This window comes from Mytilus californianus, unplaced genomic scaffold, assembly GCF_021869535.1.
Source record: "Mytilus californianus isolate M0D057914Y unplaced genomic scaffold, xbMytCali1.0.p SCAF_8, whole genome shotgun sequence".
Taxonomy (NCBI): Eukaryota; Metazoa; Mollusca; class Bivalvia; order Mytilida; family Mytilidae; genus Mytilus; species Mytilus californianus.
This window is the reverse complement of record NW_026262734.1, coordinates 113,253,374-113,305,565: the sequence shown is the minus strand read 5'-3', so window position 1 is coordinate 113,305,565 and position 52,192 is coordinate 113,253,374. Positions and strand designations below refer to the sequence as shown.

The following is a 52,192-nucleotide window of genomic DNA, read 5'->3' as shown; positions in this document are numbered from 1 at the left end:
ACATATATATAGATGTTATGAAGGAGAAAAGTTACATATTATAATATTATTGTGTTTTATTTACTTTTTTTATTCGAGCGTCACTGATGAGTCTTTTGTAGACCATGTAGACGAAACGCGCCGCCGCGCGTCTTGTGTACAAAATGTTGATCCTGGTATGATTCAAGCAATTTCTCGACACAACTCGGGTAATAGTTTCTACTGCTTTCGAGGTCAGTAAATAGATAGATGCCTAATTAAGTGTCATTTAAAACGGCTATTAGAACTTTACGGAACTGAATGGAACGGAACGAGCAGAGGGCACCCGGCGAATGGAGTCTTCATGAAATTCAATATTTTTTTCATTTAATTTGTTCTTTAAATAAGGACGAAATACTACAGGACTTACCATGCGTAGTAATTTTTATATACGATGATTCGTAGTTTAACTTTCCTTTAGAAGGACAATTCATAGTTATTGAAACAATTCAATTCTTGTTGAAATAGTGATCGATACATTCAAAGTAACTAGTATCATGAATTGAACAAAATGGTGTGATATTTACAAACTTAAGTAAAATTACAGTGCATTATATTTTAAATAGATATAAGAAGATGTGGTATGAGTGCCAATGAGACAACTCTCCATCCAAGTCAAAATTTATAAAAGTAAACCCTTATAGGCCAAAGTACGGTCTTCAGAATGTTCTCAGTAACTCTATCATGTCTATATGTCTTGAAGGTTCGAAAATGTATTACCTCTGACCCATTTTTTTCGGCCTCTAATCTAAAGAATATGAGCTTAAGCTTAATTAGTCCGGATCGATATGTACAGTGATTCGCCTCCTGCAATATATTTATACACTACCTTTTTAGCTTGAATGCATGTGGTTGTATACACTGGACTCCCATTTTATCGATTCATTTAATTTTCGACCTACATTATATAGACAATGTGTGCATGGTACTAAGACGGTTTACAACGTAATGTTGTACAGTAGCGATAGTAACCTTAAGTGAAAAAGATTACACGATTTTGTGTTAAAATACTTTGTTGTATAATATACTGTACTACATATTATTTGTTTATTGGTTAAGTTTTAATGAAGAACAGCAAAATAATCACCTGTTCCTGATACCGGGTTCATGTTTTATTTGCTATATAATTTATTTTCATCATCATTTACCTTCATCTGTTTGTCTTTTTATTTTTGGCCATGGCGTTGTCAGTTTGTTTTCGATCGATGAGTTTGACTGTCCCTCTGGTATCTTTCGTCCCTCTTTTTTACCATTATGCATATCGTTTTCCGCTCCTATAATATTTTACCAAATCAATCTTTTATCTAAATGTAAAAATAAGAAGTTGTGGTATGATTGCCAATGAGACAACTCTCCACAAGAGACCAAATGACACAGAAATTAACAACTATTTCAAACGGAATAGCACATCCTTAATTTTATGGTGATGTTCTTTACCGAGCCCGAAATATCTTTTTTTTTTATAATTTTCATTTTTTATTGAAATCTGTACATTTGTTAGTAATGAAAACATCGAATACCGGTACCTTATCCCGGCCTCGTTAATGTTAGCAATAGAAAATGTTAATATATATCTGTTAGTATTTGTTAGTTCATTTTACAAAACATTATATGAGCTGTAGTTACTTAATATAATACCATATTTTTAATTTGCATTTAAAAAGTAAAAAAATAACATAATAGAATGTTCAAAAAAGGACCACAAATAAATGTATGATCAAATTAGAATAATTATTTTAACAAACAGACCGTACTGTGACCTATAATGGTTTACTTTTACAAATTTTGACTTGGATGGAGAGTTGTCTCATTGGCACTCATACCACATCTTCTTATATCTTTATACAGATATTCTAAGTTTTATAGTTTTTTTAAGAATGGAAATATTGGGGAAAAATAAGTGAATTTAAAAAAAAAAAGAAAAAATTTAAATACATAAAAAAGAAAAAAAAAAAAAATATTGTTTTATTTGAGTTAACAAATCAACATTCCATCATGTTATTCACATATGAATTATAATAGGACTTTAATTACAATCGAACACATAAGTAAACTGAATCCACAGTTTGTAGAAACTCTCAAGTTTATTGTTTCTTAATGCTGTACACTTCTCTCGATTATAAAGATCTTTTAGTATTTTCTTCACAGCATGAATTGATAAAACTTTCTGGAAATATCTTGTATTATAAATATATTGTTTAAGACACAGAAAAATCAGGTTTCAAATTTCACCCTTGTATACATCATGTACATGTGAGACATCACCAAACAACAAATTCTTTTTGGTGAATGAGATACTTATACCATTAGATAAAAACCATATATCTATTTCTTCTATAAAATTCTGGACATTTTCACAATTCCATAGTACATGTTCTATAGTTTCTTTTTCTTCCTTACAAAAATTACATAGTTGACTATTAATGACATTAATTTTACACAAAAATTTGTTTGTAGCTAATATCCTATGATTAACTCTAAACTGTAACCATTGTAATTTTGTGTTATTAATAACTACAAAAGGGAGTTTGAAAATTTCTCTCCATTCTAATTCATCAAGTTCCAAAATTTCATTCCACTTTTTCTGCCCATTAGGAACCACTTTAGGTATTTACATCCAATATATATCTTTTGTTCCCTTTTCTAGCTCACCTGGCCCGAAGGGCCAAGTGAGCTTTTCTCATCACTTGGCGTCCGTCGTCCGTCGTCGTTAACTTTTTACATTTTGAACTTCTTCTAGAGAACCACTGAATGGAATGAAACCAATCATGGCATGAATATTCCTTATGAGGTGCTGACCAAGCATTGTTACTTTGAAGCCGATCCATCATCCAAGATGGCCGTCAGCGGGGGACTTAGTTTAACATAGGACCCTATGGGAAATACATACAAATGTCTTCTTTTAGAGAACCACTGAATGGAATGAAACCAAACATTGCATGAATGTTCCTTACGAGGTGCTGACCAAGTGTTGTTACTTTGAAGCCGATCCATCATCCAAGATGGCCGCCAGCGGGGGACTTAGTTTAACATAGGACCCTATGGGAAATACATACAAATGTCTTCTTTTAGAGAACCACTGAATGGAATGGAACCAAACATTGCATGAATGTTCCTTATGAGGTGTTGACCAAATGTTGTTACTTTGAAGCCGATCCATCATCCAAGATGGCCACCAGTGGGGGACTATTTTAACATAGGACCCTATGGGAAATACATACAAATGTCTTCTTTTTAGAGAACCACTGAATGGAATGAAACCAAACATGGCATGCATGTTTCTTATGAGGTGCTGACCAAGTGTTGTTACTTTGAAGCCGATCCATCATCCAAGATGGCCGCCAGCGGGGGACTTAGTTTAACATAGGACCCTAAGGGAAATACATACAAATGTCTTCTTTTAGAGAACCACTGAATGGAATGAAACCAAAAATGGCATGAATGTTACTTTTGAGGTTCTTACTAAGTGTTGTTACTTTGAAGCCGATCCATCACCGAAGATGGCCACCAGTGGGGGACTTAGTTTAACATAGGACCCTATGGGAAATACATACGAATGTCTTCTTTTAGAGAACCACTGAATGGAATGAAACCAAACATTGCATGAATGTTCCTTATGAAGTGCTGACCAAGTGTTGTTACTTTGAAGCCGATCCATCATCCAAGATGGCCACCAGCTGGGGACAGTGTTTAAGAAAGGACCCTATGGACAATACATACAAATGTCTTCTTTTAGAGAACCACTGAATGGATTGAAACCAAACATGGCATGAATGTTCCTTATGAGGTGCTGACTGAGTGTTGTTACTTTGAAGCTGATCCTTCATCCACGATGGCCGCCAGCGGGTGGACTTCCTTTAACATAAGACCCTATTGGAAATACATACAAATGCTTCTTCTAGAGGTGCACTGAATGGAATGAAACCAAACAGGGCATAACTGTTTCTTATGAGGTGCTGATGAAGTGTTGCTACTTTGTTGCTGATTTACTGTTCAAGATGGCCACCAGGATTTTTTTATTAAATTACAAGGCCAATATTAAACCAAATTTGGCCTCACTCATTATTAGGGTATCTGTTATGATTTTAATCTATCTTAACATTATTTCCAAAACCAAAGTAGAATCAGGTGAGCGACACAGGCTCTTGAGAGCCTCTAGTTCTTTTTAAAATGGTTTGAACAAAAGAGGGAATAAAAGGTTCTGCGAGCTTATTATCTCCCCTTGAATACAGCTTCTTTGTCTGGTTTAATGCTGATATGATACTATTATACATCATTATATTACCAGAAATATCAATTTGTCTTTAATTTCCCCATAGGAGAGACACTTTCCACTTTTACTAATCACATCATTTACAAAAACAATAGTTTTATTATACCAACTTCTATAAAATACATGTTTATTATTGATATTAATATTCTTATTCATCCATAATGGAATAGCAAGAAAAATTCCCATGTAGAATTTATATCTTTATCTACAAAATATTGCCATGCTTTAAATACATCAATCCAAAATTTGTTTTTGACATTTGAAATAGTGTTTGTTGTGTAACTATTTCCTAGTTTGAACAATTTCTTTTTATCTATATTTCTAAATAAAATATTTAACCATTTACAGTTAGAACTAAACAATTTTCTTATCCATGTACATTTTAAAGCTATCATAAATAGATTAATATTTATCATCTTTAAACCACATTTCTTATAATCCATGTGTAACACTTCTTTTTTTACTCTATGAACTGGTGAGTTCCACAAAAAATAATAAATAGCATCATTAATTTTCTTAATCATCTCAGCATTTGGGTTTGGTAATGTTAAAAAGAGATGATTTAGTATAGGAATAATAAGAGTTTTAACCACCGATATTTTTCCAATTAAGTTTCTTTTAGACCATGTATTAATCAAAGTTTTTATCTGAAGAAACTTATTAGTATAATTTAAGTTTAAATTTTGTTCAAGATCAATATCGAAGTTTATCCCTAACAGCCTAAAAGAAGTTGACCCCCATGATAAATTTCTGTTCTGGCATAACATTTCTCTACTGTATTTTTTACTTCCAATCCATACCACTTGAGTTTTTGTAAAATTTAGATACGATGCGGGTAAACTTATTAATCCTTTAAATAAGTTTACTCTAAAAAGTTACCTCAACACTGTAATTAGATCTTTGAATATTGTTTTTATTGGTATAAATATTGATTTTATTATCAGTTAATTAAAACCATATTAAATATTATAATTATACACATAAATGTATGCACTTTCAAGGTACTACAATTGGTGGATACCTATATTTTGGCATTGCACAAGGTCATGTTTTTCTCTGACTGTTAATGGCGTCGATACCTATATTTTGGCATTGCACAAGGTCATGTTTATTTCTCTGACTGTTAATGACGTCTTTACACTAAAATCCATTGGATGTTTTATGTGTACTGATTGATACGTCTTAGATACATGATCTTTGAATATTGTTTTTATTGGTATAAATATTGATTTTGTTATCAGTAAATTAAAACCATATTAAATATTATAATTATACACATAAATGTATGCACTTTCAAGGTACTACAATTGGTCGATACCTATATTTTGGCATTGCACAAGGTCATGTTTTTTTCTCTGACTGTTTAGACGTCTTTACACTAAAATCCATTGGATGTTTTATGTGTACTGAGTGATAAGTCTTAGATACATGACCTTTATTATTAGTTGTTATTGGCTTTGTACTAGCTGTCAGTAACTGTGAGTATTCTCAGATCTGTACTTTGTGTCTTTTATGTTGTTAGGGATGTATAAATATCCTGCAAAATCCAGTCTGTGTTTTTGTTAGATGTTTTTCTACTTTGTATCGATCTGATGAGTTAAGCCCTTTTCAACTATTTTTTATAGTTTGTTCTTATGCTGTGCTGTAACACCACTGTCACAGGTTAAGGGAGAATTGAACGCTCACAAACATGCTTAGCCCCGCCACATTCTTTATGTGCCTGTCCCAAGTCAAGAGCCTGTAGTTCAGTGGTTGTCGTTGATTCACGTCTGTCATATTTGTGTATCGTCCTGAACTTGCATGACCTATTTGCTACTGGAAGTTAAGCAACCAACAATTATCAATTATCTGTATGTGTCTGTCCCAAGTCAGGAGCCTGTAATTATTCAGTGGTTGTCGTTTGTTGCTGTATATCATATTTGTTTTTCGTTCATTTTTCAGTACATACCTTAAGCCGTCAGTTTTCCCGATTGATATGTCACTTCGGATCATCCCCCAGTTTTTGGTGGGGTTCGTGTTGCTCAGGCTTTATTTTTCTAATTTGTGAATTGTGTAATGTTGTTTGTTTGTTGGTCTTTTTCTTTTTTAGGCATGGCATTGTCAGTTTATTTTTGATTTATGAGTTTGAATGTCCCTTAGTATCTTTCGCCTCTATTTTTCGGGACCTTTTATAGCTGACTATGCGGTATGGATTTTTCTCATTGTTGAAGGCCGTACGGTGACCTATAGTTGTTAACTTCTATGTCAATTAATATAAAAATGAGGAGATGTGGTATAATTGCCAATGAGACAACTATCCACCAGAGTTCAAATGAAGTGACAGTAAGCAATTATAGGTAGCCATACGGCCTTCAGCAATGAGGAAAACCATACCGTATAGGCGGATATAAAAGGCCACAACACGAAAAATGTGAAACAATATAAACGGGAAAACTACGGCCTGATTTATAACAACAGTTTACCAAAAAAAACAAAACAAATATAACAGACATGAACCACTTTACTGCAAGCTCCTAACCTTGGACAAGCACAATAATAGAACATAATGGCTTTAAAAGTTCAAAGCCAATAACAAATAAAACAAATTATGTATCTATGACTAAAATTAAGCGTATTTAGAACATTTATATTTTATTTACAAGAATTGTTACAAGTTTAAATACTCAGTAGACAGTTCGGAAAGCAAAGCAGACATAAAAATGCGTATTTTTCTTAATTTGTCCCTTTCCCGATTTTGTAAGTGAGGAAAGACCTCAAGGAGGGCCCTTCTATTTATAAAAATACATATATGGTATGTTTTTGAATGCAATGAAATAGAAATGATGCGACAAGTAATGTTGTCTTAAATAGTTTCAAATCAAATCAAATGTAATAAGACTATTGTAGAAAAACAGGCCAGGTCCAGCCCACGATACATTTGTAAGTTCGTAATGTATAATGCCAAATACAGTTAACATATATTAAACAATATGAATACACATATATTAAATAATTATAGAAAGTAAACATTTTCATGCAACTGACGCAAGCTTTAATAAGAATGATTTTTATATTTTGAGATTTGCGGGCTCTATTTTTCCTAGTAACTTAATGGCCGATTTACCAGAGTCGAACTATATAGCTACCTGCTTATTTGCACTATTTTTAAGCAAGCAAGCTAACCTATTAAATCAGCTGCACACGTCACCGTATTATTGTACTATTCGCTTTTTATATATAATGTTGACATGTTTGGTCAATTTAATATAAAAAAAACGCGATATATTTCGTATTGGTAGCTATATTTTTATTCTTAATACAATGTTGTTACCCAATGCAAATGTGGGTTTCAGACATAACGCCTAACGGTTCTCTATCATGGGCTTGTTGATTTGTATTGTGATCTTTAGTTGTCGCCAGAAATTGGTCGCTAGCTTGAATCTGGCTGTTTAGTGTTTGCAGTGGCGGATCCAAAAATTTTCATAAAGAGGGGGGAGGGGGCGCACTGACTGCCCTAAGAGAGGGCCCGCTCCAGTCATGCTTCAGTGATTCCCTATATAATCAACCAAATTTTTCCCACAAAAGGGGAGCCCGGGGCCCCCGGCCCCCCTGGATCCGCATATGGTTTGTTCTTATTTATCTGTCTCTAATTGTTTGCTTTGATCGTAAACATTTTAAAGCTGCATTACCGGCCAAATAAATGCACATCGCGTATTTAACTCAAACTCTCAAATTTTAAATCAAAATATTCCGCCCCCAGTAATAATAATAATACTTTATTCAGAAGCAATACAGCTTATAGAATATACATTTCTACATTAATTTTTAAAAGCATCAGTGTAATATTGATAGCAATAATTTTACAAAATACACATATGGCGAAAAATGACAATAAATTCATATGATAAATAAGGAATACAACTACATATTACGGATTTTTTTCGATATTGAACAAAAATTTACCTAAATTATTAAGTTCTTTCACATTGTGAACTGATAACAAATGTATAAGTTTAAAAGTGGATGGATTTTGCCAATAATATTTCTTAATATATTATTTTCTTACAGCACTATACCTATTACATTCTAAAATAAAATGGTATTCATCTTCAACAAATTTGCTATTACACATAGTACATAATCTATTTTCTCTGTCTACATTTAATCTGCCTGTTTCTATATTGAGGTTATGGGCAGAGATACGATATTTACATATATAAGGTTTATATATTTGACTAGCAGTTCTATCTTAATAAAATTGCAATATATCTGTGTCATATATATATCTATAAAGTATACATTCAGATGAATTGTTAAAAAAAGCATTAACATCAGTATAATAAAGGTATCTTTCATTCTTTGTTTTAACTCATGTATAAATATATCAACATTATTTACGCTTTGTTTTAGCCATACATCATGAAAACCATATCTACATAAAATCTCTCTGACTGAACATGCCCAATTCAATTTGTCTTTGGGTTTTTTAAATGAACTCTCCAACATATCTTCATAAGTTAACAGAATACAGTCATCAGTATTTAATAATTTGAACCAAAACTGAATCACTCTTCTGTGTCTTTCATAATACATTGGGTAACGTCCCAATTCACAGAAAACGATGTTATTAACAGCAGTTTTTCGAACCTTTATAATTCGTTTTTCAAAATAAAAATGTACTTTGTCTATATCATTAGCTTTATGATTTCTCCACATTTCACAGTTATAATTAAGAATACTAGATACATAAGTATCAAATGAGGACAGTAACGTTTCACAGTTAAAAAAATCATCCTCAATTTTACTACATAAAGAAAAACAGCCTTTCTACCTTGATTGGCTAACATTTTTTTTGTGCATGTAAAAAGCTATCATTATAATTAATAAGGATACCTAAATATACAAAATTGTCACATATATCAAGTTGGTTGTTATTTAAAAACCATTTTTCTTGACTTTTTACACTACCTCTATTTTTAAACACGACTACTTTAGTTTTAGACATATTAATATATAAACCATATTCCTTTGAAGAATAGTTTACAGCATTTATCATATTTTGCAAATCATCTATGTTCTCGCTAAATAAAACAGTGTCGTCTGCGTACATAAGTAAAAATAAATATACAATATATGTACATAGTCGGAAAATATAAAATTTATTTGTATGAGCTTTAGAAATAGGACGAAAAGCGAGGCTCGCCGAGCTTTTCTCCTGTTTCGCAGCGAGTACAAATAAATTTTATATTTTCCGACAATGTACATATATTGTTTTTATCCTGAAATTTACACCCAACACTTGAAACTTTAGTTGTTAAAATCTAAATTATTATCTCTAAAAGAAAATCGACATAGTTTAAACGCAGACCACGAAGGGGACCCCACAATGAACTGGTACACAAAAAGAAATATCCACATTACCGCTTGCTCAACATGGAAGAGGGGTAACAGGAGACTGTATTTGTAGAGGTACAAATAAAGCAAAAATTTATTTGTGTACCTGTTATTTGTGCAATAGTTGGCTGATTGCAGGATATATTTAAAGATTTCAATTCATATGACTGACAGCCATTACTAATTAGCTCTACTTCCATATCATTAACATACAACGAGTATAATAATGAAGATGAAGTTTCCCCTTGCATCAAGCCAGTATTACATTAAAAACAATCTGAAAATTTTTCCATTACACTTCATACAAGTTTTCAATTTTAAATACATAGATTTAATTACAGTTAGAAGTTTACCAGTAACTCCACATCTAACCACTCTAAACCACAACTTTACATGAAAAAACACTATCAAAGGCTTTAATATAATCGATGAAACAGCAATATAAGCGTTGGCCCTTTCTTAATGACTTAGAAATCAAAGAATGAAGATATATTGGAAATTAAAATGTATATTAGGGTTACACAATTTCCACATGAAACAATAGAATATGTATGGAATTGTTAAACAGTATCGAAACAGTTCATGTGTATTTTGGGACTAGACGCCATATAACTAGCGACCGACATGACTTCTGACAACTTCCGATTGGCATGATCTAGCTGATTAGTATAACCAGGATTATCTTTGTTTATTTTGATTTCATAGATAAAAAATAATAAATAACGGAATTGCTGGCTTCAGTAGTATAACCTTTTAGATAACTGAACATGCTCACCACACGCGTACCTTATCGCCAACTAAGGTTATATCATAGGTAGTAAGCATCCGGATCTATTATAAAGGTCGAAATCAATCTTGTACGACGCTACTGTATCAGCGAGGTTTATATAATCGAAGCACTCTGACTGCTTACAAATAACTCATAATTATTCATATTCCTTTCTTGTACATGTTTGAAAACAATACAAAAATATAACTACAACAACCCCACCCCCCAAACATATAAATGTAAGCCACCTCGAGCATCGAAGAGACGTTTGTGTCGAAATGCTCTTCTGGTGCAGTAGAATTGGTACTGTTAATGTTATAAATACCACATGGTCGATACCTCTGCTCGTGGACTGTTAGTTCTCGAATGTATCACCAGCCTAGTAGCCAGAACTTTGGTACTGGTTTGAAAATAATGATATTGTGTTTACTTAGTAACATTTGCTGTTACATAATTTTAGAAATTATTTTAAACTAAGGAATATATCTCCCTCCTGCACAACTCTGATTCCTTGCCCGGCTTTGGCTATACTTTTTGTCGTCTTTTGCTTTATAAGCTATTCATTGTTTAATAAAGTTTTGAATTTTCAAATATTTTGGCCTCGAGCATCACTGTAGAGACATTTATTGTCGAAATGCGCATCTGGTGCAGTAAGATTGGAACCGTTAATGTTATTTTATTAGTTTATCTTTAATTTAATTTTTAAAAAAACTCCCAAAGGTGACTTGGGAATAGAACATTATGGTCACTTGGATCATCCGAGAGTAACATCCTTGTCAAAGGGGGCGCGTCCGTTTTGCTATTTGGAATGTATAAGTATGCAACCACTTCCGGCTATTATGTGAACGTTAAGTCCAATGCAGCGTGTAGAGAGAGTGCTACAATCTCTTTACGTTAAGAACCCTTGTACTTTTCATATGGCTTGAAGATGTAACTGGCAGTGGATTTCCAACATAGAGTGAAAATATTGAAATGCATCAGCCAAGTTATTGGGAATATGTGACAAAAGGGAATATAAACGACAACAGTTACTGTACAAGGCATGCATATCATTGTATATGTTCACAGACCTATATATATATATTGGAAAACCATATCAAACCGAACGCAGTCCTCGTGTAAATGTGAGATAAACTCTCAGTAAAAATAAATCGTGAAAATGAAAAGAATGAAATGCACAGGGGTGTACATTGTATTATTTTAATGCTGGCATTAGATTACAATAGAACGGGAAACATATCAAACAAAAGAATTCATCTTCTGAATGAGCGATCTTCTGATCATATCCAATCTTGCAGAAAGAACTAAATAAATTTAAATATGTTTCATAACATTTTGTTTATATGTAAACGGATTTTATCGAACGTATGGTACTTTCATTAGTACCTAGAATATCAAACTGTTCATGTAACGAAGGGAAACATATCTTTAATGGTATATGTTAAGACCATGAGAATATATCTTGAACTCTATTGCATGATTTATGTTATTTTCTTCAAATTTGAAAAGATGTGGTTGGATGGAGAGTTGTCTCATTGGCACTCATACCACATCTTCCTATACCTATTTGATATAAACTTTCGTAATCATCTGATAAAAACTCACCCTTTTTTAATGTAACTATTATCTCCGCTATTTCACAGAGTCTGACAAGTATATTCAAGCAGTATTTTTAAATCGTCTTTTGTCAGAAACAATGATTTTCTCTCTTCATTTGACAGAAATATAAAAAAAAACGTGTTTGGCATTTTATAAAGTGGAAGGAGCTAATTATCTACCTTATCTCACGCTAACGTCAATGGAAACCATAAGTATTGCACTTTTCCTTCCAATAATTGCAAAAACAACTTTTTCCGGTTTACTCAAAGTCACTTACCTCCGTTTGATTTTTTTCACATTGTCTTCTGATTGCCATCATTATACAATAAGTACCAAAGACTTTTTAATGTTTAAGTTATGAGTAATAATCAGAAATTTTTGACATTGAAAAATAAATAGAACATAATGAAAAGGTCGCTCCACAGAAAAAATCAAAAAACCTAAAAAGAAAAAAAAAAGTCAAGAAATTGATCTAGGAGTACTCGCAGTTATTACATGAATATGACATAACCAACTGAGACTTATAATCGAATGTGTGCCATTACTCTTCAGGAGCACCTAAGATCACCACCGGCTTTTGTTTTGGTTCGTGTTGCTCAGTCTTCAGTTTTGAATGTTGTGTTTTGTAGACTCTTGTTTGTTTTTCTTGATAGTTTGTCTTCGACTAAATTAATGGGTAATGATATACATTGAATCAAGTTGTTCCTTTCGGAATACTTTTACTTTTGGCTATGAAGGGTGTTCATTGATCCTTAGTTGTTAACATCCCTGTGCTTTTTTTTAATGAGGGATAATCTTTTTTTAATGAGGGATAGCCTTTTTTTTAATGAGGGATAGTCTTTTTATAAATGTCAATGATTGTATGGGTTTCCAGTTCCAAACTAAGACAAAGGAAACAAATAAGTCTAAGAATTGTCCTTTTGAATCTTTCTTTTCAGATAAATATATTTATTGACAAATGACATAGTTGTATTTGTTTCTATCTTTGGGGTCATTTGGAATTATCTACAGAATTGTGTTTGTATCTTTGGAGTCATTTGGAATTATCTACAAAATTGTGTTTTTTACTTGTTGGACATTTTGATATATTTTGATATATTTAAGAACGAGGAAACACAAAATTAATCGAAATCTATAGAGACGAATAAGAAGCAACGATACAGGTATATATGCAAATTTAAAAAAAACTATATAAACAGATTCATTAACAGCAGACTACCATTAGAGACATCTTAGAGAGAAATACCATAATACTGGCATTATTACATAAAATACACTGTTACTGTGAAAGTGTAATTTAAAATCAAGATGCTGCACATAAAAAAAGTTGTTTCACAATTGATTATTTTACTTTATAGAATCAAAGTATGAATTCTGACACATCAGTTTATTCTTATGCCTATACATACTTATGTAAAACAGAAATGATTTTAAACTGATTTGTTGAAGTTTGTAAATATCATGGCGTCGCTTTTATTCTTGCATCTGGGTATTTGTAGCAATCACGTGGTTCATAATGGTGAAAATGTCATTAAATAAAGTTTTCCTACACATATGCCATCATCTGTATACACTGTTTGGGTATTAGACCAATTCGTCCATTTTTCACAATCTGAACACTATTTCCTGGCATTTCACGAACAATTTCTACCACTTCACCTACTTGTACATTGTGTTCTGATGGGCTCTATTAAAAGTAATATATTTTAATTGAACATTCTTGAAAGAAATACAATATCAGTCACAACTTGTTAACCTATACTGAATCCTTGGTTAGGAAATGTTCATGTTGTGTATTTGTAGCTGTATAGTAGTACATGCTTGGATCACTATAAGTGATAATTGTTTCCGATTTGCGCAAGCTTTAATTTTCATTTTGTTGTTATTGTATTTGTATACATCTATTTTTCAATTCTTGGAAATTGTTTGTATGTGACATGGTCTCTTTTTTAGTTCCCTTCCACGTTTTGATGTCCGTCACCATCTGAATTTATCGCATTCTCTAGAATATGTCCAAGACAGGATATCAGTTGCACTTGAACATTTAAATACACTACCTTGATTTTAAACTCTTATTATTGATAATTATTACAGATGACGTATGTTGCAAGACTTCATCTTTTTATATTTATACCTTATTTTGTATAATTAAATGCAAAATTACATTATAGATTTTTTAAAAGTAAAATATATGAAACAAACGCATTCATTAATAATTTCAAGAATATGTATAAAGATATGTTTCGTTCTTAGAGTTCCTCAAATTGTCTCTCTTGTTGTACGTTCGTGTTATCACTGAGAATTATAATTTTTTTTTTCTTCAAATTTCTATCCAATGTGTTTTAGCATGTTTGAATATATGAATTTCATAATTGCTATATTCGAAACAGCACATGCTTACTTTTGTCAAATCAATTTTGTTTTAAGGATGTTCGGTGCTCTGTTTTCAATTTGAGAGTTTCACAATTGTGATATTCGAAACAGGACATGTTAGTGTTAATTAGAAACTCTAATCTTGATTTTTATTTTTAACTCTACATTTCTGTTTACTTGTCTTGTCGAATAACATGAGTTTCTTGAATAAAATTCTTCAAGTACTCTCGAAAGTAAAATTTAACAAGTCTTAAAGGTTTTGTTTTAAAAAGCACCAAAATAACAGGACATGCATTGTTAAAACCGGTTCTAGGAGCCGTCTTACACTTGCAGTGAGGTGAGAGGTTTTGTTAGGCTCCGTGTTGAAGGCCTCACTGTGACTTTGTGATGAAGAACAGCAATAAAAGCGCTATTCCTTTGCCTTTTGTATGTTTTTTTTGTTGTGCATTTACTGATTTTGTATCATGGATGGATACCTCATATCCTTTGTTTTTCTATTGTTAGTGTAGCATTGTTGTATATCAAGATTACCTAGCATGCTGTCATATCTATGATAATATCTGTTTAAAATATTTGTTTATGCAGCCTCTCTTCTTTTTTGTAATGACCTAATCACTGAGTGTCATGTATGTATTGACCTAATGACTTAGTGTCATGTCTGTAATGAACTAATAACTTATTGTCAAGTCTGTAATTATGTTACCTACCTTCGATGTGTAAGGTCGTTGTATTCGAACCTGTGCTCGTTCAGGCATGACGTCATGTACATCAGAGTACCCAGACTCTGTGGTGTTAGAACCTGGAAGTTAATAGTATATTTGATATGTCCAACATCGTATATGATAATGAAGAAAGCCTCAGTGATTAGTAAAATGATGGACTGTCAATATTTGTGATTGGAACAGTAGACTTTATAATTTCAGCCTCTGTGATATAAGCAGTGTGATGTTAGCTTCTATGATTGAGAAGTTACACCGGGTTGCAGCTACTGAGTTTGGTAATTCAGACCATGTACTAAGCATCTGTGAATATGAAGTTAGACCCTGAAATATTAACCTCAAATGTTTCCTGTCTGGATTTAACCCCACAACCATTTAGCTTAATTCGTATGAGTTAGACTTCATAAAGGAGCAACTAGAGATAAATGCATACAAACTATACCGTCATCATTACATTTACTTTCCACTATAATAGATGACAACTTTTCACTGAATAATCCAAAGTTTAGTGACCATATAAAACTACGAAGATATTGTATAATTGTCAATGAGACAACTCTCCATCTAAGACCACACGACGTACAAGTTGACGAATATAGGTCACCGTAAACCTTAAACAATGAGCAAAACCCATACCTCAAAATGAACTTTAAAAGGCTTCGAAATAACAAACGTAAAACAATTCAGTTGAGAAAACTAACCGCCTGATTTATGTACAAAAACGAAAACGAAAAATAAACATGATACAACAATAATTACCAAATGTTTTCAGCATTTATTACATTGTAGAGTATAATATCTTGGCATATACTTTGACATGGCAGTGTGTGAAATATGAGAGGTAAGCTTTAGAGGGAGACAATCTAATTCTGTAAGGATGGTTGGCAAACTTGATGAGTTCGGAATATTTATTTGCAACTTAAATGTGGCGAGATTATTTATTTTCGCTCAGACTAAAACCAAAATATTTATTTTCTGCTTAACAGAGAGATATTTTGAACATTTTGTGGCCAGAATATTTATTTTCATGTGTTATAAGGCAACCTTATATATTTGGAACTTAATGGAGGCCAGAATATTTAAGACCAGACCAGTGATGTAAATGCAATGAGCTTATTTAATACTACTTAAAGACACCAGCGTAGTCATGGGCAAACACATTACCATCGGCCTAATGTAAAAAAGTCTTCCAAATCTAGATCGCACTCTGCTAGTTTTGATGAACTTCTTTCACACCTTCATCATCCGCTAGGGTTGCATTACATTAGAACTATTCTTTTTTCGCTGCCTGTTTGTTTTCTAAAATGTTTGAGAGATTATGCACTTGACAAAGGATGCATAAATACATTTTCTTCAATATACAGACTGGTCAGTATAATTTGTGATGTAGTTATTTTCCGTCTTTTTAAACCAGTAAGATCGGAACCTTTACATAATGAAAAGAGGAAATTCCTTCCTTTTCTGTTTACCAATAAAGGAATTGATGCAATCAACATCAGCAACGTTCTACATCACAAGGAGGTAACATCTAAAAATCCACTTTATTTTCAAAATCAGTCTGTTCCTTATTGTATCCTACAGTTTCACCAAAACAATTGCACCTAAAGTATTTGACTATAAACAAACATTGCAGGACTTTGATTTAGAACAATAACTAAAAAATCTTTTGACATGTGACTGTTCCCACTCGCCTTATATTAACAGCCCCTCTGGCCATGTTATTACTGGTGATCTAAACATAATTCAACATGAACATCTCCGAAAGGTGATCTTTCATGGTCTTAAGTTTAAAGAACCGCAACTCTTCAATTGGAACCATAATTATGGATTCCATTGAGGACTATGCCAGAGCATGGGCTAAACGAGTAAAAGTTGTACTGGACACTTTGTCAGAATGGGTCAAAACAATATGGTCTCTGATAAGACGTCCAATTCATAAGTTGAAAAACTGCGTGAATGATCGACTAAAGTCCGTTTTCAAAGACAAAGAAGCTGTGAAATCATCTCTTCACGATAAGTATGATGTTGTTCCTGCGGACAAAGCTTCAAATAATATTGTCTTTGTATGTAATCGTACTACTACGAGTGTCTTGTAAAAGAATTAGGAATAAATGAGCACTCAGGTAATCCCACATACAAAAACATCATTTGAGAAGGATGAGATTTTGTCGAATCATAAGTCCTTCGTGGCTTCAATGAACATTACATTGAACAGCAAATCGGAGACTTACCTTGTTTGTATTGGATACCTAAGCTTCACAACATTCCGTACAAACAACGGTACATTGCCGGCTCATCTGCATGTTCGACGAAGGAATTGTCCATGCCTGTACCAAGTCAGGAATATGACAGTTGTTATCCATTCGTTTGATGTGTTTGAGCTTTTGATTTTGCCATTTGATTAGGGACTTTCCGTTTTGAACTTTCAGAGTTCGGTATTTTTGTGATTTTACTTTTAGATTGACAAAAATTCTGTCCGCAGCGAAAGAGGGTCTTCAGAAATACTGTGAAACTGTTAACTCGCGAAGTGGTATTAACCATATGTGAATTCTAAAAAACTCTAAAGAACTTCTTGATAATTTTAAATCTCGATCTTTCTCTGAAATCAATTCTATTACAACTTTTGATTTTTCAACCCTGTATACCAACATTCACCATGTGAAATTGACAAATCGTCTAAAAGAAATAATCCACAATGCTTTTCAACATAAAAATGGTAGCATATGCTATAAATTTATTACCTTGGGATACCATACGGCATATTTTGTAAATAGTGCACAAAAAGGATGCCACACAGAGGAACAAGTGATCAGTATGCTGGAGTTTCTTATTGACAACGTATTTGTTGAATTTGGATGTAGACTTTTTCAACAAATTGTCGGCATTCCTACGGGAAAGAACTGTGCGACTTTCTTTGCCGGCCTCTTCTTATTTTCATATGAGTCGTAGTTCCTTCAGACACTTGTCAAAAACATGAAGATCAAAGAAGCCAGATCATTTAATTTCACATTCAGATATATTGATGATGTTCTTTCCATTAACAATCTAAACTTTTCTGGTTGGGTTCCATTAATATATACTTCAGAACTAGAAATTAAAGAAACAACAGACACAGCTTCCTCTGCCTCATTTTTAGACTTATAACTCGAATTTGACATAAGCGGTCATCTCAGTACCAGAATCTATGACAAACGAGACAACTTTAATTTGAAATTATCAATTGCGCCCACCTTACTAGCAATATACCAACTTCACCTGCATATGGGATATACATTGCAGTTGCCACTCAGACTTAGTAAAACATCATCAGTGTCTGAGCAGAAAGTTGATGAACCAGGGTTATGTCAAAGAACGTATCGTCCTTTTTCTAAAAAAATTCATCGGAAGATACCAAGACCTTGTTGATAAATATTCCGTATCAACTTCACAAATAATACACGATGGTCTTGAAGTATAGATTCTTGGTACTGACATTGTTCATCATCTTAATTACTTGTTATAGTGTTCTTTTATTTGTCTTTGTATATTATAATTTTACTGTTTAGTCTATTTTTGGTAATATCCATTTGACGTGGCTCGGTACTTATACATCCCGTCAATGTGTAATTATTGTGGTAAATTTTTGTATTCTTGTCTTTCGTTTTTGCTAATGTGCTTTGTCTATATGCCTTTTAGTTTTTCTTTGTTGACATATTTGTTTGTTTTTATAGTGATTAAGATTATAACACAATGTTGACTGCTGTACCCTTATTTTTGACATTTTTACCTATTATGTCTGTTTGTTTTGTTCACACATTATTTTCAACATGATGGAATTTTATGCAACTGTCATACATGTGAGAGGTTTAGCTAGCTAAAAACCAGGTTTAATCCACCATTTTCTACATAAGAAAATGCCTGTACCAAGTCATGAATATGACAGTTGTTATCCATTCGTTTGATGTGTTTGAGCTTTTGATTTTGCCATTTGATTAGGGTCTTTCCGTTTTGAATTTTCCTCGGAGTTCGGTATTTTTGTTATTTTACTTTTTATCCAATTTTGTCTGCCTCCATATGGTCACTCCAGTACTACAAAACTGATGATTTCAAATTTCCTATTTAAAATATTTCTTTTTTTATAACAATATTTCAGCAGCATCTGCATATAGGAAACGTATTCCCTGGCATTTAAATGTTTTGGCTTAGCCTTGTTGTTGTGTATCATTTCCAATTCAATCACTGGTCGATACCATTGCTGTTAGACTACTAGAACATACATGATTCATAAACATACCTTTCTTTTTAAATTTAAAACAATTTAAAGGGGTATTAGCTACGAGATATATAAACAAATAAGATAAGATTTTTTTGTTCAATCATTAATGAAAGTGAAATAGTGAAATAATAATTCGTTTTTAGAAACCAGTTTGGTTCAATTTTGTCAAAATAAGATAAGAAACATCGCTGATGAATTATTTACTTGCAACTGAATAATTCGACCTCATTGAATCCGTATTCATGTGAACTTCAATTTAACTCCTTAGCTAGAGATGGATTACGCATGAATTAGGCGTGTTCAATTATCAGAGGGGAAAGAATGTCCACATTGAAAGTGTAACACGGGTAAACCATTTGATTGACTGATTCGATCCACAAAAACTCATTTTTATACAGGTAAAACGATGATTTAACATATATATTTCACCTTTAATATGAAATCAAACAGACCTAGAAAAATCCAATTGCACGAGTTCGTTATCTATTTATATCTATATTTATGTTTATATCGGGTTATATGACCGTCGGCAGTCTTCGGAGATCACTACGATGGTTAATAGATGGCGTCTAGACTAAAATACACAAAATTTTGATACATATTATCGAGCCTATGCATTGTAAATTGTTTATTTTAGACTTTCTATAAATTTGATATACGTTTTAGTATGTATAAATCAAATATGAGAATTTGAGTCAAATCAGTAAACGTGAATTTGACAGCATTAAAACTCTCTCAGGTAAATATAACTCAAAGTTCTATATAAAAAAATCATAAGACAAGCAATTTTCATACCTGTTATCTTAAGTGAAAGAGTTATGTGTGGCATCACATCTTTGCTTTCAAATTAGTACGTTGGTGTTGTTTCATGACATAAATGTGTTATTGTGCTTAATCTTCTCTTACATTATGTTTTGATTTTACTTTATTATTATTACATACCAAGAACTTACCTCTGTTTGGTCTTACATCAGATATACTTGAATATCCACTAGACGCTGAAATTCAAAGTTATTAAATGATTTTAAGATAAAAAATTCATTCTTTTAAAATGATATTTCAAAACAAATTGTAAACATTATAACGATATGTTAGCATTGGTCTTGACTTCGCGTGCATGTCGGAATTTCGGATTCTCAATGCTCTTTAACTTCGTTCTTTATTTGGCTTTTTAATTTTTTTGAATCGGGCGTCACATATTGGACTTTAGTACACGAAACGCGCGTCTGGCGTAATCAATTTTAATCCTGCAGGTATATATGACGAGATTATCGGTATCTACATTGATTGCGCTATTAACAAATTAGAACGTAACTGCATATGAATTGCAACACAGCTATAGATACTTATCGCACCGCGTGTAAATTATCACGTTGTGATTGGTTTAACACCGTCACGTGGTGACCCCCTATGGATCCGTAGGGGGTAAGTAAATTTCATAGGGGTTCATGACGTCACGTCTACTGTTAATGGTGACGTCATCTATTAATGTTGTTGTGTTTCATTGTTTATTTTTCTACAAAACGCAGTAGAAAAAGTCCCGCCTGCGATAAATTCGTTATACGGTTCACAACTGACCCCCCTACGGACCATAGAGGGTTAATAAAATCTATAGGAGATTCGGCCTTCGGCCTCACCCCCTATGGATTTTACTAACCCTCTATGGATCCGTAGGGGGTCAGTAGCGAACCATATAACTTATATTATGGTTCTACATCCTGTTTATACATTGTATTTATATTTGGGCACTGCACAAGGTAATAAAATTGAGTATGGAAACGGGAAATGTGTCAAAGAGACAAAAACCCGTCCAAAAAGCAGACCACAGCCTAAGTCGCCAATGGGTATTCAGAACAGCGAGAAAATCCCGCACCCGAAAGCGGGTTTCAACTGTCCCCTAAACATAAAGGTGTACTAGAGAAAATGGACGTCATACTAAACTCCGAAACATATAAATGAACCAAAATAAAAAAAAAAAAACATACAAGACTAAAAAAGGCTAGAGGTTCCTGATTTGTGACAGGAAGAAAAATGCGGCGAGGTTAACATGTTTAGTGAGATCTCAACCCCCCACCCCCATACATCTAGACAATGTAGATTAAACAAACACACAGCAATACGCGCAGTAAAACTCAGTTTAAAAGAAGTCCGAGTCCAATGTTAGATAAGGTAACAGATGAAACTTAGCAAAATGACACTGATGAACATAAATTAACAAAGCATTTACTGACATGCCAGTTCCAGACCTCAATTAAACTGATTGAAAGATTATGTCTTCATCATATTAAAATCAAGCACAATCACCCAAAAGGGGGTTTAGTAAAATACCATCATAAAATATACGAAAAGAACATAACCCGTATCATGCCAATAACTGTGTTTATGTCTGACTCAAAGACCCTTTGAGTGAATCAATATTAATTAAAACAAATACCATCTTTAATGATTTGACAACGGTATCGTAACTGTGTCCCTTCTGAATAAGTCTGTGTAAAGGTTTGGCTAGCTTTTGAGGTCAATGACGACATTGTTGTGCTTTGTATAGAATACTACAATAAAAGATTGGATATGAAATACCTAAACGTATAAGATGTCTGCACATTGATTTATATTTACGAATGATGACCTTGTACCGATGATAAAATTTAGTAAATGTTTGTGATATCGAAAACCCTGGTGTAATATTTTTTTAGTTCTACAGAGACTTCTTTCGTTAAAATCAAATACATAGTTACATACACGAACGAATCGTACAAGTTGGGATATATAAACACCATAAGATGGTGCCAATAGAACGTCACCTTCAAAAAATGGATAATTAACAATAGGAAAATTAACATCATCTCTTTTATCTTAAATTTTAGTATTAAGCTTCCTGTTAGTGATACAGATATTAAGATCCAGGAAAGGACAGTGTTCATTGAGGGGCCTGATGGGGGGGGGGGGGGGGGGGGGTCTCATCACGATTCACGAGTTGATTTTTTGGTCAATCACGATTCACAGAAAATAAATTTCCATGATCACGGATCACGAAAATATAAAAAAAAAAAAAATCTGTAGAAAAACGGACCACGATAGCGAAAATGCGCCTATCACGAAGAACGAAAATAACCCATCAGGCCCCTCTTCATTGTTAGAATTAGCTTAATTCAAATATAAAATAGAAGATTTGGTATGATTGCCAATGAGACAACTCTCCACAAGAGACCAAATGACACAGTAATTAACAACTATAGGTCACCGTACGGCCTTGAACAATGAGCAAAGCCCATACCGCACAGTTAGCTATAAAAGGCCACGAAATGACAATGTAAAACAATTCAAACGAGAAAACTAACGGCCTAATTTATGTACAAAAAATGAACGAATAACAAATATGTAACACACAAACAAACGACAACCACTGAATAACAGGCTCCTGACTTGGGACAGACACATACATACAGAATGTGGCGGGGTTAAACATGTTAGCGGGATCCAAACCCTCCCCTTAACCTAAGACAGTGGTGTAAAAGTACAACATAAGAACGAACTATAAAAATCAGTTGAAAGAGGCTTAACTCATCAGATGGATAAAAATACAAATACTACAAATACAAGTGGACGTGGCCGGGTACTTGTACATCCAAACAACAAAAAGACACTAAGTACAGATCTGAGAGTACTCAGTTCAGCTTGATAAATCTCTTTAGTGTACATACTGAAGTCGTCATTATTGAGAGCCAATATATCATCCAAATATCTAAAAGTGTTATTAAATTTTATGTATCAGATGTTGTTTCGATGAGTCTTTGCTGATTTTACTCATAAATTGTAACTCGTAACAATACAGAAAAAGGTCCGCAATAAGTGGTAAACAGTTAGTCCTCATTGGATTTCCGATAACTTGACAATAGACGGAGTCTCCATAGCAAACAAAAATATTATTTAGTAAAAATTCAAGTGCAGTTATCGTATCAAAGCAGGTCCAATTGACATAATTCTCTTGTCTGTTGTTACTAAAAAATGACCGAAAACGGTTTGAACATATATATTCGCACTCCGACCTTTTCAATGCCAATTTAAACTGGTATGTGAATTTTTTCTTCATGAGATTATGAGGCAAAGTGGATTATAGGGTAGAAAAAATCAATACTTTGAACAGATTCAAAATCACCAATATGAGCATGCAATTTATCGAGTACTTCCAACGAGTTTTCAACACTGCAAAAGTAATTAATTCCACTATTTTCAAAGGCCTTATTTGAACAATTTATTACCAGGTTTTTGATTGTACCAAGTGTACTAGTAAGTAGAACAGACATGCAGTTAATAGTGGAACAATGGCTTGAAGACAAAATAAATCTATATTTGTAAAAGAGGGACGAAAGATACCAGAGGGACAGTCAAACTCATAGATCGAAAACAAACTGACAACTCCATGGCCAAAAATAAAAAGACAGACAAATAATAGTACAGATGACACAACATAGAAATCAAAAGACTAAGCAACACGTAAGGTGTTTTATGCAGCTTCGGTTGCCAGTACATAGTTGAAAATTTCATGATATTCGGTTCTGTTTGAAAGAGGTAGCTTAAAGTTTATGTTTGTTACAGATATCATTTACATATAAAAATAATGATATTATTGGCAGCCTTATCAGCCGGAACAAAAACAAATTCCTCGTCGAGTTCTTTTAGCATGACTGTTTGGTTTGGGTGTATGCTGATTTATATTTTTGTTTAGGAAAACGCGATTCGTGCGAGTACGGTGCATTTTCTCTTTTGCATTTTAGGTAGGTTTTTTCTGCCTCGTACTGTTATACATCTGTTCGTTGTTAATGAGAGGACTAAGAGCTCACAAACATGTTTAGAATCGCCACATTCTTTATATGCTAAGTCTGGAGCCTATAACAGATTGGTTGTTTTTCGTTGTTATCTTTTATATTTATTCCTGTTCATTGTTTTTAGCATCAATCAGGACTTTCGTTTTCTCGATTAAATTGTTTCACTTTTTGTCATGTTGGGGTCTTTAATCGCCTACTTTACGGTATGGCTTTTGCTAATTGTTGAAGGCCGTACAGTGTGACCGATAGTAGCTTACATCTTCATCCGTTAGTCTAGGATGGATTGTTGTCTCATTCGCATGTTTACTTTAATTCCTTATTTCAACATTTAGATCTTAAAAAGATTTAAATTGATAAGCAAACAAAGAAAACAAGAACAAACCCCTCACCCCCCAAAAACCCCCAAAGTACAAAAAAAACAAAACAAAACAAAACCCAACAAAAAAGCAAACCATAACAAATAAAACACACAAAAACCGACAAAAACATAACACATCTTTGCGTGCTGAATATTGGTTGAGTCATGATTTTAATTATTTTTTGGGAAAAATTGAAAAAACCTGAAGCATTGACTGCATAAAACTGATAAAGAAAACTAAGTCTCAATAGCAGTACCACTAAAAAGTAAAATAAAAGTAAAAGTTTGGAAAAGTAGGACGGAAACGTTAAAAATTAAAAAAAGCAACAACATTTTGTTACACGTGTGTTAAAATATGTGACAATTTCTATGGTAAGCATTGTTTTCTTTAGTGTACTTACTAATGTCATCATCAAAAGAAATAAGACATTGTTCTTTTGTAGTAATTCTTTCCGTTGGCTTTGGCTGCTCTGTAGGACGGGCAGGAGGGGGCCTTACTCTTGGTTGTTTTGGCAAGTCCTGTGGAATGCGTTCAGGTGGGCGTCTGCTTAGTGTGGTTTTATCATTCTGTCTTGTTTGGTCATGTCCAGAACTGCCCTTTTTGGCATAATAATTCTCGTAAAAGACCTCAGCTAAAATAACAAAATGGTCATTGTTTAACTCCCCTTTAAAAGTTTACCATATATTCATTATCATTTATGTGATATTTGTTCCCGCGAGTAGTTGCAAATCAAAGTTAACATATTCAATGAAGAAATTCTACGTTATATTGAAAAAAATCAACTTTGCTTTTAACATTAAAAAAAAAGTAAAATCACAAAAATACTGAACTCCGAGGAAAATTCAATCGGAAAGTCCCTAATCACATGGCAAAATCAAATGACAAAACACATCAAACGAATGGACAACAACTGTCATATTCCTGACTTGGTACAGGCATTTTCAAATGTAGAAAATGGTGGATTGAACCTGGTTTTATAGCGCTAAACCTCTCACTTGTACGACAGTCTTATCAAATTCCGTTATATTTACAACGATGCGTGAACAAAACAGACATTATAAATAAAATAGTCAAAATATGGGTACAGCAGTCATCACTGTGTTACAATATCAAAACAAACAATTATTTACAAAAAAGCACAAAAGCATCTATCAAATTAAAAACCACATTCATTGCTTCGCGTGTCCGACGTCAGAAAATGTAAACGTCACATAAGAAAAAAGTTTGTCATTCAATGTTTATTCAAAACAATTTTATAATTTCACATGGGGAATGTTGGTATACAGGGTTAAAAAATCAAAAGTTATGTTAGAATTAATTTCAGAAATAGACCGAGATTTAAAATTGTCCGGAAGTACTTTAGAATTTTTAAGAATCCACATATGGTTAATACCACTACGCGAGTAAAATAAATTTGTCGTTTGTCGTTCAAAGTATTTTCAAATTTATAATAGAATAATAACATAATGACATATAATAGAACAATAACATAATGCCGGGATCTTTTAAAGTACAGAGTCACGTTATAAGAACCACAGAAACACAAAAAGTCGCATATACAAAACACACCAGCAAAAATGAAAGATAATACAAACACATTGACGGGATGTATAAGTACCTAGCCACGTCAAATGGATATCACAGAAAACAAACCAAACAGTAAAAGTAATATTAATAATAGAACACAGACAAATGAAAGAACAATATTACACGTTGTTAAGATGATAAACAACGTCAGTATGCAGAATCTATACTTCAAAAAGCCTGTATTTCTACAATTTATAAACTCCTGGATTCATTTATTTTACTATATTTTAGTTGTGTTTTCGAAGTTTAATAAGTTTGATCCAAGTGCAAAAATTTGTCATCTATTCAGAATGAACCCACACACATTTTCACAATCCAATGCAATTAACAATAAAATTCTTCTAATCATAATTGTCCACATATTCTTTGAGAATATATAGGGTAAAGTCCGTTTGAATTATCTAAATCTTCATTTTTTTTATGTTTATGAATTAGGTTTTTTTTTTTTAGATTTTATCAATTTTCTTTTACATAGTTTAATAAGTCTAATGTACATAAATTTTTTAATTGAAAATCATGTTTATGAATTAGGTTGTTTATTTTAGATATTGTCAATTTTCTTCTACATAGTTTAAGAAGTCTAAAGTACATAATTTTTAAAAAGTTCCGTTTGTTAGTGAAACGCTGTCCCTAAGATCTAAAATTCAAAATTGATTAAAATGAAAAACAACAGTCAACGTAGTGATAGCAGCTACTTAGTACACGGACCTATTGCGTAATGTATTCATTTAGGTATCAAGGGTAAAGTGTTTGTCATTTACATTTCATTAACAGTTTTTTTTTTCATTGACAAACGAAAGAAATTTTCGATTAAGCTGTAGAAAGTGTACTGGAAATGTACATTTACAACAGAGACCTACCTGGTTAAAAAAAATACCAAAAAATTAAAGGTATGATCTTTTCATTGTACATTTCCATTAGAAAAAAATTCACTGCATTAAAAAAAAAGAAGTATAAAATATCATCCACGTACTTAAAATATATATTACACTGTGAATAAAAAAACATACGCAACTTAATATATATATTTGATGAATATTTTAAAAGCTTAGGATACTGTAACATACAAATATTTTTTCCATAAGTTTAAATCTTTTATTTTTAACAAAACAATGGATGAGTAGGATGCAGTAAAAAAAAACTAAATTGTAGAAACCAACTGTCCTTTGTGACATTTTCATAGAGCATAAGATTAACACTTTGATAAACAACATATCCAATAAAATAACTTATATGAAAAATAAGAAGCTGTGGTATAAAATTGAGAATGGAAATGGGGAATATGTCAAAGAGACAACAACCCGACCAAAGAGCAGACAACAGTCGAAGTCCACCAATGGGTCTTCAATGCAGCGAGAAAATCCCGCACCCGGAGGTGGTCATCAGCTGGCCCCTAAATAAAATTGTGTGCTAGTTCAGTGAAAATGAACGTCACACTAAACTCCAAAACATATAAATGAATATGACTGGTATGACTGTAAATGAGACAATTCTACACCAGAGATCAATGAAACTTAGTACACATATTCATTGGGACGTAAACTCGAAAATATGCTAACCACATTCTTTATGTGCCTGTCCCAAGTCAGGAGCCTGTAGTTCAGTGATTGTCGTTGGTTCATGCCTGTCATATTTGATTTTCGTAAATTGTTTTGTTATACATTAAGCCGTTAGGTTTGTCAATTGAATAGTTTCAGATTTTTCATGTCAGGGCCTTATATAGCTGACTATACGGTATGGGGTTTTCTCATTGTGTGTCGCACAACTGCCTATAACTGCTTACATCCACTTCATTTGAACTTTGGTAGATAGTTGTCTCATTGGCAATCACACCACATCGCCTTATATTTATATTAATTAGTATTGTGATCCACATTACGCGGTTTACTGAACATGTGTGTCCTATCGATACAGATTCTTATTGAAAATTATGTCTGATAGTGGAGTGACAAATCAGGAAAAGTCGCTTATTTAAAGAGTTTAATGGACCGAAATACCTCACGGCTGAAAATTCACATGAAGACATAAAACATTATACTTTCATTTTAGCCCTGTCGTAGAGTTTTCCCACGGTGCAGTTTTTTGTAAAATCGCGTTAAAGTGTGATTTTCGGAGTCTTTTCTTTTTCATTTTCAAACACGGGAACGCTTATAATAAATTCCCGAATGAAAATATCATCAAAAAGATTTGTATCAGATAAAAGAGTTATGTATCAGCTTTCATTTGACATCAAACTTTAATATCATATGAACATATAAATTGAGTGAATTGGACGATTTTCAAATGTATGTAACATTTTTTTCAATCTTACTGTCTGTCAAAGTATATTACATTTCTTATATATATCACCAATAGTAATTTTTTACAAAAAATAGTGGAACAACCAATACTCAAGAAGTTTTGATATATAAAAGTTTGATAGAACATACAAATCAACTTTTACAAGCATTTTTATAAAACTCGTCACATAGCAGTATTACTACTCAATTTTCACCTCAATAAGTCATGTAACGTTCCCCTTTCCTATTTTCCCTTGTCATATGAAATGCAATGAATTTAATATGCATTTTCTTAAGTTTTATAAAAAAAGTATATACATTTGTATCAATAGATGTGTCTATGTGCTTGAATAAGTACAGATGCTAAGGTTTAATAACTTTTGATGTGCTTTTATTTTTGTTTTTCGAAAAGACTAATTTTAAACCACATTGGAACACATCCGAAAAATTCCGGAAAATTATTGTCAGTGCTTATTCCATTAAATAAGAACGAGTTAAGTAGCTTAGATCGTGTTATTAAGCCTTTACATGTCCAAGAAGAAAACATTTTCATGCATTTGAATTAGTGAAAAAAAAAATGTAACAGAAACAAATGACAACCACTAAATAACAGGCTCCTGACTTGGGACCGCCACATACAGAATGTGGCGAGGTTAAACATGTCAGCGGGCGCCCAACCCTCTCCTTACATCGGACATTGGTGTACTAGTATATAAAAAGAAGATGTGGTTTGATTGCCAATGGAACAACTCTTCACAAGAGACCAAATGACACAGATATTTACAACTATAGGTTACCGCACGACCTTCAACAATGAGCAAATCCCATACCACATAGTCAGTTATTAAAGGCGTCAAAGGGACGATAAGGTTTATTTCAAATGGTGGTAGATCGAAATTGTTCTTCAAGTCATTGAATGCAGATCAATTAGAGATTGTAAGAAATTTCTTTGTGCACCTGAAAATATACATGGGTTGATAAGATTTGTAGGTACATTGTAACTATGCACTATCACACTACAATGATTTTGATTTGCAAGAACATGACGAAATATTTCTAGCGGGATCTTTTCAAAATCTAGACTGTGATGCAATTTTGTGAAGAATCTGTAAGTGACTGAAGAGGCAGATATAAGAATTATTCTGCAGCCTCTTTTTGCCAATGAACAGATATTGAAAAGTTATTCCAAGGGTTGCGTCATATTAAAATCATGACAGTTATGTTTTATTTCTAATAAGGTCTTTTCCTCAGATGTCAAACATGTTGAATTTTGATTTTAGACTGGAGGCGTTTCTTCAACCAAAGCCACAAAAAAGTTTTTACCTATTCACGACAGTTTTTAAAAGTTATTGGACCCCTGATGTCTGGCACACTAACAGCAGCTCGCGCTCTTACAGGATGCGACACGTCTTCTCTAATCGAAATTGGCAAAGGAAGACAATTACAAGGGTTCGGGAAAAACATGCATGTATCAAAATTTGTCATTCTTGTGGATTCTTATATTGACACATATGTTGCAGTGAAAATCAATTCACCGCGGATCAAAATGACCCCAGAAGCAATGGTCAATCAGTACATGGTGATCTGAAAAAACTCATGAGTTTTGTCGGCGCCATACAATGACATCCACTTTTTTTTTCTAGTATTCCGTTACCTTTTCAAATTGATGTGCATATTGATGTCTAGTGTTAGTGTATTATAATTAAACATAGACAGCACTTTTGAAGCGTAATATCCCTGTGAATCTTTGTTTGTAGTACACATATATATCGGGCTTTCAAGTCTGCTATATATTCCATTGTTTATAGATATAAGAAGATGTGGTATGAGTTCCAATGAGACAACTCTCCATCCAGGTCATAATTTGTAAAAGTTACCATTATAGGTCAAAGTACGGTCTTCAAAACGGAGCCTTGGCTCACACCGAACAGTAAGGGCTCCAATAAATGACTAGTGTAAAACCATTGCAACGGTCTAATCTACAGTAAAAACCTAGAAACGAGAAACATTTATGAACCACATCAACAAACGACAACCATGTCTGTCGTTGATTTATAAAAAAGGGGGACACATCTTCTCAATGTGCTATTGGTCTACTTCGGTACTGATTTATTTATTAACATAAAAACAAACTTCATATACTATAGTGTGATGAACATAAAGACTAATTTTTATAGTTCTAACATCCTCTTAAGTTTAAATAATAAGCCAAGAATTTCATCATTTTTTTTCATAACATCATGGACCGGGTGTTAACTTTACAGTTCTTATTTCTCCTCTGTTCTTTATGGCATTTTAACAACACTTTCTCAAAAATATCTTCATATGTGGCCATATATTATTACATAGCTAAATCTTAATTATGAATATTTTTTGTCGATAATTTCCGTAAATAAAGATATTTGTTTCATTTTCTTACATGTTGCAAGCGAGGGTATGAATCACTTATCTCTGGTAATCAGACATAAATATGACTAGCTGTATTTGTGAAGCATTCCTAGCGCATGCTTCCATCGAAAAAATTTCTCAGTTAACATGAGAGACTACCGAGAAATTGTCCAAAATGTCGAAAATTTGCAATTTTTAAAAATCCCCTCTTTTGACCTTTGACCGCAGTTTTCAAAAATCTGCACCACTTTGGCACTCTACGACACGCCTTAATCAAAGGATATTATATTTATCTACAAAATAAGACCAAAATTAGCCGTGAGGTATTTCGGTCCATTCAATTCTCAAATTTACCTTATTTGTCACCGTACTATGATGATTTATACATTTCAAACGGAAAATATATAATCGGATAAAGTATTGTTTAAATATTTTCACCTTTTAATGAAATTTTTATGTTTTCGAATCGATAAGAAGTTATCCAGTGTTGTTTGAAATATATGTTTAGATCACAGCTACTTGATTCGGTGTTCTATTTATTAAAATGCTGTAATTTGACCTGATGAATACATTTTGTACGAATTTAATACTTCCTTGAAATTTTGAATAATGGGCTAGAATGAGGTACTAATAATTTCAAATTGATTTGTTTTTATTTTGTGAAATATTGTTTTCATTCAAATGAATATCTTTTTTCTGTCGTACTATTTTAAATGTTAGAGTGTTCAAAATATAAGTATACCTAACTATTAATAATAATGTGAACACATTTTGTGATTATCAGTGAGCTCTCAAAATGCTCAATTACCTTTTGTGATTTTGAGAACTACTTCTTATTTTTGTGTAATTTCAAAAGCAAGTTTTCATCTCAAATAACAAAAGAGCAAACAAAATGTTTCGGTCGCATGCCAAAAGAGGGGGAAATAATGTTAGTTAGAAATAACACATATCTGACATATAAAGCGATGCAGCTTGTTAATATAAAGCACATTCCATAATTCGAATACACTGTTTTATCTGTTTTAATCACATATATATATTAACCTACCACTGGCAACAGTATTTTGTCATCGAAAAATTTAATCCACAAGAAATAAGCTTACACTGTCCATCATAACGTCACAGCACAATTTCAATTCCGAATTAATTGAAGGAATTTACTATTGCAAATCATCAAGCAACCCAACAATGATGTGAGAGGAATTAATGCAGTACATTTATGTTTTGTACACATTATAGGCAGAGATATAAATGCAAGTTTCAATTATTGTTTTGTTCTTGTCGCTTTTTCCAACTTAGAATATATCCTACCTGCTATAGATCTCCGAGATTTGACTGGTTCTGCTGCGTCGAGTTATCTTTCTTTGACATTGTCCGAAATAAGACAACATTCGTTAATTGCTCAAAGTTAGTAAAAAGATATACCCTTTTTTGTTGTAAGTAGGATATACATATTAAACAGTCCGACACTGACCTTATATGGTATACACACGGTTAGTAAATTTAATACGAAGTATCCAGCTACGTTCTTGTCCCTGACCGTGTATATACAATATTAGGTCTCTGAAGGCCTGAATAGGAAATAACTGTTGCTAGTGGTAGAACATATACTTGATGAGAAAATGCGTAGTTCAAACAAGAGAGAGATATAGGCATTTCGAGAGCAATCTTAAGTAAAAGCATATTACATATAAACTCACTTGGTAATTCTATACAGAAAAGAAAATGATTGACTATAATGGTATCAATAATTCACATCACATATTATAATAAAGGTAAATTGGTTGAATAGATAACCAACGACCGTTTAATACTTATTACGTTTATATATCACCAATTTGTTTTCTTTTGATTGGACTTGAGGAGATGCTTGACACAAAAATATATAAGTTATCTTGTTAATACCTGACTACTGGCTCTTACTGAAGTGGTCTACTGACCCTTCTGTGAAACCTCACCTCCCAGTTTCGGAGTGGGTTCATGATGTTAATCTTCTGATTTCTTTGTACTGTATTTCTTAATGTTTATATTTCATCATTTTTCATTTTTGTCAATGCATTGTGTTGTCTGTTATCATCTTGAGTTATTGTTTTGAATTTCTCACCACTAGGTAGCTTCTACGGAACATATGAACATAATTCGTAAAAGAAGCTAAAAATCTCTGTGTAATGTTAATGGGGATTACATATCCGACTTTGTTGTAAGAGGTCATTGTTTTATTCAGTTTGTGATAAATGTAGACTTTTTTCTTCTTCAAAATATTGTAATAAAGCATCGAATCGACTTATAATGGCATTGATATAGTGTTGAATTGACACGAATGACAAAAAATTACAAACTAATCAAAATTTGATATTGTTCTGAAGAAAAAAAATTGTTTACATCCTTTTTTTCTATGAAATACATAACATTTGGCTATACTTTAGATCCTTTTTGGTTTAACATGTAGACCCTATTTCGGTTTATCATGTAGACCCTTTTTTGGTTTAACATATAGACCCTTTTTTTGTTTAACATGTAGATCCTTTTTGGTTTAACATGTAGACCCTTTTTGGTTTAACATGTAGACCCTTTTTTTGTTTAACATGTAGATCCTATTTGGTTTAACATGTAGATCCTTTTTGGTTTAACATGTAGATTCTTTTGGTTTAACATGTAGATCCTTTTTTTGTTTAACATGTAGATTCTTTATGGTTTAACATGTAGATCCTTTTTGGTTTAACATGTAGATCCTTTTTGGTTTAACATGTAGATCCTTTTTTTGTTTAACATGTAGATTCTTTATGGTTTAACATGTAGATTCTTTTGGTTTAACATGTAGATCCTTTTTTTGTTTAACATGTAGATTCTTTATGGTTTAACATGTAGATCCTTTTTGGTTTAACATGTAGATTCTTTATGGTTTAACATGTAGATCCTTTTTTGGTTTAACATGTAGATCCTTTTTGGTTTAACATATAGATCCTTTTTGGTTTAACATGTAGATCCTTTTTGGTTTAACATGTAGATTCTTTTGGTTTAACATGTAGATCCTTTTTTTATGTAACATGTAGATTCTTTATGGTTTAACATGTAGATCCTTTTTGGTTTAACATGTAGATCCTTTTTTTGTTTAACATGTAGATTCTTTATGGTTTAACAAGTAGATCCTTTTTTGGTTTAACATGTAGATCCTTTTTGGTTTAACATATAGATCCTTTTTGGTTTAACATGTAGATCCTTTTTGGTTTAACGTTTAACATGTAGATCCTTTTTGGTTTAACATATAGATCCTTTTTGGTTTAACATATAGATCCTTTTTGGTTTAACGTTTAACATGTAGATCCTTTTTGGTTTAACGTTTAACATGTAGATCCTTTTTGGTTTAACGTTTAACATGTAGATCCTTTTTGGTTTAACGTTTAACATGTAGATCCTTTTTGGTTTAACATGCTATTTAAAAATGTTTGTATGAGGTTCTGGATTTTCAAATATTTTGACCAATTGAAATTGTCATAATGCACATCTGGTGCAGTACAATTGGTACCGTTTATGTTATGATGAGCTTCCTTTGTATTTGATATACTGTAAATTCATCATCAAAAGAAAAGTTCAGAGTTAATGTTTGAAAAATCCCAAGGTATAAAAAAAAAATAAAACGCTATCAACCAAATAATAATACAATTGGTATGTGGGATATGCAACCTAATAGTTGACACTTTCAACTTTGAATTATTAAAATTTTACAATAATGATAATTTCTTAAAATTAAAATGGAAAATGTTATCGTTTATTCATCTGATACAAAAAAAAAAGAAACAAATTGTAACGAACCTGGCCTTTCTGAACCTGTATTGTGTCTGTCAATAAATTCACGTAATTCTTTGTCTATGTCACACAGTTCTAACATTTGCCGAACATTTTCTGCACACTAAAAGTATAAATTACGATTATTTGATAGACTAATGTGGAATGCCCTACTCGCAGCTAAAGCTCTCTTCAACGTGTTTGGATTATGTTTAGCGATGACCTTCCTTTACGTTTGATTATAGAAATAATACCCTAGACTTTACTATGCCCTTAAAGTAACAATTTGAAATGTCGATATTTAACTGCATCTAAGTTCGGATTGGTTCCGGATTAAATATTGACATGATATACAATGCTACTAGTAGAAGGTGTTGGTAAAGTTCTGACTAATGGGTTCGTTTTAAAGTAATATCCAAATGTAAACTCCGTCTTAATAGATATACCTTTTAGGTTTGAATCAATCCAATGGAACATGTAGGATGCCTTTGAGAATTCAAACTAAATGGAAAAGTATGTAATTTAAAGATTTGGGAGTATTTTACTTAAAATAAGTAAGAGTTTTATTTGAATTCTGATCTCATTGACTAGTGAATTGATTAGTGTTGTCTAATTGAACTTTTTTTTTAATTCGTAACTCGGATAATCTTTCGACCGATTAACCGGTTAACCGGTAGTTAAGTTGATGTTCAAAGGACCTTGTCTACAGTATTTTTCAAATGTAAGGGAATAGGATATGATATATTGAAGATTGTTTTTTCGATTTTTTTCTGAGAGTTATGTCGAGTTTCAATCTGAAATGTTAACATGATTGTGGTACCACATGTATACAATAAATCAATTTCATATAATTTATATTCAAAATGTTTAAGGAAGTGAAGAAGTTAAAGTAAAATAATAAACTTAATCTAAATTGTGATCAGATAATAACTGCTCTATATATTTTCCTAGGTGCAAAATATTTTTACCTTATATATTGCACTCAAGCAGACAATTATTATTATTTCTATAATGCTAATTATTTTGTAATTTGAAATGTTTTCATTGTTAATCAAATTATCAATATACATGCACTGCAAAATTGATTTACACAAAATATTGAATCTTTATCTTTACTTTAATGGCGATTTACACAAGCCGGATAATCCGAACCTGAACATGATCTACAAAGGCATAGAAGACGCTTATCATGTCGACGTACCCAGTCTCGCAGGATGTGGTTTCTACCTCATGTACGATTGAATAGATTTGTGAGATTTGAGAATCGTTAGACAAATTTTGCCTCTAATTACCCAACATTGAGAATCCGTACTCATAATGAATGCTCACCTCATGATGATATACATAACATTTAGCTTTGGAATCAGATGATCATGGCCAACATAGCTCTTACCTGATCATGATCTACACATGTTTGGGAATATATACATAATCATGGCCAACATAAGCTCTTACTTGATCATGATCTACACATGTTTGGGAATCTATACATGATTATGGCCAACATAAGCTCTTACCTGATCATGATCTACACATGTTTGGGAGTCTATATTAGTACACTTCCAGAGTAGATCTCTAAGAAGTTCAATCCTCGCTTCTTCGAGATTTTCAAATACCTGCAGAAAAAAATTAGTAAACGTGCATTTATGAATAGAAAATGTCTAGAGAAGAAATATTTCAAATATTGATGGTGTAAATTATATTGACCTGAATATTGACCTTCATGACCTGTAGACATTTACAGCGTCACATGCATTTGTGTTTATTATATATCGTTTTCCATATGTTTCTATAACAAGTGGTAAAATGCTATGGTGCCAAAGAGCGTTTCAAGTCACTTTCTTTCAATCAAGACCAAGCTGACATCTAAACAGTGATCTTCGATATCGTACAATTCGTTTGATCTAATATATTATGCATATAAAAGTAACGAAATGACAATGTGAACAGGAAGAAAAAGTGAATTAGGATCATTTCTTGATATTGGTGAAGTAGTGAATAATTTAAAACAAAAATGCCCTTCTTAAATATAAACAAATGTAATTGAAAATTAAAGAACCTTTTTGAGCAAGCTCACATAACCCAAGACCCAACATTGTCACTGGGCAAACAAAATCTCACCAGATTCAAAGACTCATTATTCCTTCAAAAATAAACTGACAAACATTTCTTGTGGATATGCACATATACATATTATGTCCTCATTAACTACAAATTTTCATGAAATTCTGTTGTGTGGATTCAGAGGAGTTGCACTGACCAGCTGTTGCAGTAGTATATTAAGGTTAAAATTCGAAGTTCAAATGGGCATAACTCCTAGAACAAAATTGAATCAGAATTTCCTATCAAAATGCACATCTACATATTATGTCCTTATTATCTACAAAGTTATATATTGTCTGTGACCAATGAGAGAAAATAAGACAAGAATGTCTTGTCGTCCATTACATTATAAATATGGTAAAACGAACAAAAAAATAAATAAAACATCCTGACGAGATTTGAACCACTCAACATTAATTAAGAATTAAGAATAAGCTGCCAGATGCCATTCCTTTCTCGATCAATTTGTAGAAAAACCCACATCAGGTCAAAGTTCAAAAAAAGTTTTTAATTACAAAACATGTGTTCTCCATGTCTTTTTCCCATTGCGTTCTTATGTTCTCTAAAGTTTCTATGCTGCTCTTGTAGGATTGATCTGGAATAAAGGAAATCAACTATTTATTTTATACTTATTTTCGTCTTAAAGTATCGTTAAATAACAGATGTATAACGGAACTATGGACAACTGTCGTAGAAGTGGGAGGTTTTACCAGCTATAAAACCCACCATTTCGTTTCGGAAAATGCCTGTACCAATTCAGGAATATGAGAGAAGCGAAAGATACCAAAGGGACATTCAAACTCATAGGTCAAAAATAAACTGACAACGCCATGGCCAAAAAAAGAAAAAGACAAACACACAAACAATAGTACACACACACAACATTGAAAACCAAATACTGAGCAACAAGAACCCCACCAAAAACTAGGGTGATCTCAGGTGCTCCGGAAGGGTAAGCAGATCCTGCTCCACATGTGGCAACCGTCATGTTGCTCATGTTAGTACAAACCCGTAATAAGTCTAATAGGTCACATTCGGGGAAAGGGGGACGGGATTGTAGTTACTACAATTGGAACATATCCGTTATCATCTGAGAAACGGATATTCCATAACGGTCAACCAACTCGTGATGGCGTCCGTAAAATTTTCGAAGGGATGACTTCATTGTCACCACTTGGAACTCTTGGTTAAATAGCTTCCTTGTGAGCAGCAACCCTCTATGAACGAAATTATGATTGGAAATAGAAGCCCGGGAATATCGTATCATCTGGGAGATATATACTCCGTATGCAGGTGTTACTCGATTGTTGCTAAATAAAAATGGGAAGTTCACAATTTGAAAGCTGAAATCATCCCTTTTGTCGTAAAGTGTTGTTTTCAACCGGCCCTTAGTGTCAATTTCTAGATGCAAGTCAAGATATGAGGAAGACTTAACTGCATCTGTTGTATCCTTGTATCCTTAATGACAGTTGTTTTCCGTTCTTTACGTTGATTGGTATAGATTAACGTTTGAATTTGTCAGGTTTTGAATTTACTTTGGAGTTCGATATTTTTGTTAGTACTTATATTTTAAAATGCATATAATTCTGACGATCCTGATTTGCCAAACCATATTTAAAGATGTAAAATCGTTTTGCTTTAGCTTCATATTGTAGACGAAATGCGCGTCTGGTGTATATATTTTTAATCCTGATATATATGATGAGTTTATTTACAACCACTGGGTCGATGCCACTGCTGGTGGAGGTTTCTCCCCGAGGGTATCACCAGACTAGTAGTCAGCACTTCTGTGTTGACATGAATTATCGATCATTGATATGATCATTATAAATTAACTGTTTATAAAACTTCGAATTTTTCAAAAGACTGAAGATTTTCTACCCAGGAATAGATTACCTTAGCTGTATTTGACAAAACCTTTTGGAATTTTTTATCCTTAATTATCTGCAACTTCGAACTTTATTTGGCCTTTTTAACTAGTTTCATTCGACCGTCACTGATGAGTCTTTTGTAGACGAAACGTGCGTCTGGCGTATAAAATGTTAATCCTGATATCTATGGTCAGTTTATTCATAAGGAAATGTTACTTTTACATTAAATTACAATGACAGAGAATGGATAGTTTTGTACCACCTGCGGAATATAATTATTCCCCTTTGGAGTACCTGTGTTCTTCATCGTTTTTGTCGAGCCTGCGACTTTTGTCGCAAAAGCGAGACATAGCGATCCTACATTCCTTCGTCGACGTCCACAAATATTCACTCTGTGGTTAAAGTTTTTCAAATTTGAATAAATTTCTTAAACTATTCTGGATTTCTACCAAACTTGGACAGAAGCTTGTTTATGATCATAAGATAGTATCCAGAAGTAAATTTTGTATAAAAAAATCCTGTTTATCCGTATTTTACTCATAAATGGACTTAGTTTTTCAGCCAGTTAACATTACATTTACTCTGTGGTTAAAGTTTTTTCAAATTTTAATAACTTTCTTAAACTATCCTGGATTTGTACCATACTTGGACAGAAGCTTGTTTATGATCATAAGATAGTATTCAAAAGTAAATTTTGTTAAAAAAAAAAATCCTGTTTATCCGTATTTTACTTATAAATGGACTTAGTTTTTCTGCCAGTTAACATTACATTCACTCTGTGGTTAAAAGTTTTCAAAATATTAATAACTTTCTTAAACTATCCTGGATTTGTACCAAACTTGGACAGAAGCTTGTTTATGATCAAAAGCTAGTATCTAGAAGGAAATTTTGTAAAAAAATTTCCTGTTTTTCCGTATATTACTTATAAATGGACTTAGTTTTTCTTCCAGTTCACATTACATACAATCTGCAGTTAAAGTTTTTAAAAAATTTATTAGATTCATAAACCATCATGGATTCTTACCAAACTTGAACAGAAGCTTCTTACATTCAAAAGATAGTATCTAGAGGAAATTTTTAATCAATTATTTCCCCATTTTTGTTGAGCCTGCGACTAACAGCAAAAGTAGGCGAGACACTGGGTTTCGCGGAACCCTTACGAATTTTTGTGTGTAAAATTAGTATTCACGAGTTCTAGGACTGTTAGTATCATAAACTCAGTAGTGAGTGCTTCAGTACACCCACTGACATGGATAAATACCGACTTTTCTTAAATTCTCCGTTAAAATTATATATTATAAATTATTGGCTATTTGGGAATGTTAGCTGATCTAGGTAAATTAATTTGGGCTATTTGTGGTATCATTAGTGATAAAGGCTCACTGCAGTGGGCTGATTTGATAACATTGTCGATCTTGATACACTGCATGCAGTGGGATATTTGTGTTTTATTATACTTCACGTTGAAATGCCATATTTTGATTGGCTAATACCAGGGTGTTAACTTACTCTTTTACCCTTCATGGAGACGCTTGATCAAGTGTGCGCTTTATTAAATACGATTCTATCCTATGGCAAATACTCTATTACCCTTCACGGAGACGCTTGATCAAGTGTGCGCTTTATTAATTACGGATGGTTGTTATGTACAAGACGTCATATTTCATTACTTTGAATTTGAAATTTAATCGACAGTAATAACAGAACATTCAGTATAATAAATTAAATAACACATATCTGAGAGGGTGATAGAGCAGATTGTTACACCTCGAAAAGACATTGTCAACCTTGGCTTCGCCTCAGTTGACAATGTTTTTTCGGGGTAACAATCTGCTCTATCACCCTCTCAGCTATGTGTTATTTATATACTGTTGCTGATTTGGGTACACTCTAAGGGCTATATAACTACTCTAAATAGCATACATATATATACACTACAATGACATATTTGTGTGTACCCTTGGGGATCATCGTACTCTGCTATTGGATATTTATTTACCATTTGGCGGTTCAGGAACACTACTAAAGGCTATGGGTGTACACATGGCGATTAAGGCTCACTGCTATGGGCTATCCTTTAAGTTCAGAGTACACTGCTATTTGTTAATTGTGCAACATTGGCTATCAAAGCTTGCTTGTCAATGGCGATCAAAATATACTGCTATAGGATAATTGAGTACCCTTTTGCGATCTAGGTACACATAGAATGGCGTGTTGTACACTTGGCGATCCAGGTATACAGCCGTGAGCTCTTTGTACACTTGGCGATCTAGGTACACTGCTGTGTACCCTTGGGAATTTAGGTATACTGAGATGAACTATTTGTTAACATTTATGTGACCTGAGTACATTGACGTTAAATGTTATCACATTATATTACTGAAACACATTAAATTACTGACACACATTAATACTGAAACACATTATATTACTGACACACATTAATACTGAAACACATTATATTACTGACACACATTAATACTGAAACACATTACATTACTGAAACACATTATATTACTGAAACACATTATATTACTGACACACATTAATACTGAAATACATTATATTACTGAAACACATTATATTACTGAAAGCCAAAATGACATTACCTGCTTGTTCCATAGTTTCAACAGATTTTTCTTTGATTTTCTCTATCTAAAAATAAAAAGAAACATTAGTTATAACACATTAAAAATGTAATTTATTATACTTTCATCTCCTTTTCTATGGGTATAATGTTTTGAGTCAGAATAGTGACACAACCTTAGTATCCTTTGAGAATTAATACCTAGATCATCTCCATCCAGTTTTTGGTGGGGTTCTTGTTGTTCAGTCTTTAGTTTACTATGTTGTGTGTTGTGTACTGTTGTTTGTCTGTTGGTCTTTTCCTTTTTTAGACATGGCGTTGTCAGTTTATTTTCGACTTATGAGTTTGAATGTCCCTTTGGTGCTTTCGCCTCTCTACTAACTATATAAAGTATATCTATGTTTCACTAAATATTTTTTTTAATCGATATATAAATATACATTTTTAAGAATAGAATGTCTAACTGACGGAGCATCTCAAGAAAAGTACAATTACAATTCTCCAAGTATCTAAACAGAGGGAAAATTAATTTTACTAAATAAGTGTTGATGCCTAAAACAATATATGAATTCATTGGACCCAGCTGTTGGTTATGTATCATGTGATAAGTACACTCATTACGGGCCCTTTTATAGCTGACTATGCTGTATGGGTTTTGCTCATTGTTGAAGGCCATATGATACGGTGACATTTAGTTGTTAACTTCTATGTCATTTTGTCTCTGGTGGAGAGTTGTCTCATTTGCAATTATACCCCATCTATTTATTTTTACATTTACAACAGAAAAGTTGGTATAATATTCATGTCAGGCAAATGAATTGTAACGCAGATAAAATTCAACAATTTTTGCTATTTCTGGCTTAAAAATATTTGTGACAACGAAGCTAAATTGGAATAACCCACATACAAGACTCCAAGCTGTGTTGGAAGTATTTAAAGTGTTACTCCCCTTCACCGAATAGATTTATAACCGCTCTTCATCATTTACACTTATTATCTAACTTGTTGGAGTGTGGATATACTGTAAATAAGCTTTTATTCACTCACGGTTGGTTATGTTGTAATTTGTGCGCAATAATTCTTTACTTTAATCGATAATCAACTCGTAAATTCGTTATGAGTATACAAACAAAGACAAAAATTGAAGGAAACTCATGAACTCCCTAATGGATTGAAGCTCGTGAACTTTCTAATGAATGGAAATTCATGAACTCCCTAATGGATAGAAACAACGAACTTTCTAATGGATGGAAACTCATGAACTCCCTAATGGATGGTAACCGAGTGCTCTGATATGGTAATTATCTGTAAGAGATTTAGAGAATATGGTTTGATGTTGGAAATCGTCATGATGGTACATGATTACTCTTGGAAAATAAAGCTGCAATCCCCCAATTCAATGGAAATACAACTTAATTACGTGCGTCCACCAGGATCCTAAACATTTGAAAGCCAGGGATGTATAAATACTCAGAAAAAAGCTTTAGGAGCTATATGATCTAAAGAGACTGATGAGAATAGCCAAATTTATCTTAGGTTACTTTAAGCTAACATAAGACAGTTTTAACTGTTTGTTTTCGATCCCTTTTGTTTTCATATGCTCTTAATCTTCATACATTTATTTTACGTTTCAAAGGTTTGGTCTCGAGTGTATATGAAGTGTAGAAGTATAGAAATACATTGTCCTGAGCGTTTATTTCAGACAGGGAAGTGTAGAAGTATAGAAGTACATCTTCCTAGAGCGTTTATTTCAGACACCAATTTCATAAACCATCGGTACATGTATGATGTAAATTACCTAGCCCTAAACACTTGACCTTTAAGAGGGACTTTTAAATATAAGCACGATTATTCAGAACAAAGAATATACAAGTTTGGCAACGACAGAAATAACACATGTTATCGCACCGCGGGTAAATTATTACGTTGTGATTGGTTTAACGCCGTCACGTGGTGACCCCCTATGGATCCGTAGGGGGTTAGTAAATTTCATAGTGGGTTCATGACGCCACGTCTACTGTTAATGGTGACGTCATCTATTGATGTTGTTGTATTTCATTGTTTATTTTTCTACAAAACGCTGCAGAAAAAGTCTCGCGTGCGATAAATTCGTTATACGGTTCACTACTGACCCCCTACGGACCAATGAGGGTGAATAAAATCCACAGGGGATTCGGCCTTCGGCCTCACCCCCTATGGATTTTACTAACCCTCTATGGATCCGTAGGGGGTCAGTAGCGAACCATATAACTTATAATATTGTACATTGAAAATTTAAAAAGCAGCAAAAACAATACTGAAAAATACAAAGTGCGACATGAGGTGCTCTGGAAGGGTAAGCAGTTCCTGCACATGTCTCTCTAGTGACATATATCGTGCTACTCATGGCATGTTAAAATCTAGCTACTTCTGTGATGTCAAAAAAAAATAGACGGAATTGTGGGTACAAATGAGCATATTCATGATCATCTGTGACATAGATATTTCATAACTCTAAACAAAATCATTATGACGTAAGTGAAATATTCGAAGAGACATTCGACTAACCATTCAGAACTCTTGAATCAATATTTTTTGTAAGCAGCAACACACAATTAAGTTGAGGGCATGTTCGATGTTTAAATTTGACAAGCAATGGCTTACCTTGTCTAGATCCTTCGTTTTCACAGTGACACTTTGTTTTGCATTGTTGAAAGCCTCTTCGGCGTTATCCTTTTCCCGACATCTTTGAGTGTATTTTTCTTTAAGCTGGAAAATTTATGAACTTGTGCAATACACGAGAATCTAGTTTGAACTACCTGGGATGATTTCATGACTAAAAGAAACTTATCTGGTTTGTGAGAATTCTTATTTGGCTCAATGAGTACATCATTGTTTGGCGATTAACACTGTTTTCGTGTCATGAAAGTAAGTTTGCCAAAAAATTATTGTGTCAATGTTGTAGATAAGTACATGTAATAAGTTTATCAAAATGTTGGCATTTTATAGGATTACCGTACCGTTGAGAAAACAAAATGGAGTATTGCATCAAAATATATGATCGTTTAAAAAGTTTACATTTCCAAAGTAAACTAAACCATCGTTCAGTTGACTGAACAAATATTTGAAGGGGGAAGGGAGGGGTCCTTAATTTATGTATTCTTATTCTTCAAATTATTAAGACATTTTTCTTAATTTTCAAAAATAATGAAAATGATTTTATTATCAATTATATCTGCAATTAAATGATATCTGTATTATCTAATTCTTTTATTTTCCACAGTTATTCTTTATACCCGATTATTATCAATTCTTTAATTTTTCTGTTACTTTCTTTATTCATTATATTAGTTGGTCATTATTCTCTATTCTATAAACCCCATCAAGACCCTCATTTTTTTCAAAAACTCGGAAGTATTGCGGATTCGTAGCCAGAATTTAAAACTGTGGTGCTTTATACACAATTGTATACATTATGAATTTTCCGAAATACCAAGGATGTTTTACCCCAGGTATAGATTACCTCAGCTGTATTTGGCAAACCTTTCTACATTTTGGGTACTCAATGCTCTTCAACTTCGAACTTCATTTGGCCTTTTATTCTTTTTTTTTTATTCGAGCATCACTGATGAGTCTTTTGTAGATGAAACGCGCGTCTGGCGTACAAAATTTCAGCCTGGTATCTATGATGAGTTTATCGACACTGGGTTTCAAATTAACCATGCCAGACTTAAATGTGCCTATCCATTGCAAGGAACCTCGTAAGTGTTAGTCTTTTGTCATAACTCAATGCGTGTGTAGTAGGTTTGTGCATTTTGGAATTTTGTGTCAATGACAGATCTTTGTTAAGTTGTCACAACTGTTTTAGTCTCGGGGAGATTAAGAGCTTGAATTACTGTAAATAAATTGTCGTGTCTTTAGTTAGAGACCACACTTGTTCACCTCTAGATGTCTGTGTTTCATGCGTCTCCTATGAAGTATACAAACCGCCTCGGTGATCTCGTGGTAGCGTGTTCGCCTCTAGTGCGGAAGGTCGCGGGTTCCAACCCAGACAGGGACAAACCAAAGACTTTAAAATTGGTATTTGTTGCTTCTCCGTTGAGCACGCGGCATTAAGGACCAAGCGCAAAGACTGGTCAAATCGGAGTCGGAATAACGTGTCCGTATAGGGTGACCTGTCTTCCTGCGGACTGTTACCTTGTAAACTAGCACGTTAGAAAATCGACTCATCGTGTCGGTCTAGTACAAAGCAAGGTTAATATTTATACTTCATAAAAATGTTCTCGTCCTGAATATGCATTTAATTTGTCTCTGTACGTTACACAGTCATCCATCATCATCATCATCATCATTGATGTATACCAAACAGCTACTAATCCTAAAACATATAGTTACTTTTTACAAGAAATAGTACTTTCTATGATAATAAATAATATAATGTTCTTAATAGAAATACTCACTGATATAGTATGCTTGTAAGATTGTTGTTTTAATTGATTTGATTTTCTTATATTTTCGTCAGTCTGTAAAATAATATATAATTTCCGTAATAAAATAGTTTATAATCTCAATCCATTTTAAACAAATTAACCTGTGTACAGCTGTGAAAGGAAAATTAATTAATGAAAATTACACTTTATCATTTTATGAACGCTTAATGAATTTGGAGTCCAAAGCGCTTTTCTACGATATACCTTCAACAGGATCGAACGCTCGAACACAAAAATTTGAAGACAAGGCTGAAAAAAATACTGGAATACTGGAGGAGCTATATGACCAAAAATGACCTAAATGTACAAATCCACTCTGCTTGAAGGAGTGTGAACCTTTAAATTGTTTCTTAATGTATCGACGAAGAATTTATTAAAGGTCTAAATTTAAGGTATGAAATAACTCATGCCAGCCGAAGTACTGACTGATGACATGATAATGTCCTTTAGGACCAGCAGTCCTCCAGGAGCAGTTTCGACCAGGTGCTAGAAAATGTAACTGACACTTGGTAAATAAGGAGCGTCCGACGCGCTTTTCTTGAATTACCTTTACAGGGAACGGTCACACCCACACAAATTGGAAGCCAATGATGTAGAAAAAAATGAATACTTTAGGAACTTTATGACCAAACTCAACCTTATGTTATTATTAAGATTTGTTTTCAAACTTTATTGACAAATCTGTCAGTAATTTTTCCCATCTAGTCAAATTCGTAAAGAGAGGCGAAGGTAAGCAAAGGGATAGTCAAACTCATAGGTCGAAAAATAATGGATAATGCCATGGCAGAAAAACGACTAAAACACAAATATACTATAAAAGCAATGTTAATATATGTAAAATATCTTTTTGGGTAAAGCTCTTGCTCATATATATCTTGCACTGTGTCCAGCGACCTATATATGTTATACATTATTATGTCACATTATTATAATCCGACATAAATTGATTGATTGGTTGATTGGTGTTTTAACGCCACTTTCAACACTATTGTGCTATTTCGTGGCGGTCAGTTTTTATTGGTGGAGGAAGCCGGAGTGCCTGGAGAGAGCCACCGACCTTCGGTAGGATAACGGACAATCCTAGTCAATTAAGATTGGAGTCGAGTGCACCTGCTACGTGTGGGATTCGAACTCACAACCTCAGTGTTGACTGACTAGTGATACAGTAGTTCGACTACTTAGACCACTCGGCCACCGAGGCCCCTTGACATTAAATAACGTACCACATGCCTTTTACTATTCTGATCAGCACTGAACTCTGTTAATTCACGTTCCAATGAGAGGAATTGCTTTGCTGCCAAGTCATGAACTGCTGATATTTTTTCCGTCTCACGCTGCAGCTGTAAAATTGATTTCCCAAGATCTCTGAAAGATATACACACAAACACAAAAAACTTAAACGTTTCTCGTTGAACTTTATTTAAAAAAATAAAAAAAAAAATATATTCCTAAAATCAAAATAAAAAAAAAAAAAAAAAATAGACATCGTAGTATAATTAATTGTTATAAACCAATCACATATCGTTAAAAAGAAATAATATAAAAATAATGTAATTAAAGAAAAAAAAAGAAAGTTTTAAAAATTAGAAAATTTGCAAGTATTTTACCATCCTTTGTATGTCACTCGAATGCATTAATAAGCTAATATAGTGCAACTCTAAGTAAAAGTCGATTGATTCATTACCTAACGTCCAATAACAAATAGTTCATAGATATTCAGGACGAGAACAAATTACCAATAAATACGATAGGTATGTATTGCAAATTTCGCCGACCAGGGTGAAGGACAGGACATTTAGATTTCAAAAGGTCACCTACTGACCATTCAAGAAAGGGCTTGGCAGTCTGAGTCTCCCTAAACGAGGCATTGGATTTAATGTTGTCATTCCAACCGGACGTGGCTGCATATTCATACATATTTGTATATTGGTGTTCTTGATATCCGACATATGAAGTAAATAAGATATGGATATACGTAAAAAAAAATCATCAACCATTCTGAACAGCAAAACGAACTCCCTTCTTTAGCATGTGTATTCTTGTTCGGATTGGAGACATCCAGGTGGCCATATGTCTATACGCCATTCAAATCTTGGGGTTCGAATCATATGTAGGAAATGGAATATTGATGAAATTAACCTGATTTTCAAATATATCTAGTTCACTTTACAACTGAACTGCAAAAAATAGCACGTCTTTTCAATACGATGTCAGGGTTTTTTGTTGTTGAAGGTTTTTTCTTCTTTGTTCATTTTTACCTAATTCTCTTATTCTCTACGCCCTCTTTCTGATTGACACATAAAAGAAAATTACTATTGCATGCACTTGTATCATGTTTTACTTTATTTAAGAGTCTGTACAACCAGTTCTGGTATAATTAACACAAACAATATAAAATACAACATACCCCATCTCTTCTGGGTTACCAATTTTCTTCACTGCGATCGACAAAGCCTTAGAGTAGGCTTGTTCTGCTTTTATTCTTTAAAAACAAAAGGCATGTCTATTTTATTACATTTAAATGTACAATACACATACCCCGTATCATCGTTCGTCAATGCATAAATAAATATGGTGTCATCGACAACTAGCATGATTTCCGCTCAAACCGGCGCTAGGGGTTGCTTGAGGTTGCAACGAGGTGTGAGCCTTTCCCTAGTGTTGAAACTTGACTGTGACTTTGGAATGAAGAACTGCAATAAAAGCACCGTTCTTTTTCTTTGGGTAAAACAATATTTGTATATTGGTGTTCTTGATATCCGACATATGAAGTAAATAAGATATGGATATACGTAAAAAAAATCATCAACCAAACGACATAAAAAGTAAAGATAACAAGAGGACGATACATTATATTCAACAGTAGACAAAGTTCTTTCATTATGCGTATGTCAAGTTCTATATCGACTACAGTGTAGACAAATTGCTAAAATTTTAAATCCCGTTAAAAATTTGTGTTTACATTAAATGCAAATCATTTAATAAGTAAGGACGATATGTACAATTTCCAAAGGCTGTTATTGCATGAAAAAAAAGTCATCCAAATCGAGGAAATTCGTGAATGAAAATCTGACTACATCATAGACTAGTGTTATTAGTATATTGTCTTTTGAGTTACCTTTCTTTGAGGAATTCATCTATTTCTTTACACATTTTTTTGCCTGATTTCAATCGTTGACATAAAACTTCATAGCCTCGAACTCCTAAAAAGTCAGCGTCCTATGATAAAAAAAAAACAAAAAAACCACAATAGTGAATTATTCATGTTCCTGATTCAATGCATGCGTAATTATCTGATGTGTGTATAAAAGTAAGGAATCTGTACCAATAATTGGCCGTAATTGGCCACGTTGTCGCTAAAAATTAACAATGTATATATCCAATTTTACTGTTAACCAAGAATTTACTTGCAGTTACTTTCGTGTTTAACCCTTGCTAATTATTTCTTACAGAATATTGTTCGCGATTTTCAACCTCTGTCACTTTAATCATATAAGAAAATATTCAAGTTTGATAATGTACATTTCGAGCGATATATATTCGATCGCGACAATTAATGTGTTTGATTGAACTTGATTTTGATGTAGCAGTAGGGCATATTTTCTTTCCATTATTACCAGCGGTGTACCATCTATGATAAAATCTTGACCCCTTGCAGTGCCAGTCAATGCTATACCACCTGATCTTAATATATAACATAAAGAGATCTGGTGTGATTGCCAATTAGACAATTATCCACAAGAGTTAAAATGAAGTGGATGTAAGCAATAATAGGCAATCCTACGGCTTTCAACGATGAGAAAAACCCATACCATGCATACATTAACATTACTTATTGCATACTTTTAACGTTAGTATATTTTACTTTTCTACACTTTACACAAGTATTCCCCATTCCAAACTAAAAGACAAATTGAAAGAGTTGGTATAATTATTGCTTTGTTTCATAAAAAAGAATGGCCAACGTAGATACAAGTATCTTGTCTTAGGGAGGGATAAATCTTACTTTGTAAAAAATCACGCTGATTCAAACAAAAAATTCTCTGAAACTGTCATTATCAAGATGCTTGATTTCTTGATTGACAACATATTTGTTACGTTTGGAGGACGTGTTTTTCAACAAACAATCGGCATTCCCAAGGGAACCCCTATTGCCGAAATGTTACTTTATTCTTATGAGGCTGACTTCATACAGGAACTTCTTAGGAAAAAAGAAAAGAAGTTACCAATATCCTTTAACTTTACTTTCCGCTATATAGATGATGTTCTCTCACTAAATATTTCAAAATTTGGTGACTATGTTGAACGCATCTATCCCATCGAACTTGAGATAAAGGATACAGCAGATACAGTTAAGTCTGTCTCATATCTTGACTTACATCTAGAAATTTACAATGAGGGTCGGTTAAAAACAAAACTTTACGACAAAAGAGATGATTTCAGCTTCCTAATTGTGAACTTTCCATTTCTATGTAGCAACATTCTAGCAGCGCCTGCATGCATACGGAGTATATTTCTCCCAATTGATACGATATTCCCGGGCTTGTATTTCCTATCATGATTTCCTTTATAGAGGTTGCTGCTCACAAGGAAGCTATTAAACCAAGAGTTCCAAATAGTGAAGTTGAAATCATCCCTTCGTAAATTTTACGGACGCCATCACGAGTTGGTTGACCGTTATGGAATATCCGTTTCACAGATGATAGCAGATATGTTCCTAATGTCGTAACTACAATCCCGTCCCCTTTTCATGAATGTGACTTACCGAATGAGACTGTTAACCGGGTTTCTACTAACATGAGCTTCACGATGGGTGCCACATATGGAGCAGAATCTGCTTACCCTTCCGGAGCACCTGATATCACCACCAGTTTTTGGTGGGGTTCGTGTTGCTTTGTCTTTAGTTTTCTTTGTTGTGTTTTGTGTACTATTGTTTGTCTGTTGTTTTATTTTTCTTTTTTAGCCATGGCGTTGTCAGTTTATTTTCGACTGATGAGTTTGAATATCCCATTGGTATCTTTCGCCTCTCTTTTAAGGACGGAGCTAGCAGATTAATCGAAAGTGAAATGTGAGAAATGTGAGAAATGAACGTATTTGGTGTGATGTGTGGCATAATTGTTTAATCTTCATCTTCACTCACTCAAACAATTAATCGAAAAAAGTTAATTTAGGTCCCGTGCATAACTTGTAGTAATTTAAAAAAATTGTGTCATAATTTATCAAATAATTACAGGTGTGTTTGGTTTTGTTGTTTGTGTGTTTTTGTGTTTGTTTTCCTATTTCGTTTTGTTGAGTGGTACTTTCAGTGCTTCATAACCTTCAAAGTTTTTTTTCATAGAGGGTCTGGATGTGGGTCGTCATTTCTTTATTTTTCAATTTTTAGTTTCTTTTTTCTTTATTCTTCATGTTTTTGCACATTATTTTCTATTCCTTATATTTTTGCGATCCATTATTCACTGTCCTTAATTTTTTGCCATTTTTTTCTATTCATAACTTTTTGACCCATTATTCTCATTTCTATCAACCACAACCATACCCTCATTTATATTACAGACCCTCATTTATGATTGTATATAAAACCAAACTTCCTGTTTAACTAGGATGTAGATAAGTTATACAAGTGCAGTCACTTATATAAAATATCTTTTTACCGGATCAAAGTCAATTATAGGAAAGAAAGGAATAGAAACCGAATGACACTAGCACAAGATCAAACACGGAAAATAATGAAACATTCATGATAGAAAAAGGAAAAGAAAAGAAAAGAAAAAGAACAACAGAAAACACATGTAGATTTGAAACAGTACTGTCTCCCTGTATCATTCAAACTTGTAAAAAATCCTACTGAAAACCAAAGTGTCTTCTCATAGCGTTTCTGGTCTGGTTTAAATGTATCCCTAAGACCTTGATGTTGCACTGTGTCTATATATACTGTCATATAGTTCAATACATTTTGATGAACAATACCATCTTTTAAACACAAGAATTAATGAATTTATGTAATGAAAAAAAACAAACGTAATGTAAATATCAGTATTACCAATTGTTGCATGTTAAATTTAACTTACCCAAAACCCGTCAACAAATTTAAGTCTTGTCATTTTGATCGAATGAGGAAGTTTAAATCTATAAATATAACATGTATAAAGTTCAAAGATAAAGGTTCTTTGGTTATGTTAAACATTTAAGTGTTTATACAGTAAATTACGTTAAGATGCAGTTAAGTGCATACTTCCGCAGTGTACTGCAGCTAATGGTCTGATAACTGTCTTCCCTATCACAGATCCGTCAAAACATAAATTGGCCAAGAAAGGGGGGAGTTATTTGTTGCTAAAGTAAAGCGTTTATGGAGCACCTTAATTGAAACAAACAGTGATATTGTTTTAAAGGTCTTACTTTTTTATTTTGATACATAAGCGCAATATTGGACTTCTTTATCTGATATCAGAAGAAAGCAAAATTGAAGAAAAAGAAGACGGGTCGACACATACAATGACAGATAAATGCTTAGTTTTCTGGAAGATATGCTCACGGCTTACCACCAGGCACACATATTTC

The 52,192-nt window shown here is 33.0% G+C and overlaps 1 protein-coding gene across 1 annotated transcript; it reads right to left on the bottom strand.

Annotated features, from left to right (window-relative positions):
* Positions 1-13,190: 13,190 nt before the first annotated feature.
* On the bottom strand, positions 13,191-51,752 carry LOC127712739 (proline-serine-threonine phosphatase-interacting protein 2-like). The gene is made up of 14 exons (XM_052219347.1): positions 51,703-51,752; positions 48,753-48,853; positions 48,042-48,116; positions 46,858-46,999; positions 45,605-45,667; positions 43,809-43,913; positions 41,188-41,233; positions 37,223-37,302; positions 36,122-36,220; positions 34,632-34,728; positions 24,965-25,195; positions 20,333-20,377; positions 15,113-15,204; positions 13,191-13,719 (listed from the first exon to the last, which is right to left on the bottom strand). Exons 1-14 carry the CDS (start codon positions 51,733-51,735, stop codon positions 13,579-13,581), a joined length of 1,350 nt encoding a protein of 449 aa, XP_052075307.1. The 5' UTR covers positions 51,736-51,752; the 3' UTR covers positions 13,191-13,578.
* Positions 51,753-52,192: the final 440 nt, after the last annotated feature.

What these genes read in the sequence shown, in the direction of transcription:
- LOC127712739 (XM_052219347.1), bottom strand. Translation starts at nt 51,735, where the DNA reads ATGACAAGACTTAAATTTGTTGACGGGTTTTGG. An exon ending in AGAATAGTAAAAGGCATGTG is followed by an intron (nt 45,668 to 46,857) that starts GTACGTTATTTA and finishes ATTATTTTACAG; the next exon opens with ACTGACGAAAATATAAGAAA. An exon ending in CATGTGTAGATCATGATCAG is followed by an intron (nt 34,729 to 36,121) that starts GTAAGAGCTTAT and finishes TTATACTTTTAG; the next exon opens with TGTGCAGAAAATGTTCGGCA.